At 38.0% G+C, this 72,089-nt stretch overlaps 1 protein-coding gene across 1 annotated transcript; it reads right to left on the bottom strand.

The window, feature by feature from the left end:
- Positions 1-68,201: 68,201 nt before the first annotated feature.
- Positions 68,202-69,007, bottom strand: LOC113774013 (two-pore potassium channel 1-like; the record flags this gene model as incomplete). The annotated part of the gene is given in 2 exon segments (XM_027318592.1): positions 68,202-68,319; positions 68,466-69,007. Coding segments are annotated over 2 exon segments (660 nt in total), but the record flags the coding sequence as incomplete, so codon positions are not given.
- Positions 69,008-72,089: the final 3,082 nt, after the last annotated feature.

Genomic DNA, 72,089 nt, shown 5'->3' with positions numbered 1-72,089 from the left:
CTTCACTTGCGAGAAGAGAGTTATCTTGCAGCATTTATATCTTGCTGGCTCTGTGTCTTTGTTTTACCAGATGAGGACCCCCACTATATTAGACCATCTACTTTCAAAATGGCTAGTATGATGGCTGCCGGTCGTAAGACTTGCCTTGCTGTTCCTGTCCTGCTAAGCATATACCGTGGGCTTGATAAAATTTCAAACTCAGCTACCCCAGGATGTGCACGTGCGGCCTTTCCGGTGCACTACGTATATGCTTGGTTAGCGAGTTATTTCTCTACCCATTATTCGACTCCAAATACCATGCCTGGACCTACCATGACCAACTATTCTGGAGAGGGTGGCGCACGATACTTTGATGAAAATAGTGCTTGCGACCTCATTCATCAGGGAGATAAAGTAACTTGGGGAATCACTTCTCTTGTGAAGAATCGCAATGAACTCTTTATTGACGATGGCAAACTAGCAAATCTCGAACTAAGTTATTTTGTAAGCGCCTGCTCAAATTACTTAGTTTTGCATGCTGAAGGGGATTTCCTTGTTGAGCCATATAGTCCATATAGATTCGCGCGACAATTCGGGTTTTATCAAGTTCCTCCACAGGAACTCGGGGCAGATGTGCGTTCCACAAATTATGACTTGAGTCGAATACTCTGGCGCACTGCTATTCGTAGTAAAACAGAGTCAAAGATACTTTTTCCTAGCTATCCCTTGAATGCTAGCAAGCACACATCTTCAGGCTTTCAAACATGGTGGTCTACGGTACATGATGATTACCTCCTCAAAGGGCGTGATACTTTGATTAAGAGTATCCAATCAAGTGGGGAGCAGAAGAGGTCAAAAGGGAAGGAACTTGCAAATCTGAACAATCTCTCCAAGGTTGACAACAGTCTTGAGATGAAGCAAAAGACTGTGAGAAACGAGAAGGAAATTTTGAAGAGTTCAAACAACAAGGTTGCTACCCTTGAGGACCTTACCCCTAATGAACAATTTTCGAAGGGTACTTCAGTTCGTCTTCCCTCAAAAATTGTGAAAGCCATTGATCATGATTCTTGCAATTCACATGAGGAGAAGAGGAGCGAGCCTTTTGATGAGGAGGATGAGCAATCCACTAGCACGGACCAGCATTGGAAGCGCAAGAAGTCCAAGGTAATGACTTTCCCTTTGGATGATATTGGTTTAGATCCTAAGGAACTCTTTAAAGACATTCCGGATATATCTGTGCCTGGTATAAGCCGTGTCAATATTGTAAGGACCCCCCTTGCCTTCTTTAATTTAGCATTTGAAATCTACTTGTCAATTTCATATTCATGATTTGTCTCATAACGTTTTCCTTACAGTTGGATGATCAAGACTTGATCTTCATTGATGATGGAGAACCAAGTCAAATATCAGTTGAAGGACCTACTGCATTTGAACTTTTGGCCAAACAAGTGATCAGTTCTACCCAACAAATGGGTGCTAGTGAGAATTCCAAAAAGGCAGTAGAGGATGGAAATGTGATTCAGCAAATCACGCCACAGAAGGTGGAACATATGACTCCATCGGCCCAAAAGAAACTCAAAATTTTCGATCCACCATCGTGGCCAAGGGCACCTCGAGTATCTGAATTTTGCCCCCAAAATGTGATCTCAACATGCCGTCGAGACTATATCCAAATGTTGTGGAATAACTTGAGGGTGATGATATCTCAAACAGCCTTAGAGCGCATGCCTGCACTTGAAATGAAAGCCAACGAAATCATAGAGGAAATGCAAAGCTTCAATGCCGCGGATATCTCAAATTTGCAAGGCCTTTTAAAGGCTTTCTTTGCAAATGCAGCTCGTTACGTTGCAGTGAAATCTTCTCTCTCAAATAAAATTCCAGCTGAATCATATGATGAGTTGCTTTCTACGGCTACCCAACATCTTAGAGACGCTCAGAGTAAGGAGAGACAACAGGCAGAGAAGATCTCAACACACATGTTGAAGCTTAAGGAGATTGATCGCGAGGAAGTAGAGTTGAGGAAGCGACTTGAGTTCTTGGATACTCACAGGAAGGAGACGCTTTCACTGCTACGAGAAGAGCAAGATGATCTTACCCGAGTGCAAGGCGTGATGGTCGACTTACAAAATGAAGTTCGAAAGATCGAGAATTCCCCGCCCCTACTTGCTGAGGAGAGTCAAACTTTGGACAAGATGCAAGCGTTACTTGAAAGCAACCAAAAGGAGCTGTCGTTATTTGAATTCTAGAAATAGTTGCAATCTTTTACTTTGTTTCAAATTTCATCTTTTGTTACCTGCTCAAAGCGTGTAGCTATGTGCATAAACATTTCATAATGAAACTTGCTCTCTCTTTTTCACATTCTTGCAGACGTCCTCGTCTTTATTTGCTTTTTCGATAGCCACCATTTTAGACTATCAATTGTAGTATGAACAATTCTATCTTTGCATAATTTTGATCACACTTGAAAAGATAATTATCCAAATAATTTGGTAATCTGAATAATACACTTTCAAGTATATGTCACAAAATAATTCGAATTGTCTTAAAGATGAACGCTCCTTTTTTTTTATCAAAAGAATCATCCGGACAAAGGATTTAGTTTTATATAATTGTAACTGAACTTAGAAGTTGCCCTCTAAGCTGCCTACGTATCCCAACAGGGAATCAAGTCACACGTAGTTCCTACCATTCACAGTTTAAACTCTTGCGGGTCAGGAGTATCCTTTTGTTTACCACCTTAGATTTGGTGGAGTGTTTCAGCAGTTTAACCACATGCTACACTATTGGTGGTTGTTGTCCACAGTTTTAGCTCATGCGGGTTTGGAGCAACATGTAGTTTAGACTCATTCGTCATGGAGTACTTCACTTTTTTTTTATGGCATGTATAGCTTCACGAATTTTCCATTTATAGGACCAACTTTCACGCCATCTTTGTCTACCAATTTGTACGCACCATTCGTGTAGACTTCTCGAACAATGTACGGCCCATCCCATTTAGAGACGAATTTGTCTTTAGTGCGATGAGTCATAACTATTGGCCTTCGAACAGCAAGTACCATGTCCCCGACTTGAAAGGAGCGACGTCGAACTTTCTAATTAAAAGTTCTAGAGAGACGGGCTTGATAGCACTCCAGATTTTGTTGGGCCTCCAATCTCTTTTCATCCAAAGCTTCCAATTCTTCAAGGCGCAGGCGAACATTTTCTTCCTCCGTGAGCCCTTCTTGGATAGCAATTCTCAAAGAAGGAATTTGTTGCTCAAGGGGCAGAACAGCTTCTACACCATAGACCAAGGCATATGGTGTGGCTTGCGTCGGAGTTCGGTATGTGGTGCGATAGGCCCAAAGAGTTTCGCCTATCCTTTCGTGCCAATCCTTCTTTGACTTTGCCACCACTTTCTTCAACAAGTTACATAAAGTTTTGTTGAATGCCTCTGCGAGACCATTGGCGGGGGCATTATATATGGAGGACTTTCGTTGCTTGAGATTAAATTTCTCACATAACTTATCCATCAAGCCATTGGAGAAGGATTTTCCATTATCAGTGATAATGTACCGGGGAACTCCATAACGGTAAATAATATTCACACGAATAAAATTCACCACATCTTCCTTTCTAACTTGTTTGAGCGGTATGGCTTCAGCCCACTTAGAAAAGTAGTCGGTCGCAGCCAATATATATAAGTGTTGACCGGACGACTTTGGTAATGGCCCCACAACATCAAGGCCCCAAGCATCAAAAGGCCAAGAAGCAACGGTCGGGTGTAACGGCTCGGGTGGTTGATGAATGTAATTTGCATGAAACTGGCAAGCTTGACATTTTTGAGCATATTCTATGCAATCTTTGACCATAGTAGGCCAATAGTAGCCCATCCTTTTAATCCGAAAATGTAACTTGGGACCGGATTGATGTGCTCCACATATTCCAGAATGTGCCTCGTGCATCGCCTGATATGCCTCGTCTTCGCTCAGACAGCGCAACAGTACACCTTCAAATGATCTTCGGTACAGCGTGTCCTTGTACAAGATAAAACGAGGGGCTCGACGACGAATGTCAGTTCTTCTACGTTGCTCCTCAGGTAATTTTTGATACTTGAGATAATCAACGAGGGGTTGTCTCCAATCTTCTTTGTCAATTTCATAGGTTGAGACCAAATGAGCGTCGCCTCCTTCAATATTTTCATCATCAATCAGTGATGGAACTACCCACTTTCGGCACACACGGACTTGTATCTCATGATCCGGCATGGTAAGTGAAGAGGCTAGCGCAGCTAATGCATCAGCTTGCTTATTTTCCCTTCTAGGAACATGCTTAATACTTGCACCTCCAAGCCGCCTCATTAGTTGCGTTGCATATTTGTGATACGGAATTAACTCGGACTTTTTGACTTCATAACTTCCCAAGAGTTGGTTAACCACTAATTGAGAGTCACCATAGATTTGAATGTCCAACTGTTCCATATCAACAGCTATTTCAAGTCCGAGTATGAGAGCTTGGTACTCAGCGACATTGTTTGAACAATGATGACTTAGAGTAAAGGAATATAGCAATATCCCTCCATCAGGAGTCACGAATACAATCCCTGCTCCAGCTCCATGACGATGAGCCGCACCATCAAAATACATCTTCCATGGTGGACGAATCTCGATAAGGAGTACATCCTCATCCGGTAAGTCATCACTTAGTTCCCATTCAGCAGGTATCGGGTGATCAGCAAGAAAATCTGCCAGAACTTGTCCCTTCACAGCTTTTTGAGGCACATAAATAATTTCAAACTGTTGTAGTTGAAGATACCATCTAGCTAGACGGTCGGACAACACTGGTCTACTCATCACATATTTTATGGGATTCGCCCTGGAAATGAGCCTCACACTATGCGCTTGAAAGTAGTGCTTTAACTTCTGTATTGCAAAAATAAGGGCTAAGCACAACTTTTCAATTGGCGAGTAATTTAGTTCGTTGGGGGTCATCATTCTGCTTAAATAATAAAGGGCAACCTCCTTTCCTTCATTATTTTCTTGAGCGAGCAATGCCCCCATCGATCGTTCTTGGGCGGCAATATAAAGGAGTAAGGGCTTTCCATGAATAGGTGCAGCCAACACAGGTGCTTTCATAAGATAAGACTTAATGCTATTGAATGCATTACTACATGCCTCATCCCATTGAAATGGCACATCTTTCTTCATCAATCGACTAAATGGCTGACACCTTCCTGCTAAATTTGAGATAAATCTCCGCAGATAAGCTAATCGCCCTTGAAGACTTTTCAATTCATGAATGTCACGAGGTTCAGGCATCCTCAATATAGCATCAATTTTGGCCTGATCAATTTCAATGCCTCGATGGCGAACCACAAAACCAAGAAATTTCCCCGACGTGACTCCAAATGCACACTTGAGAGGGTTCATTTTGAGTTGATACCTTCTCAACCGATCGAAAACTTGTCTCAAATCCTCCAAGTGATTATTTCTTTTCTTTGATTTCACAACTAAATCATCCACATAACACTCGATATTCTTATGAAGCATGTCGTCAAAGATACTTTGCATTGCTCTTTGATATGTGGCACCAGCATTTTTGAGACCAAAGGGCATCACTTTATAACAATAAATACCCTTAGGAGTACGAAATGCAGTGAGCTCCTCATCCTCCGGTGCCAATCGAATTTGATTATATCCAGAAGAGCCATCCATAAACGACAGAACTTCATGCCCAGTAGTTGCATCAATCATGAGTTCAGTGATTGGTAAAGGGAAGTCATCTTTGGGACAAGCATTGTTAACATCCCTGAAATCGACACAAATGCGGATTTGTCCATTCTTCTTTCGCACAGGCACGATACTCGAAATCCATGTGGGATATTTAACTTCACGAATAAACCCGGCTTCAATGAGTTTATTGACTTCAATTTCGATCAACGGAATCAAATCGGGTCTAAATCGCCGTTGTGCTTGCTTCACAGGTCGAACTCCCTTTTTAACAGCCAAATGGTGGACGGCCACTTTTGGGTTTAAATCCGGCATTTCTTTATAAGTCCATGCAAAAATATCTTGATACTCCCACAAGAGTTCAATATATGCCTTCTCTTCGTCAGGACTCAATGAAGCACTTACATATATTGGACGTGGGTTCTCTGAAGTACCAAGATTGACCTCCTTTAGATCATCCACAGTGGCCTTAACACCTTCCTCCAATTCAGGTGGAGCCTCTTCAGCATCTTCTTCTTCTTCAGGCGAGTCACCGTCAATTATAGTTATATGATTGCATGAAGCAACACTCTCTTCATCATCCTCTTTTGGTCTTGTGTACACCACGGTATGCTCCCTGACCCTCAATTCAGTCCCACACTTTATTACAAGATCTGTGCATCTTCTCATTCTCGAAGGAATGCTACTACCAAATTTATGAGAACCATTAGAAGGTTTTTCAAGATTTTGCAATGACTTTGCCATTTTTCCTTTACTCTTATGAGAGTTTTGAGGCTTTTGTCTTCTTTGTGGTCCTAATCTCTTAAAAACAGATACCCGTGGAGTTTTATTCTCCTTTTCATGAAAAGCTTGAAATTTACCAACTATTTGAGAAGACTCATCCTCTATAGCAATATATTGGCTACTAACTCTATTGATCTTGATGCGGATTGGTGTAGGAGAGAAGTAGCCAAGGCCAAACTTGGGATTTTCAACGGCGTATCCCTTTTCCTTCAACATCTTTTGGGTAGGATTCAACCCATGAATCATGTCACTGGTAGATTGACGGGATGAAACATTTAACACCGCAGATTCTTTGAGATCGTATCCAGCCTTAGCGAGAAGCTTATAAGCGATAGGATCAAAACCTTCTTTAGTTCTTGACTTTGGTATGGTGTCTTGTTCAACTTCAGATTCTTTGCTTAAAAAGTTAGACCTTTTAAGTTGAGAAGATGACGCCTTTTTTATATCAAGATGAGCTACCGGAAGAGTCAAATCTTTTAGAGTTTCATGCTGAATTGCAGGTGACTGTCCCTGTTCTATTCTTGATTTGGGAGGGCAGCGAAAGACAACTGATTCATTGTTTGGCAATGAAACATCAGTTTCTTCATGAATTTCCTCTTTTGATTTCGAAGTCATCACTTTCTCCCCTTTTGCATTTGGAGATTCGGGGTTCTGGATTTTATCCCCAAATAGAGGTTGTTCAGTTTTATCCTTCGCCATGTGCCTTTTGATGTAAAATTTGGCATCGGCGATATATGCTTCCGCCTCAGTGAAAGGATTATCATCAGCTTTCACACTTCTTGCCACCCCATTTTGACAGTACTTGAAGCATTGATGAAGAGTTGAAGGTATAACTCCATTTTCATGAATCCAGGGCCTTCCCAACAATACATTGTATGTTGTTTTAGCATCTATCATATACAATAGTGCTCTGGACGTCATGTCATCAATGACTATCTCCAAATTTAGTGACCCAAGAGCTCTTTGCCCTCCTTGATTGAAGCCTTGAATCATCAGTCGGCTATTGGAGAGTTCATCAACCGGGATACCAAGCTCCTTCAGAGTTTTTAAAGGGAGAATATTGACTGCGGAACCTCCATCTATCAACATTCTATACACTTTTTGCTCCTTTGCATAACCAGTCACAAACAAAGGACGGTTATGCGGTGTTGACCCAAGCAACAAGTCTTCACTAGTAAAAGTGATACTTGTGACGTTCACCTCTTCATTGCTGGTAGGCACACGACCTTCTTCATTGCCGGTGGACGCACGGGCCATCTCACAGAGAGATTCGCAAGTATTATCTTTTTGTTCCTCGATATGATCTACTCGCGTTGTGTGACTTGCGACCACATCAACATCAAAGAATTCCTTTGGCAAAAATTCTTTTAAAGTGATAGGAGTTCGCGACTTTTGCTTGAAGATTCGGCCTCCTTGAAGATTATGACAATCATTAGTTTTCTTTACGTCTTTCTCTTTCCCCTTCCAAATCACCATACTTCTTGTTAAGACCTTGCTCGCCCTACTAGATGGACAAGACTTCCGCCTCCTTCTTCGCGTGACTAGAATCCATCCTTCATCATCCACATCAGACTGTAGCGCCTTTTCATCTTCATATACATGTTCCTGAAGAGTTGAAGGAGCACCTTCTTGTTTGATTTCTATAGGATCAAGTGATCCAAATTGAATTATTGGCGATACAGGCACCATGACCCTTTTATCCTCCATGGACTGCAGGGAACCAATGGACGTTTGATTCACACTCGCCTTGTCTTCTTCAAGGAGAATTTTTCCCTGTCTTGCCAACTCCATTACTTTGTCTTTGAAGACAAAGCATTTTTGAATAGGATGCCCGACCAATCGGTGATACTTACAGTAATTTGGATCGTCAGTGTTCCTGGCCTCATCAGGTCGCTTCATCTCAGGAAGCGTGATCAAGTTTATACTTAACAGATCGTCAAACATACCAGGGACATCAGAATCAAGGAAAGAGTACTCCTTATCCTGCATCTCCTTGAGAGTTGGTTTCCTCTTTCCTTGTTCTTGATGTGCATTGATTTTGCTGTCTTCTCTCCTGGCAGTTTTGGGAACAACCTTAAAGGGCGTTACACTTGTAGCCATAGCCTCCTTCTTTTCATTTTTAAATGGTGGCTTGCCCCCTTTCCTCGCTTCTTGTCTCTCTTTGGCCTTGTAAGGGTCAGGAACTGGCGGTTCTTGTCCATCAAGATTAATCTCCAACTTATGGGCTTTTGTGGACAATTCATCAAATGTTTCTGGTTGTACACCTTGTAAGATGTATCTGAGTCCCCAGTGCATACCTTGAATGCACATCTCGATCGCGGAAGATTCAGAAATTCGATCTTTGCAATTTAAGCTTAGATTCCTCCAACGGTCGATAAAATCAATGACAGGTTCACTCTTCCATTGACGTGTATTAGAGAGTTCAGTCATGCTGACAGTTCTCTTTGTGCTATAGAAGCGACTAAGGAATTCATGCTCTAGCTGCTCCCAACTGTCAATGGTTCCAGACTCCAGATCCGTGTACCAATCAAAGGCATTACCCTTCAGCGAACGAACAAACTGCTTAACGAGCAAGTCACCATCAGTGCCCGCATTGTTACAAGTTTCCACGAAGTGTGCTACATGTTGCTTAGGGTTGCCCTTGCCATCAAATTGTTGAAATTTTGGAGGTTGATATCCTACGGGCATCTTCAAACCTTCCACTCTAGCAGTGTAAGGTTTAGTGTAACCGCTGTATGGCTTGGCGCTTCCACCAATCTTATCCTTGATTGTGCCTTCGATAAATTCCTTTAGATTGTCAACATGAATGGTGCCATCAGGGGAAATTGAAAATTCCTTCGCGGCTTGTGACTTCGCATTGAGCAACAATTTACCTTATGGTATTGCCAAAACTAGTTTCATTGTCTGAATGGTTGCCTCATTGACCTTTTGGAATTCCACTGGACAACTTCGGAAATGGAGAAAAAGAAGTAATGCTCCACTTTCTCAAATCACGCAACCGTTTAAAGTAACCAGCCATGTTTTGAAATAAGGATAGGAAACATCCAATTGGGTATCATTGCAGCAGGTTGCCAATTGGTAAAATAAATGACTGGACACTTCCAACTTTTGGAACAAAATTTGTCATGTTTACAATGCTCGATTCTTGCAACTTCCAAATGAACTTGGACTTCCTTTTTTTTTTTTGCACGGTTTGAGCTTTATAAAGGAGACAAATTAATCCTCAACCTTCATTATGCCGAACTCCTTGAATTCCAAGAAGAGAAGGAACAAATCAAACATACGCAGGTAACAACTCGATTTCAATCCTCCTGACAACTTGGTGTTAAATGCCTGTGATTCCGAGAAGAGATTGTCAAGTTACTTGCATGTTACATGACTTTGTCAAATTCCTTTGGTGATCACTGTTGGACAAGGCCTTACTCATCATAGGATTGTATGAAAGCTCTTGTTTTTATTGTGATTCAAGTCTTTCCCGAACCTTGAATGTCCTCGAAATTTGCACGGTATGATCTTGCATTCTAGTTGTTTATCGAATCGGGCCAATGAATCACTTTACAATGGCATAGCCACCTGTATCCATGATTTCTGGAGGTCCAAAGTTTTTTTTTTCCTTCTTTAGGCGATAAACCTTGCTGGACCTGTCAATTTGAACATAATAAAACCCACCTTGCTGCATATTCACATTGTTTTCACCAATACCATAAGGTAAGGCCGCATGCCAGATGGTTACTTCATGCCATTATTTGGTTAATAAGTGTCTCAATCCTGAGACTGCTCAAGCTTTCTATGTCGTTGTACATGCAAAACATCTTTCCCTTTTTTTTTTAAACCACAACATGCAGAACCAGGTCAAGTTCATGGTCCCCTCTTATTTTAATATAATTTCATGTTGATTTAACTAGTAGCGAACACGAAGTGCTCACCACAATGCCATGCATCACGACTTTCTTTTGAATGTCACTTTTTCCGCAGCAAGGCAAAATTTTGTTTGTTTGATGGATTTTTTTTTTTTTTTTTTGCACCTTGTGGTGGCATCTGTTATTCCAGGCAAACTAATACACTCTTCCCCCCTTTTTTTTTAGTTTGCACACAAAGCTGCATCTTCGACTCAATCGTGGCCGTGACTTCACCATCAAGAATTTTATCACTTGGAGTACTTAGGTAATCCACCTATTCCATGGCTTTTATTTCTTGTCAATGTCGATTTTTTTTTTTTTTTTTTTTTCACAATGTGAACGAAAGATCCCTCGACACATCATACATGGTGGATATTGATGCGGATACGGGTGTGCCAACTTCAACCTTGGGTCAAGGACCCTTTGATCAACATTGGTGGTCCGATGACAAGATCAAGAACCAAGAAGGTGAAGGAAGCTTTACGAGCCTTGATCATTCACCATACAAGCAAGGATCAAGTTAATTTTGAAGATTTGATGGACCATGAAGTTACTTTGTTCACTTGTACGTTTGAAGTAAAGGAGTGATCTCATACTTGTTAGCTTAGTTGGTAGTTGTTTTAAGACTGTCCCGTTTAGTAGTTAGGCGTTGAGTATTTTATTACTTATTAGGCCTTATCGGAAAGCCTTAAAGAGCTAGCTCTTTAAGCTCTTTTATGCGGACCGAATCTCTTCCAGGTTTATGTGGGCCGGATTTTGCCCTAGTTTTAGCTTATAAAAAGGCACCTCTTGTAAGAGTAAAAGACAGATTATTACAATCAGAAATCGTGAGAAATTTTCCTTCAAGTTCTTAATCGAACTTACTCTTGAATTCTTGAGTTCATGGCTTAGGATTCAAATCAGACTTTATCGATTAGCTTGTTCCCTAATCGTGGTGTCGCTTCATCCATCCTTATTTGCTTAAGGTTGCTGATTACCTTTGTGTGTCAGAGGTCTTGAGTTCATGAGAACAATCGAGTTCAATTTCTGTTGGGAGAAAAGATCCAACTCTGATAATTACAAGGTTGGGAGGTTCTAGAAGGGTCTTCCCCTAGGGTTGCCTATATCAGTTGGTAATCAGAGCATCAGGTTAATTCTCTTTTAATTGAAGTTGTTCATATCTTGCTAGTTTGTCTTTTTTCCAAAAAAAAAAAAAAAAACTGTAGCGATTACTGTTCATCGTTACTGTTCCGAATTACTGTTCATCGTACTGTAGCGACTGTTCACGTTACTGTTCATCCGAGTCAAAAAAAAATTGTTTGGGTGTTGTCTTTTTGTGTTTTTCTGTCCAAGTTCTTGGGTTTGTTATACTTGTGTTTGGGTTGTTAGGGTTTAAAGAAAAAAAAAAAAGAGTCACGTACCTTATATTGTTTTAGTGTCCAAGTTGCTAGAGTATTGCTGGAATTTTCTTTTGAGTATTGCTGAAATTCTGTTTTGCCTATTTCTTGAGAATTGGTTGTTGTTTTTGCAAACCCTAGACACCGCAACATAATTTGGGGAAATTCTTGTGTTTCTTGAACAAATTCTTGAAGTTCTTGGACCACCAAGTCTTGTTTTGAAAATTCTTGAACAATAAACCAAGAACTAGGGTTTACTTGGAATTGGCATAACCTTTCATCCGTTTTCTTGAACTTATTGGTGTGATCTGAATTTGTGTTCCTTGAAGAGCCGAAAAAAAAAGAAAAAAAAAGAAAAAGAAAAGGAATTGGCTCTCATACAAAGGAAATCAAGTTTCCAAAAAAATCGTGAGTTTCCAATTCTTGGTGGGTTCCCAAATCTTGATTAGTCTCCAAATCTTGGTTGATTTTCCAAAACTTGAGTTTCCTAATTTTGATTGGTTTCCAACTCTTGAGTTCCAATCTTGATTGAATTCCAAAGACCCCAAACGACCTAACCAGCCCCAAACACACCCAATTCCGTTTTCAAAACCAAACCAAACACCTTAGCCCAAACCGCCTTGGGAGTTCTTGAGTTTCTAAAATCGGTTGAGCTAGTTTTGGCAATCCGACTTGACTGAAATTTGAGGACTGGTTCGTACATTATTTGAACACCCCAAAAGCACCATTTATACTCCAAAATACTGACCAGAAATTCAGCAAAGCAACAACTCAAAGAAAAAAAAAAAGTTCCAGCTTCAGGTAGAGTTTTTGTTTTCTAGGATTTGCAAAAAAAATTCTGCTTTGTGTCTTATTACTTATAGGGTAATTAATTCTGGAATTTTTGAGAGTTGAGTTGTCTTAAGAACTTCGAGAAGGAAAATTGCGAGTGAGTGTGTTTTCTTGAGTGATACACGAGTGTTTTGCAAGGTAGACTAGGATACATTTATTTTGCAGGTTTGACAATATGTCTCAAGAGGGGAACATGGCCGAGCCGTCTGAGACCGACGTGTCACTCAAATTGGTGCTCCAAACTCTCCAACAACTATCCGACAGAGTGGCTGCCATTGAGATTCGAGGTACTGGAGATATTCCCAATAGGGCTTCAAGTGCTCAGAGTGTTGAGCATGATGCGGATGATGAGGGGTATCATTCTAACACCTCATTCCGATCAAGGAAAAGCCACAGGGAAGTGAGGGAAGGTCGAGACCGACCTAGAAGAACCGATGACAATCTTGGTTCCATCAAGACTAAGATGCCTACCTTTCATGGGAAAAATGATCCTGAAGCTTACTTGGATTGGGTTAGGCGTGTTGAGCAAGTGTTTGAAGTCCACAGTTACTCTGAAGAGAAAAAGGTGAAACTTGCGGCTATTGAATTTGAAGATTATGCATCCATTTGGTGGGAGCAAGTATGTGCCACAAGGAGGAGAAATAGGGAACAACCAATTGACACTTGGACTGAAATGAAGCAAGTGATGAGGAAACGATTTGTACCCTCCCATTATACTGCGGACTTGTACAATCGGCTCCAACGAGAGAACGAATCTCTCAAGAGGAGGGGTTCCATGCAATCTACCTCTTTAAAGCCGGTTTATGCAAGAGATGATAAGAAGGTTCATTCAGCATTTTCTAAGACTAAACCTAGAGTTGAACCACCTCATGCGGAGTCATTTTGGGAGACATATCAACGTCTTCTACACCAAAAACAAATGGAGTCAAATGGATGCTATCAAAGTGAGTTTTCTAAGAAGGAGATAGCCGACCCTATTCCCAACAAAAGACTATCTCATCCTATTGAACCATTTGTTGAGGAGGTTGATAATGAGAAAACAATCGAGGGCGTTAAACTAGATAAAGAGATGGGAAAATCTGATGAGATGAGTGGTAAAAAGGAAGAAAAGAAAGAAAGTGAGACGATTTTGAGCAAAAATGTGAGGGCTTATTGTTTTTCTAACGAACTTACATTTGCTTTATTTAGTGTTTCTTCATTTGTGCAGATTAAGCAAAGTCAAGTGAAGTTAGTCATGCCATGCTCCATTCCAAAGTCACTTGTACAATTCACTAGTTTCCATGGAGTTTGTCTTTTAGGAATTAAATCTATTTGGGATCACCTCATGGAACAATTTCAATTCAAATCTGTCCATACCAAAGGGGAATCAATTCAAACCAACCATGAAGGGAGAATTCCAAACTTTGACTCTCATTTACTACCTATGGTTCATTCTTCATCTTTACCTTCTTTTGAGTATAATTTCCATCCTAACACTTGTATTTCTTATGCAGATTTTGAAGGAAAGTGTAAAAGGCTAGCAATGCCTTCTCAAGTTGAATCAATTGGTGGAAGGAATAATGAAGTGGCAAAGGGAGTTTTCACACTTAAAACTTGTTCTATACCTTCTTACCATTTAGTTGATAATGTACCATTACTTCTTTACCCGATTTCAAATTTGTTTCAAGTTGAAGTTTATTTTGTTTTTGTAGGTTGTAAAGCTGTCCACAAATTTCCAGTTTTGATTCAAGACTTACAACCTGATTTTGTGCTTATTCCAACTAAATGTGGTGATCTTTCATGCTTATTCACTCCGCCAAAAGCTGGTGGCCAAGTGCTCAATTTGTCAACTTCAACTTGTGCTAGTTCGAGTAACTCTCATGAAGTGGAATTCAATTGTTTGTTACCTTATATGTTGGAAGATGAGAAATTGTGTATCACGCAAGATCCCAAAGCTATCCTCCACGAGTTGTTTAGTGCCCCATCCATGCAACAAATTGCTCCCAATTTATCCATGCAAGATGATTCAAATCAATGTCAACTAGTGCTGGATTTTACACCTTTGCACAATCAAGGTGTCAATGTGAAGATCCATGACCAAAGACTAATTAGAGAGTTTTTCATTGCCACTTGGGATTTTCACATGCCTTACACAAGCTCTTTCCTATCTTGGCGCATGTTCTTGTTTGAGAGCTTCCCGAAGCTGACCAAACGACATGCAACATGGCTCGTAGTCATTCATCTACTTCCAACACTGCTGTCCTTTAAGCGCACCATCGATTTGTGGACAACTCACTTTCAAGAGGAAACTTTGAAGATTCGAGGACGAATCTTTTCGAGGAAAGAGGGAATAATGCGGATACGGGTGTGCCAACTTCAACCTTGGGTCAAGGACCCTTTGATCAACATTGGTGGTCCGATGACAAGATCAAGAACCAAGAAGGTGAAGGAAGCTTTACGAGCCTTGATCATTCACCATACAAGCAAGGAGCAAGTTAATTTTGAAGATTTGATGGACCATGAAGTTACTTTGTTCACTTGTACGTTTGAAGTAAAGGAGTGATCTCATACTTGTTAGCTTAGTTGGTAGTTGTTTTAAGACTGTCCCGTTTAGTAGTTAGGCGTTGAGTATTTTATTACTTATTAGGCCTTATCGGAAAGCCTTAAAGAGCTAGCTCTTTAAGCTCTTTTATGCGGACCGAATCTCTTCCAGGTTTATGTGGGCCGGATTTTGCCCTAGTTTTAGCCTATAAAAAGGCACCTCTTGTAAGAGTAAAAGACAGATTATTACAACCAGAAATCGTGAGGAATTTTCCTTCAAGTTCTTAATCGAACTTACTCTTGAATTCTTGAGTTCATGGCTTAGGATTCAAATCAGACTTTATCGATTAGCTTGTTCCCTAATCGTGGTGTCGCTTCATCCATCCTTATTTGCTTAAGGTTGCTGATTACCTTTGTGTGTCAGAGGTCTTGAGTTCATGAGAACAATCGAGTTCAATTTCTGTTGGGAGAAAAGATCCAACTCTGATAATTACAAGGTTGGGAGGTTCTAGGAGGGTCTTCCCCTAGGGTTGCCTATATCAGATATCTAATTTGAAGAAGGTGCAACCGCCAACTCCCACGAGAGCCATATTATGGCTTGAGGAGTACATGAAAAAGGTGCAACCAAGAAATTTCCCTGCAGTCAATGGAGGATAAAAGGGTCATGGTGCCTGTATTGCCAATAATTCAATTTGGATCACTTGATCCTATATAAATCAAACAAGAAGGTGCTCCTTCAACTCTTCAAGAACATGTATATGAAGATGAAAAGGCGCTACAGTCTGATGTGGATGATGAAGGATGGACTCTAGTCACGCGAAGAAGGAGGCGGAAGTCTTGTCCATCTAGTAGGGCGAGCAAGGTCTTAACAAGAAGTATGGTGATTTGGAAGGGGAAAGAGAAAGACGTAAAGAAAACTAATGATTGTCATAATCTTCAAGGAGGCCGAATCTTCAAGCAAAAGTCGCGAACTCCTATCACTTTAAAAGAATTTTTGCCAAAGGAATTCTTTGATGTTGATGTGGTCGCAAGTCACACAACGCGGTAGATCATATCGAGGAACAAAAAGATAATACTTGCGAATCTCTCTGTGAGATGGCCCGTGCGTCCACCGGCAATGAAGAAGGTCGTGTGCCTACCAGCAATGAAGAGGTGAACGTCACAAGTATCACTTTTACTAGTGAAGACTTGTTGCTTGGGTCAACACCGCATAACCGTCCTTTGTTTGTGACTGGTTATGCAAAAGAGCAAAAAGTGAATAGAATGTTGATAGATGGAGGTTCCGCAGTCAATATTCTCCCTTTAAAAACTCTGAAGGAGCTTGGTATCCCGGTTGATGAACTCTCCAATAGCCGACTGATGATTCAAGGCTTCAATCAAGGAGGGCAAAGAGCTCTTGGGTCACTAAATTTGGAGATAATCATTGATGACATGACGTCCAGAGCACTATTGTATGTGATAGATGCTAAAACAACATACAATGTATTGTTGGGAAGGCCCTGGATTCATGAAAATGGAGTTGTACCTTCAACTCTTCATCAATGCTTCAAGTACTGTCAAAACGGGGTGGCAAGAAGTGTGAAAGCTGATGATAATCCTTTCACTGAGGCGGAAGCATATATCGCCGATGCCAAATTTTACATCAAAAGGCACATTGCGAAGGATAAAACTGAACAACCTCTATCTGGGGATAAAATTCAGAACCCCGAATCTCCAAATGCAAAAGGGGAGAAAGTGATGACTTCGAAATCAAAAGAGGAAGTTCATGAAGAAACTGATGTTTCATTGCCAAACAATGAATCAGTTGTCTTTCGCTGCCCTCCCAAATCAAGAATGGAACAGGGACAGTCACCTGCAATTCAGCATGAAACTCTAAAAGATTTGACTCTTCCGGTAGCTCATCTTGATACAAAAAAGGCGTCATCTTCTCAACTTAAAAGGTCTAACTTTTTAACCAAAGAATCTGAAGTTGAACAAGAGACCATACCAAAGTCAAGAACTAAAGAAGGTTTTGATCCTATCGCTTATAAGCTTCTCGCTAAGGCTGGATACGATCTCAAAGAATCTGCGGTGTTAAATGTTCCATCCCGTCAATCTACCAGTGACATGATTCATGGGTTGAATCCTACCCAAAAGATGTTGAAGGAAAAAGGATACGCCGTTGAAAATCCCAAATTTGGCCTTGGCTACTCCTCTCCTACACCAATCCGCATCAAGATCAATAGAGTTAGTAGCCAATATATTGCTATAGAGGATGAGTCTTCTCAAATAGTTGGTAAATCTCAAGCTTTTCACGAAAAGGAAAATAAAATTCCACGGGTATCTGTTTTTAAGAGATTAGGACCACAAAAAAGACAAAAATCTCAAAACTCTCATAAGAGTAAAGGAAAAATGGCAAAGTCATTGCAAAATCTTGAAGAACCTTCTGATTGTCCTCATAAATTTGGTAGCATCATTCCTTCGAGAATGAGAAGATGCACAGACCTTGTAATAAAGTGTGGGACTGAATTGAGGGTCAGGGAGTATACCGTGGTGTACACAAGACCAAAAGAGGATGATGAAGAGAGTGTTGCTTCATGCAACCATATAACCATAATTGACGGTGACTCGCCTGAAGAAGAAGAAGATGCTGAAGACGCTCCACCTGAATTGGAGGAAGGTGTTAAGGCTACTGTGGATGATCTAAAGGAGATCAATCTTGGTACTTCAGAGGACCCGCGTCCAATATACATAAGTGCTTCACTGAGTCCTGACGAAGAGAAGGCATATGTTGAACTCTTGCGGGAGTATCAAGATGTTTTTGCATGGACTTATAAAGAAATGCCGGGTTTAAATCCAAAAGTGGCCGTCCACCATTTGGCTGTTAAAAAGGGAGTTCGACCTGTGAAACAAGCACAACGGCGATTTAGACCTGATTTGATTCCGTTGATCGAAATGGAAGTCAATAAACTCATTGAAGCCGGGTTTATTCGTGAAGTTAAATATCCCACATGGATTTCGAGTATCGTGCCTGTGCGAAAGAAAAATGGACAAATCCGCATCTGCGTCGATTTCAGGGATGTTAACAATGCTTGTCCCAAAGATGACTTTCCTTTACCGATCACTGAACTCATGATTGATGCAACTACTGGGCATGAAGTTCTGTCATTTATGGATGGCTCTTCTGGATATAATCAAATTCGATTGGCACCGGAGGATGAGGAGCTCACTGCATTTCGTACTCCTAAGGGTATTTATTGTTATAAAGTGATGCATTTTGGTCTCAAAAATACTGGTGCCACATATCAAAGAGCAATGCAAAGTATCTTTGACGACATGCTTCATAAGAATATCGAGTGTTATGTGGATGATTTAGTTGTGAAATCAAAGAAAAGAAGTAATCACTTGGAGGATTTGAGACAAGTTTTCGATCGGTTGAGAAGGTATCAACTCAAAATGAACCCTCTCAAGTGTGCATTTGGAGTCACGTCGGGGAAATTTCTTGGTTTTGTGGTTCGCCATCGAGACATTGAAATTGATCAGGCCAAAATTGATGCTATAATGAGGATGCCTGAACCTCGTGACATTCATGAATTGAAAAGTCTTCAAGGGCGATTAGCTTATCTGAGGAGATTTATCTCAAATTTAGCAGGAAGGTGTCAACCATTTAGTCGCTTGATGAAGAAAGATGTGTCATTTCAATGGGATGAGGCATGTAGTAATGCATTCAATAGCATTAAGTCTTATCTTATGAAAGCACCTGTGTTGGCTGCACCTATTCATGGAAAGCCATTACTCCTTTATATTGCTGCCCAAGAACGGTCGGTGGGGGCATTGCTCGCTCAAGAAAATAATGAAGGAAAGGAGGTTGCCCTTTATTATTTAAGCAGAATGATGACCCCCAATGAACTAAACTACTCGCCAATTGAAAAGTTGTGTTTAGCCCTTATTTTTGCAATACAGAAGTTAAAGCACTACTTTCAAGCGCATAGTGTGAGGCTCATTTCCAGGGTGAATCCTATAAAATATGTGATGAGCAGGCCAGTGCTGTCTGACCGTCTAGCTAGATGGTATCTTCAGCTACAACAGTTTGAGATTATTTATGTGCCTCAGAAAGCTGTGAAAGGACAAGTTCTGGCGGATTTTCTTGCTGATCACCCTATACCTGCTGAATGGGAGTTAAGTGATGAACTACCAGATGAGGATGTACTCCTTATTGAGATTCGCCCACCATGGAAAATGTATTTTGATGGTGCTGCTCATCGTCATGGGGCTGGAGCGGGGATTGTATTTGTGACTCCTGATGGAGGGATATTGTTATACTCTTTTACCCTAAGCCAACATTGTTCAAATAATGTCGTTGAGTACCAAGCTCTCATACTCGGGCTTGAAATAGCTGTTGACATGGAGCAGTTGGAACTTCAAATCTATGGTGACTCTCAATTGGTGGTTAACCAACTCTTAGGGAGTTATGAAGTCAAAAAGTTCGAGTTAATTCCGTATCACAAATATGCAACGTGACTTATGAAGCGGCTTGGAGGTGCAAGTATTAAGCATGTTCCTAGAAGGGAAAATAAGCAAGCTGATGCATTAGTTGTGCTAGCCTCTTCACTTGCCATGCCGGATCATGAGATACAAGTTCGTGTATGTCAAAAGTGGGTAGTTCCATCACTAATTGATGATGAAAATATTGACGGAGGCGACGCTCATGTGGTCTCAACCTATGAAATTGACAAAGAAGATTGGAGACAACCCCTCGTTGATTATCTCAAGTATCAAAAATTACCTGAGGAGCAACGTAGAAGAACTGACATCCGTCGTCGAGCCCCTCGTTTTATCTTGTATAAGGACACGCTGTACCGAAGATCATTTGAAGGTGTACTGTTGCGCTGTCTAAGCGAAGACGAGGCATATCGGGCGATGCACGAGGCACATTCTGGAATATGTGGAGCACATCAATCCTGTCCCAAGTTACATTTTCGGATTAAAAGGATGGGCTACTATTGGCCTACTATGGTCAAAGATTGCAAAGAATATGCTCAAAGATGTCAAGCTTGCCAGTTTCATGCAAATTACATTCATCAACCACCTGAGCCGTTACACCCGACCGTTGCTTCTTGGCCTTTTGATGCTTGGGGCCTTGATGTTGTGGGGCCATTACCAAAGTCGTCCGGTCAACACTTATATATATTGGCTGCGACCGACTACTTTTCTAAGTGGGCTGAAGCCATACCGCTCAAGCAAGTTAGAAAGGAAGATGTGGTGAATTTTATTCGTGTGAATATTATTTACCGTTATGGAGTTCCCCGGTACATTATCACTGATAATGGAAAATCCTTCTCCAATGGCTTGATGGATAAGTTATGTGAGAAATTTAATCTCAAGCAACGCAAGTCCTCCATGTATAATGCCCCAGCCAATGGTCTCGCAGAGGCATTCAACAAAACTTTATGTAACTTGTTGAAGAAAGTGGTGGCAAAGTCAAAGAAGGATTGGCACGAAAGGATAGGCGAAACTCTTTGGGCCTATCGCATCACATACCGAACTCCGACGCAAGCCACACCATATGCCTTGGTCTATGGTGTAGAAGCTGTTCTGCCCCTTGAGCAACAAATTCCTTCTTTGAGAATTGCTATCCAAGAAGGGCTCACGGAGGAAGAAAATGTTCGCCTGCGCCTTGAAGAGTTGGAAGCTTTGGATGAAAAGAGATTGGAGGCCCAACAAAATCTGGAGTGCTATCAAGCCCGTCTCTCTAGAGCTTTTAATAAGAAAGTTCGACGTCGCTCCTTTCAAGTCGGGGACATGGTACTTGCCGTTCGAAGGCCAATAGTTATGACTCATCGCACTAAAGACAAATTCGTCTCTAAATGGGATGGGCCGTACATTGTTCGAGAAGTCTACACGAATGGTGCGTACAAATTGGTGGACAAAGATGGCGTGAAAGTTGGTCCTATAAATGGAAAATTCGTGAAGTTATACATGCCATAAAAAAAAAAAGTGAAGTACTCCATGACGCATGAGTCTAAACTGCATGTTGCTCCAAACCCGCATGAGCTAAAACTGTGGACAACAACCACCAATAGTGTAGCACGTGGTTAAACTGCTGAAACACTCCACCAAGTCTAAGGTGGTAAACAAAAGGATACTCCTGACCCGCAAGAGTTTAAACTGTGAATGGTAGGAACTACGTGTGACTTGATTCCCTTTTGGGATACGTAGGCAGCTTAGAGGGCAACTTCTAAGTTCAGTTACAATCATATAAAACTAAAGTCTTTGTCCGGATGATTCTTTTGATAAAAAAAAAAGGAGCGTTCATCTTTAAGACAATTCGAATTATTTTGTGACATATACTTGAAAGTGTATTATTCAGATTACCAAATTATTTGGATAATTATCTTTTCAAGTGTGATCAAAATTATGCAAAGATAGAATTGTTCATACTACGGTTGGTAGTCTAAAATGGTGGCTATCGAAAAAGCAAGTAAAGACGAGGACGTCTGCAAGAATGTGAAAAAGAGAGAGCAAGCTTCATTATGAAATGTTTGTGCTCATAGCTACACGCTTTGAGCAGGTAAGAAAAGATGAAATTTGAAACAAAGCAAAAAAAAAATTTGCAACTATTCCTAGAATTCAAATGACGACAGCTCCTTTCGGTTGCTTTCAAGTAACGCTTGCATCTTGTCCAAAGTTTGACTCTCCTCAGCAAGTAGGGGCGGGGAATTCTCAATCTTTCGAACTTCATTTTGTAAGTCGACCATCACGCCTTGCACTCGGGTAAGATCATCTTGCTCTTCTCGTAACAGTAAAAGCGTCTCCTTTCTGTGAGTATCCAAGAACTCAAGTCGATTCCTCAACTCTACTTCCTCGCGATCGATTTCCTTAAGTTTCAACATGTGTGTTGAGATCTTCTCCGCCTGTTGTCTCTCCTTACTCTGAGCGTCTCTAAGATGTTGGGTGGCCGTAGAAAGCAACTCATCATATGATTCAGCTGGAATTTTATTTGAGAGAGAAGATTTCACTGCAACTTAACGAGCTGCATTTGCAAAGAAAGCCTTTAAAAGGCCTTGCAAATTTGAGATATCCGTGGCATTGAAGCTTTGCATTTCCTCCATGATCTCGTTGGCTTTTATTTCAAGAGTTGGCATGCGCTCCAAGGCTGTTTGAGATATCATCACCCTCAAGTTATTCCACAACATTTGGATGTAGTCTCGACGGCATGTTGAGATCACATTTTGGGGGCAAAATTCAGATACTCGAGGTGCCCTTGGCCACGATGGTGGATCAAAAACTTTGAGTTTCCTTTTGGCCAATGGAGTCATATGCTCCGCCTTCTGTGCCATGATTTACCGAGTCACATTTTCATCATCTACTGCCTTTTTGGAATTCTCACTAGCACCCTTTTGTTGGGTAGAACCGACCACTTGTTTGGCCAAAAGTTCAAATGCAGTAGGTCCTTCAACTGATACTTGACTTGGTTCTCCATCATCAATGAAGATCAAGTCTTGATCATCCAACTGTAGGGAAAACGTCATGAGACAAATCATGTATATGAAATTGACAAGTAGATTTCAAATGCTAAATTAAAGAAGGCTAGGGGGGTCCTTACAATATTGGCACGGCTTATACCAGGCACAGATATATCCGGAATGTCTTTAAAGAGTTCTTTAGGATCTAAACCAATATCATCCAAAGGGAAAGTCATTACCTTGGACTTCTTGCGCTTCCAATGCTGGTCCGTGCTAGTGGATTGCTCATCCTCCTCATCAAAAGGCTCGCTCCTCTTCTTCTCATGTGAATTGCAAGAATCATGATCAATGGCTTTCACAATTTTTGAGGGAAGACGAACTGAAGTACCCTTCGAAAATTGTTCATTAGGGGTAAGGTCCTCAAGGGTAGCAACCTTGTTGTTTGAACTCTTCAAAATTTCCTTCTCGTTTCTCACAGTCTTTTGCTTCATCTCAAGACTGTTGTCAACCTTGGAGAGATTGTTCAGATTTGCAAGTTCCTTCCCTTTTGACCTCTTCTGCTCCCCACTTGATTGGATACTCTTAATCAAAGTATCACGCCCTTTGAGGAGGTAATCATCATGTACCGTAGACCACCATGTTTGAAAGCCTGAAGATGTGTGCTTGCTAGCATTCAAGGGATAGCTAGGAAAAAGTATCTTTGACTCTGTTTTACTACGAATAGCAGTGCGCCAGAGTATTCGACTCAAGTCATAATTTGTGGAACGCACATCTGCCCCGAGTTCCTGTGGAGGAACTTGATAAAACCCGAATTGTCGCGCGAATCTATATGGACTATATGGCTCAACAAGGAAATCCCCTTCAGCATGCAAAACTAAGTAATTTGAGCAGGCGCTTACAAAATAACTTAGTTCGAGATTTGCTAGTTTGCCATCGTCAACAAAGAGTTCATTGCGATTCTTCACAAGAGAAGTGATTCCCCAAGTTACTTTATCTCCCTGATGAATGAGGTCGCGAGCACTATTTTCATCAAAGTATCGTGCGCCACCCTCTCCAGAATAGTTGGTCATGGTAGGTCCAGGCATGGTATTTGGAGTCGAATAATGGGTAGAGAAATAACTCGCTAACCAAGCATATACGTAGTGCACCGGAAAAGCCGCACGTGCACATCCTGGGGTAGCTGAGTTTGAAATTTTATCAAGCCCACGGTATATGCTTAGCAGGACAGGAACAGCAAGGCAAGTCTTACGACCGGCAGCCATCATACTAGCCATTTTGAAAGTAGATGGTCTAATATAGTGGGGGTCCTCATCTGGTAAAACAAAGACACAGAGCCAGCAAGATATAAATGCTGCAAGATAACTCTCTTCTCGCAAGTGAAGTTTAACTCCTATGGTATTAAATACACCATTGTCTTGACTTGAAAATTTGCGCGGTTGTCCAATTTCGCCATCCGGATTTTGGGTTGCTTGAGCACGAGATGCCCTCTTTATCCTTCTCTGCTTTGGCTTTGAGTACCTGGTTTTGCCTTTAAACCAGAAATTAATCCACTGGTCAGCAGAAACTCCAGCTTTGTTGGATTCCCCACGTTGGAGATGATGTAAGGCTGCGAACAGATACTCACAACTTTGTGGAATATGCCTTAATTTCTTTTCATTAACCCCAGTTAGCTCCTCCGCGCATGGGATTACCTCTTCATAGATACCCCCGATGATTGGAAGTCCCCCCAACTTGTGCAAGTCCCAAAGTGAAAGAGACAGTTCTCCAACAGATGTATGCAAGGTATTAGTGTCCGGACACCACGCCTCGCAGAATGCTCTAAGTACATGGAGGTTCCTATCATATGTGAAAAGCGAAGCATATAAGGCATCAAACAAGCAATTTTCACGGAGTTCTTGTTTGTTCCTGCCGAGAATATCCTCCAACCACTCCCAATAATTCTCGATGTAACTGAATGCACCACTGAGTCTCAAGGAAGGACCCCAATGTGCATCTCCATCTATGATCCGCCTGCCAAGGGTCTGAAAAGGAGTTGTCCTTGGCTCCTTATGATGAATAAGGGATTTCAAGGAGTGAACCTTCGTGCCATCATCTTGAGGAAGGTCGAGTGACCAATTCTTTAACTCTGGGTACTGGTGAGAAGGCCACTTACCTGAGTAACTTCCTTGTATAGGGGGATGCACTAATAATTTCGTTCCTTTGTCACCAGAGTCACCTTCGCTGTCAGTGATAAGGAGATACTTTTCGTTTGAAGAAGCGACTTCCTTGAACACCACCATTGCATCAAGACTAACCTGCAACAAAAGGAAGGAAAAAGAAAGTTTGGTTAAAATAGCAGGGTTGAAAGTAGTAAAAGACTTCTTGAATTTTGGGTGAGTTTTATTGAAGTGGGTAATTGCATCTCCTTGGTACTCCTCAAGCCATAATATGGCTCTCGTGGGAGTTTGCGGTTGCGCCATCTTCAAATTTTGGTTGCGCCATCTCCTTGGTACTCCTCAAGCCATAATATGGCTCTCGTGGGAGTTTGCGGTTGCACCTTCTTCAAATTTCTTGGTTGCACCTTCTTCATGTACTCCTCAAGCCATAATATGGCTCTCGTGGGAGTTTGCGGTTGCGCCATCTTCAAATTTCTTGGTTTCACCTTCTTCATGTACTCCTCAAGCCATAACATGGCTCTCGTGGGAGTTTGCGGTTGCGCCATCTTCAAATTTCTTGGTTGCACCTTCTTCATGTACTCTTCAAGCCATAATATGGCTCTCGTGGGAATTGGCGGTTGCACCTTCTTCAAATTGAGTGTCCACCGTGTATGTTGTAACGAGGGATCCTCCCTTCGTGGAAAAAAAAAAGGGAAAAAATGGCATTGACAAGAAATAAATGCCATAAAGTATGTGAATTACCTTAGCGTTTTGAAGTCCAAGAGCTACGGTCCTAAAATTGTGGACACAATTGGGACGTCAATTTGCTCCAGTAAGAAGTGTCAATGTCAGCTGCAACTTGAAAAAAAAAAACAAAAAAAAATCCATCAAGAGCAAAATTTTGCCTTGCTTCCTAAGAAGGGACATTCAAGAGAAAGTCGTGATGCATGGCATTGTGGTGAGCACTTCGTGTTCGCTACTAGTTAAATCAACATGGAATTATATTAAAATAAGAGGGGACCATGAACTTGACCTGGTTCTGCATGTTGTGGTTTAAAAAAAAAAAGGGAAAGATGTTTTGCATGTACAACGACGTAGAAAGCTTGAGCAGTCTCGGGATTGAGACACTTATTAACCAAATAATGGCATGAAGTAACCATCTGGCAAGCGGCCTTACCTTATGGTATTGGTGAAAACAATGTGAATAGGCAGCAAGGTGGGTTTTATTATGTTCAAATTGACAGGTCCAGCAAGGTTTATCGCCTAAGGAAAAAAAAAAACTTTGGACCTCCAGAAATCATGGATACATGTGGCTATGCCATTGTAAAGTGATTCATTGGCCCGATTCGATAAACAACTAGAATGCAAGATCATACCGTGCAAATTTCGAGGACATTCAAGGTTCGGGAAAGACTTGAATCACAATAAAAACAAGAGCTTTCATACAATCCTATGATGAGTAAGGCCTTGTCCAACAGTGATCACCAAAGGAATTTGACAAAGTCATGTAACATGCAAGTAACTTGACAATCTCTTCTCGGAATCACAGGCATTTAACACCAAGTTGTCAGGAGGATTGAAATCGAGTTGTTACCTGCGTATGTTTGATTTGTTCCTTCTCTTCTTGGAATTCAAGGAGTTCGGCATAATGAAGGTTGAGGATTAATTTGTCTCCTTTATAAAGCTCAAACCGTGCAAAAAAAAAAAAGGAAGTCCAAGTTCATTTGGAAGTTGCAAGAATCGAGCATTGTAAACATGACAAATTTTGTTCCAAAAGTTGGAAGTGTCCAGTCGTTTATTTTACCAATTGGCAACCTGCTGCAATGATACCCAATTGGATGTTTCCTATCCTTATTTCAAAACATGGCTGGTTACTTTAAACGGTTGCGTGATTTGAGAAAGTGGAGCATTACTTCTTTTTCTCCATGTCCGAAGTTGTCCAGTGGAATTCCAAAAGGTCAATGAGGCAACCATTCAGACAATGAAACTGGTTTCGGCAACTACCAAGTTCTTGCAATGACACATCTTCAATTTTAGCAACTTGGTTCGGTTTCCAAAAGAAGATATGCTTAATAGGAGGTTCATGCACGTGACTAGCAATTGTAATACTAGACTTCCTACTGATACTTCATTCAGGACTTGGCAATATCAGATTTGTTGACAGCGGAAAAGTGGTAACAAAGGGAGACAAGATCTGGTCGTTTCCAAAAAAAAAAAAAAAAAATCCCCCCATCAAAGAGAAAAGAATCAGGGGATTAATTTCTTTGATTCAAGAACTTTCAGAGATTGTAACCCGCTTATTATTTGATTTAATAAATTTGATATTTGTGCAAGTTTTCTTGTCTTTTATTTTAGGCAACAAAATTTGTGCTTACAAATTTCTGGCACGCCCGGTGGGACAATCTCTGCCTCTCATCTCTTTTCTTCCAACAACTTACCAGTCTCAAAATTCGATGGAGTTCAAGAAGGTGAACTTTTCTCTTGAAGGCTTAGTTGCTGATGTCTCAACCACTCAAGGGACGCAGTATACTGCACCTCTGACAAGGAGTAAGGCCAAGAAGTTAGCAGAGAAGGCTAAGGCGAACGTTGTGACTGAAGAAGCAAATCTCGAGATGCTTCCTAACAAGAAAGGAGCCCATCATGAATCTATTGGTAGCCCAAGTGATTCGGCTGCCTCTGTGGTGATGCCCGTCATGATGACCAATACCACAACTGTGGAAGACCAGATCTCGAATCTAGCCAAAATTGTCGAAGGGCTGGTAGTGCATGCGCAAAGTCAAGATGCCAAGATAGTCAAGTTAATGGATATGGTGAAAAATATAGGCGAAAATAGCCTTAGTATGTCCAAGCAGAAATTCAAAATGCAAGATGAAGGGGACTCGTCATCAAGGGAGAAGGAAAAAGAGGAAGTGAAGTCACAAGCCGCGAAGGAATTTTCAATTTCCCCTGATGGCACCATTCATGTTGACAATCTAAAGGAATTTATCGAAGGCACAATCAAGGATAAGATTGGTGGAAGCGCCAATCCATACAGCGGTTACACTAAACCTTACACTGCTAGAGTGGAAGGTTTGAAGATGCCCGTAGGATATCAACCTCCAAAATTTCAACAATTTGATGGCAAGGGCAACCCTAAGCAACATGTAGCACACTTCGTGGAAACTTGTAACAATGCGGGCACTGATGGTGACTTGCTCGTTAAGCAGTTTGTTCGTTCGCTGAAGGGTAATGCCTTTGATTGGTACACGGATCTGGAGTCTGGAACCATTGACAGTTGGGAGCAGCTAGAGCATGAATTCCTTAGTCGCTTCTATAGCACAAAGAGAACTGTCAGCATGACTGAACTCTCTAATACACGTCAATGGAAGAGTGAACCTGTCATTGATTTTATCGACCGTTGGAGGAATCTAAGCTTAAATTGCAAAGATCGAATTTCTGAATCTTCCGCGATCGAGATGTGCATTCAAGGTATGCACTGGGGACTCAGATACATCTTACAAGGTGTACAACCAGAAACATTTGATGAATTGTCCACAAAAGCCCATAAGTTGGAGATTAATCTTGATGGACAAGAACCGCCAGTTCCTGACCCTTACAAGGCCAAAGAGAGACAAGAAGCGAGGAAAGGGGGCAAGCCACCATTTAAAAATGAAAAGAAGGAGGCTATGGCTACAAGTGTAACGCCCTTTAAGGTTGTTCCCAAAACTGCCAGGAGAGAAGACAGCAAAATCAATGCACATCAAGAACAAGGAAAGAGGAAACCAACTCTCAAGGAGATGCAGGATAAGGAGTACTCTTTCCTTGATTCTGATGTCCCTGGTATGTTTGACGATCTGTTAAGTATAAACTTGATCACGCTTCCTGAGATGAAGCGACCTGATGAGGCCAGGAACACTGACGATCCAAATTACTGTAAGTATCACCGATTGGTCGGGCATCCTATTCAAAAATGCTTTGTCTTCAAAGACAAAGTAATGGAGTTGGCAAGACAGGGAAAAATTCTCCTTGAAGAAGACAAGGCGAGTGTGAATCAAACGTCCATTGGTTCCCTGCAGTCCATGGAGGATAAAAGGGTCATGGTGCCTGTATTGCCAATAATTCAATTTGGATCACTTGATCCTATAGAAATCAAACAAGAAGGTGCTCCTTCAACTCTTCAGGAACATGTATATGAAGATGAAGATGCTGAAGATGCTCCACCTGAATTGGAGGAAGGTGTTAAGGCTACTGTGGATGATCTAAAGAAGATCAATCTTGGTACTTCAGAGGACCCGCTTCCAATATACATAAGTGCTTCACTGAGTCCTGACGAAGAGAAGGCATATATTGAACTCTTGCGGGAGTATCAAGATGTTTTTGCATGGACTTATAAAGAAATGTCGGGTTTAGATCCAAAAGTGGCCGTCCACCATTTGGCTGATAAAAAGGGAGTTCGACCTGTGAAGCAAGCACAACGGCGATTTAGACCTGATTTGATTCCGTTGATCGAAATGGAAGTCAATAAACTCATTGAAGCCGGGTTTATTCGTGAAGTTAAATATCCCATATGGATTTCGAGTATCGTGCCTGTGCGAAAGAAAAATGGACAAATCCGCATCTGCGTCGATTTCAGGGATGTTAACAATGCTCGTCCCAAAGATGACTTTCCTTTACCGATCACTGAACTCATGATTGATGCAACTACTGGGCATGAAGTTTTGTCATTTATGGATGGCTCTTCTGGATATAATCAAATTCGATTGGCACCGGAGGATGAGGAGCTCACTGCATTTCGTACTCCTAAGGGTATTTATTGTTATAAAGTGATGCATTTTGGTCTCAAAAATGCTGGTGCCACATATCAAAGAGCAATGCAAAGTATCTTTGACGACATGCTTCATAAGAATATCGAGTGTTATGTGGATGATTTAGTTGTGAAATCAAAGAAAAGAAGTAATCACTTGGAGGATTTGAGACAAGTTTTCGATCGGTTGAGAAGGTATCAACTCAAAATGAACCCTCTCAAGTGTGCATTTGGAGTCACGTCGGGGAAATTTCTTGGTTTTGTGGTTCGCCATCGAGGCATTGAAATTGATCAGGCCAAAATTGATGCTATATTGAGGATGCCTGAACCTCGTGACATTCATGAATTGAAAAGTCTTCAAGGGCGATTAGCTTATCTGAGGAGATTTATCTCAAATTTAGCAGGAAGTTGTCAACCATTTAGTCGCTTGATGAAGAAAGATGTGCCATTTCAATGGGATGAGGCATGTAGTAATGCATTCAATAGCATTAAGTCTTATCTTATGAAAGCACCTGTGTTGGCTGCACCTATTCATGGAAAGCCATTACTCCTTTATATTGCTGCCCAAGAACGGTCGGTGGGGGCATTGCTCGCTCAAGAAAATAATGAAGGAAAGGAGGTTGCCCTTTATTATTTAAGCAGAATGATGACCCCCAATGAACTAAACTACTCGCCAATTGAAAAGTTGTGTTTAGCCCTTATTTTTGCAATACAGAAGTTAAAGCACTACTTTCAAGCGCATAGTGTGAGGCTCATTTCCAGGGTGAATCCTATAAAATATGTGATGAGCAGGCCAGTGCTGTCTGACCGTCTAGCTAGATGGTATCTTCAGCTACAACAGTTTGAGATTATTTATGTGCCTCAGAAAGCTGTGAAAGGACAAGTTCTGGCGGATTTTCTTGCTGATCACCCTATACCTGCTGAATGGGAGTTAAGTGATGAACTACCAGATGAGGATGTACTCCTTATTGAGATTCGCCCACCATGGAAAATGTATTTTGATGGTGCTGCTCATCGTCATGGGGCTGGAGCGGGGATTGTATTTGTGACTCCTGATGGAGGGATATTGTTATACTCTTTTACCCTAAGCCAACATTGTTCAAATAATGTCGTTGAGTACCAAGCTCTCATACTCGGGCTTGAAATAGCTGTTGACATGGAGCAGTTGGAACTTCAAATCTATGGTGACTCTCAATTGGTGGTTAACCAACTCTTAGGGAGTTATGAAGTCAAAAAGTTCGAGTTAATTCCGTATCACAAATATGCAACGTGACTTATGAAGCGGCTTGGAGGTGCAAGTATTAAGCATGTTCCTAGAAGGGAAAATAAGCAAGCTGATGCATTAGTTGTGCTAGCCTCTTCACTTGCCATGCCGGATCATGAGATACAAGTTCGTGTATGTCAAAAGTGGGTAGTTCCATCACTAATTGATGATGAAAATATTGACGGAGGCGACGCTCATGTGGTCTCAACCTATGAAATTGACAAAGAAGATTGGAGACAACCCCTCGTTGATTATCTCAAGTATCAAAAATTACCTGAGGAGCAACGTAGAAGAACTGACATCCGTCGTCGAGCCCCTCGTTTTATCTTGTATAAGGACACGCTGTACCGAAGATCATTTGAAGGTGTACTGTTGCGCTGTCTAAGCGAAGACGAGGCATATCGGGCGATGCACGAGGCACATTCTGGAATATGTGGAGCACATCAATCCTGTCCCAAGTTACATTTTCGGATTAAAAGGATGGGCTACTATTGGCCTACTATGGTCAAAGATTGCAAAGAATATGCTCAAAGATGTCAAGCTTGCCAGTTTCATGCAAATTACATTCATCAACCACCTGAGCCGTTACACCCGACCGTTGCTTCTTGGCCTTTTGATGCTTGGGGCCTTGATGTTGTGGGGCCATTACCAAAGTCGTCCGGTCAACACTTATATATATTGGCTGCGACCGACTACTTTTCTAAGTGGGCTGAAGCCATACCGCTCAAGCAAGTTAGAAAGGAAGATGTGGTGAATTTTATTCGTGTGAATATTATTTACCGTTATGGAGTTCCCCGGTACATTATCACTGATAATGGAAAATCCTTCTCCAATGGCTTGATGGATAAGTTATGTGAGAAATTTAATCTCAAGCAACGCAAGTCCTCCATGTATAATGCCCCCGCCAATGGTCTCGCAGAGGCATTCAACAAAACTTTATGTAACTTGTTGAAAAAAGTGGTGGCAAAGTCAAAGAAGGATTGGCACGAAAGGATAGGCGAAACTCTTTGGGCCTATCGTACCACATACCGAACTCCGACGCAAGCCACACCATATGCCTTGGTCTATGGTGTAGAAGCTGTTCTCCCCCTTGAGCAACAAATTCCTTCTTTGAGAATTGCTATCCAAGAAGGGCTCACTGAGGAAGAAAATGTTCGCCTGCGCCTTGAAGAATTGGAAGCTTTGGATGAAAAGAGATTGGAGGCCCAACAAAATCTGGAGTACTATCAAGCCCGTCTCTCTAGAGTTTTTAATAAGAAAGTTCGACGTCGCTCCTTTCAAGTCGGGGACATGGTACTTGCCGTTCGAAGGCCAATAGTTATGACTCATCGCACTAAAGACAAATTCGTCTCTAAATGGGATGGGCCGTACATTATTCGAGAAGTCTACACGAATGGTGCGTACAAATTGGTGGACAAAGATGGCGTGAAAGTTGGTCCTATAAATGGAAAATTCGTGAAGCTATACATGCCATAAAAAAAAAAGTGAAGTACTCCATGACGCATGAGTCTAAACTGCATGTTGCTCCAAACTCGCATGAGCTAAAACTGTAGACAACAACCACCAATAGTGTAGCACGTGGTTAAACTGCTGAAACACTCCACCAAGTCTAAGGTGGTAAACAAAAGGATACTCCTTGTAGACACCAAATTTTTTCAGCATAATTTGCTATTTACTTCTTAGTTTTATTTGTCGTGATAAGTTTTATTCACTTTTTAGTTTTTTAGTTTTTTAGTTTTTATTTTTAAGTTTCTAACATAAAATTTGGAAAAAGGAAATTGTTCACAAAATATGTTTATTTCTTTTAAAATCAATCTTTTAGCATCTTACCTATTTTGTTAAGTTATTTTGAAAAAAGAAAAAAGAAGAAAAACAATGAAAAATGGAAAATGAAAAAAGAAAAATGGAAATTGCACTTTGTTGCTTCTAGTTTATTTATTTTACCCAATGTTAATTAAATTATTTTTGTTATTTATTTTTATTATCATTTGTGTTAAATTACTTTAAAAAAAAAAAAAAAAGTGGGGCGCGACAGTTGGCGACTCCACTGGGGACTTCCTAAGTGGGTCCAAGCATTTGATTTAGCCATTCTTTTCCCTTTTCTACCCTTGTTATGCATTGCATTTGGATTTTAGGATTGCATTTTTCATTTTTAAGACCTTTTGTCTTATGAACGTAATCAAACCAATCCCTCGACTCACGAATGTATGTTTGAATGAATGTTTACTTGTTATCTCGCGCTTGCATTGCATTTTGGGAGGTATGGGTCACCCTAGAGCCTCGCGTTGGTTCTTGACCCTTCCCCTCCAAACGAGCACTAGCATACGAGCATACGCTTTACTTCTTTTATCCCTTTTATTTTTCTTTAGTGGCTTGTCACGCCACTCCACCCTATTAGGATTAGGTGACTCACTTGGACATGTGATCACGACACGATGTGTGTGTAGCATGTTCCAATGGGTCACTCAATCTTCCGCGTAAAGCTATTGGTTGATAGCCTTTAGCTTTTGGTCGAAGATTGAGGTTTTGATAGATTCACTCAAACACGTAGCCGTGACACGATGTGTGCGTAGCGGTGTTTGGGGAATCGCTCGAGCCACCGACAAAGAATCTTGGGATTGATGACCCTTGGTTTCCAAGTCTGAAGGCTCGGGGACCTAAAAACCTATCGAGTCTAGATGCATTAGTGAGCCAATACCTCATGCATCCATGATAGCTTGCCTAGGATAGAGTCGACCTTACCCTAAATTAGGAAACACTATTCACGAGGGGAGGGGTCCCACCCCCTTTCCTTATATATTTTTGTTGCTTTTTATATCATCTAATTGTCCAACGTGTTATGTGATTATGTGTTGAACTAACGTTCCCTTGTTTCTTATCTTTTGCATTCACAAACGTTAGGAAATAAGAGGTCTGGCATGATCTTCTTTTAGAACCTACCCTTGTAGATAGGTTATTGCACGTTTAAAGATTTTGGTATATTGCATTCATAGATTAATAATTGCATAGCATTCTAAGCCTACGTTGGCGTATAAAAGGTCCTTTTAGGTCATAATATCATGTTTTATCGCTTTAATAAACTGGCATCATGCATAAACCCTAGAAGGGAATGCCATTTAGGGGATCCCGTGTTAGGAATAAGCCACCTTGTGTCTCGGATACTTAATCCAAGGAGACTTGCACGTTTACATTTTGTACCATCCAAAGGGGTAGTGCACAAGGTAAGGTAGAATCCGATCATTTTCATAGAGTGATCTTTGGAATATGAGCATCTAATAATCACTTTTTGGCCATTTTATCAAAAATTGGTAAAAATCCCTTGCGTGAAGGACATTAATTTGAAGAAATTCACAAATGATTCCTCCTATTGAGACGATAAATAAATTGAGGCCAAAATTTGATTTTTAGAAGGTCATAGACCAATGCACCTCAATAATTTTGAAATAATCAATGGCCGGACATTTCAACCAATCCATTTTGCCAATTCATTCAATAAATCATCAATTCATTTGACCAATTTACCCTTTTTAGGGTCACTTGGTCGATTTTGAATAAATCATTCATTTGGCCAATTTACCCATTTTTAGGGCAACCGAGCCGATTTTGAATAAATCAAGTTTCGTTCAATCTATTTGATCAATTTACCCTTTTTAGGGTGATCTGATTAATTTTGGATAAATTAAATTTCATTCAATTCATTTGACCTGTTTCCCTTTCTAGGGTAATCCGGTCGATTTTTAATAAATTGTCAATTTCATTTGACCAATTAGGATTTCAATGTCGAATTTCAAAATGGAAAACCTAGTCGATTTTGAGAAAAACATCCATTGCATCCAGCCATTTGATCAGTTGGAGTTTTGACCCGTGCTTCACTGAGAAAAGTTGTCAAAACGAATTCCAATCTCTTCGATAGGAAGTTCGTCAAGGTCAAATCCGTGCGTTTTTGCAAGTTCTTGTATCGATCAAAAGTGATCAATCCCTTCGGACGAGGTCCTCATTTTGACAAACGTCTCTTCTCATTCCAATGGGCCAATTTTTTTTTCAAAATTATTTTTCACTCCATAAGCTGATTGGATCCATCAGGTATTGTATAGTGCCTGCTCTAGAGGATTACATTTTCATGCTAGGCCTACCCTTGGCATAAAAGGGTTCCCCCATAGGACATGCATACCGATTTTATAGTATTGCTTACTAACTCATGGTTTTTTCTTTCTTTTGTTTTCTCCCTTCCCTTGCATTCATAAAAATGTTTCAATAAGGCAAAAATATTTTTCTGTATCTGATGATAATTTGGATCTAATAAAGTGTCAAAATTGCAAGTATTGTTTGATTCTTGGGCAGATCCAACAATGGAAACATGAAATATCCATCTGAAAGCTCTAGGCTAAGAGCTTCTAAGAGATTTCATAATTGCTTTCAAGGAAAATTCTGTGTATTTGACTTGTTAATATATTTTTGTGTCAAAAGAGAAGGAGACAAAAGGGATATATATGTGGAGCTCTTTAGAAGCTTTCTATTCTCATTTGTATCATAATTGAACGAGAAATTTTGTTTCAAACTTTTTCAGCAATAAAATTTTTGGACAATTATTGTTTTGTGTATATTCATGTACATTTCATTCTTTATTGAGCTCATTAAGAGATTTCATGGTGAATTTTAAGAAATAAGCTCAAATTGAGATTTTTCAACCTTTGGCCTGAAAACTCACAAATGTATACACTAGATTGGTGATCCGAGCTACACAATAAGAGTGCTCAAAAATTGAAAGAGGTCATTCAGAAGGCCCATGCGATACCTTTTCTCCTGCACTTAATCCCAAAATAAAGTCAGTCACATTGATTGATAAATTGGGGCAACTTTTGCTTGAAAATATCCGCGGTGTCTAATCCGATTCAATCACATCTAAGTGAAAGCAAAAATGTGCATCATTCTTGTTTATTTTGAAAATTTAGAATGATACTTTGAGCATTCGTTTCTCTACCTATACACATTTTATCATTTGCTCTCCCATTTGAGCCTTTAAAAGAATAATTTCGTTTCAAATAAGAGCCCTAATGATCACTACCCTTCATTGGAAAATTTTCAAATATCAAAAGGGGAATGGATTCTTAATGACCATTTCGTTACTTTGGTTGTCATGAGGTGTAAGAATGACGCTTTGGCCGTCGTTTCTACAACCTAAACACTGATCATCCCTTGCATCCCTATTTGAGCAACATTGGTGGTTCTTTTTCGAGTGCACATATGATCGCACCCCACATTGGGGAAGGAGATTGGGGAATTTTGAAAAAAAAGGGAAAAGAAAGGGGGAAAGAGAACCGCAAGTTGGGGAAATTTGATTCCACTTGGGTTCCAATTTTGAAAAAAGAAAAGGAAGAGTTTTGTCCGCGTGGATCGCCTATGTTTCACACATATGGATGAACAAGGGTCCTCCTCAATCAGTTAATTCAAATACATGCCAAAAATTTCGCATTAATGAAAGTTTCCTTTCAGAGTCATTGTAAGGGCAGAATAAAAGTCAGGCCCTCTTCTTTTCCAATCAAACATTCTACCCCTCGTTATCCTTTTTGAGCCTTCAGAATAAAATACTTCGTTTGGCAACCCCTGAGAGTCGCAAACCCCACACTGGGGCAAGTTTGAGTTGAAGAGGAAAATTTCAAGAAGTGAAAAAGTGAAAAGCCACAAAATCAAAAGGCAAAGGAAGAAAAGAGAACCTCAGTTCAAAAATAAACTGGGGCAAATTTTGTGAAAGTTCAAAAAATGGCAGAAGGCCGAAAAATCGAAAGAAAATGAAAGAGAAAAAGCCTCAATTGAGCACAAGCTCTGGCAAATTTTGACTTAACCCTAAAATAGAGTTGGCACAACAATGCGATCTCAGATTACTTAAACCACTCTTGAAATCTGCCTTCAAGTCTTAACTTTTCTAAACACCCCACCTAACCCCATTACAAAGCCGAAAGTCCTGACTTCTGTTCTTTGCAATGGCCTTGTCAAGAAAATTTCTGATGCTGAAAATTTTAGCTGTATTTCTGAATTGCCTGAGTATGGGGTTGACGCTACTCATCATGTGAAAACCCACCAGAAAAAGAAAAGGCAAAAAGCAAAGCAAGAAAAGTAAATGCAAGAAAATGCAGAAAATTCGATGTTGAAGTCCCTGTTGAATAATGAGAAGAATACCAACAAATTCTGAGATTTTTGGGTTCAAAATAGGGGCAATTTTGGGAAAAATGCGATCTTCGGTGCAATGTCCTTGAAAGACTTATCTTTTAACTATCGTTTTCAAGCCAAATTACAAGCTAATAAAGTCCATCGTTGACTTATTCCTTCATGACGACCCAAAGTGAGGATATGCTCATAAGAAGTCCATCAATCATTCGTGATCATAAGGGTATAACCAGTTTTTACATGTTTAGCTATCATTTCTACCCGAAATTTTGCAAGCCCATGAAGCTTATACGTTGACTAAGTTTTCTTAAGAAATAAGGGTGACAAACTCTTTGCTTTCACTAAGATGTGATATTGAATAGAGTACATACAATTGGGGCACAAAATAAGCCAAGTCTTGACCTTCCATTTCCTTTAGCCATTTCCAAATCAGAAATAACACCCCATTCGATTAGCCCTGAAAGATGAGCCAACAAGAAGTGGTGACCCGCCACTCTGGGCACCGATGCTAAAAGTGAGGATGAAAATTTGGTGTTATTCTAAGAGATTCATCATGAAATTTCGCCATGAGTTCAAAACTCAACGTTCAAATTTCTTCACGTTGTATATATGATTACTTTCTAAGTTTTGGAAAGTGTGATTTCTCTTGGTTCAAATAAATGGAGAGACATCCAAACCAATTTCTTGCAATCAAATGGGCCCATACTGGGGCAAAATTTTTATTTCCAAGATTTCACAAAATAAGCCCACACTGGGGCAAATTTTTTATAGTCCATTTGAGGATTTCGTCAAAGACTCAAGCAAGACTTTCAAATCAATCACGCTGCCTTTTTCATGAAAATTTGAGTGCATGTAAGCCCCCTGTGCAGGTATTCATAGTTGAAATCGACGAAGGAGCATTCGGTGATGTGGAAGTTCGATGCCGAAGAAAGAGAAGAAAGAGGGAAAAAGGGCCCTACACTGGGGCAAATTTTGAAAAGATTCTCTCGAAAAATCAGGAAAATTCAAAGTCAAGTTCAAATTTTTGTTTCTTGGAAAATCAAATTTAATTTCTTGTATCTTGACAAGATCAAATCCAATTTCTTGATCAATTGGATGGCAGGATTGGGTCTTATCCCACTGACCATTCACCAAACCACGTGGGGTTTGGATTTTGTGCCGCCAACATTTCAAACATCAAGTTGGGCCTGGATTTAGTGCCGCCAGCTTCGTTTTTATCAAATTGGGACCGGGTTTCATCCCGCCAATCTCGGCAGGACCGGGTATAATCCCGCTGACCATTTCCGCTGACCGCTTTTTATCAAATTGGGACCGGGTTTCATCCCGCCAATCTCGGCAGGACCGGGTATGATCCCGCTGACCATTTTTATCAAATTGGGACCGGGTTTCATCCCGCCAATCTCGGCAGGACCGGGTATGATCCCGCTGACCATTTTTATCAAATTGGGACCGGGTTTCATCCCGCCAACCTTGGCAGGCTCGGGTTTAATCCCACTGTCCATTTGTCAGAACATTTCATTTTCACAGCCACTGGAGCAGAGGTTAGTCCCGCCAGTGTGCATTTCATTCACAGCCACTGGAGCTGGGTTTGTCCCGCCAGTAAGCATTACATTTTCATTGCCACTGGAGCTGAGGTTTATCCCGCCAGTGAGCATTTCTTTTTTCATAGCCACTGGAGCGTGTGGTTTGTCCCGCCGGTGAGCTTTTCATTTTTACAGCCACTGGAGTGTGAGGTGAGTCCCGCCAGTGGGCATTTTATTTTGTACCGCCGCTAGCTGTTGGGTCAATCCCACTAGCGTGCGTCCCATGATTAAAATTTCAGTTCGGGTCTATCCCGTGGGTCTATCCCATTTACTTTTCAGTCCGGGTCTATCCCGTGGGTCTATCCCATTTATTTTTGTCCGGGTCTATCCCGTGGGTCTATCCCATTTACATTTCTGTCCGGGTCTATCCCGTGGGTCTATCCCATTTACTTTTTTGTCTGGGTCTATCCCATTTAAATTTCTGTCTGGGTCTATCCCATTTAAATTTCTGTCCGGGTCTATCCCGTTTACAATTCTGTTCGGGCCAGTCCCATGTCTGAAATTCCTTGTTAGGTCAGTCCTCCGAAAAGGGGCAACCGAATAACACAGGTAAGTATTTGGTGTCTACTTCTTTGTCTCAAGTTTTTTCAAAACTCAGACAAAGAGGGGCAAACTGTAGACACCAAATTTTTTCAGCATAATTTGCTATTTACTTCTTAGTTTTATTTGTCGTGATAAGTTTTATTCACTTTTTAGTTTTTTAGTTTTTTAGTTTTTATTTTTAAGTTTCTAACATAAAATTTGGAAAAAGGAAATTGTTCACAAAATATGTTTATTTCTTTTAAAATCAATCTTTTAGCATCTTACCTATTTTGTTAAGTTATTTTGAAAAAAGAAAAAAGAAGAAAAACAATGAAAAATGGAAAATGAAAAAAAGAAAAATGGAAATTGCACTTTGTTGCTTCTAGTTTATTTATTTTACCCAATGTTAATTAAATTATTTTTGTTATTTATTTTTATTATCATTTGTGTTAAATTACTTTAAAAAAAAAAAAAAAAAAAAAAGTGGGGCGCGACACTCCTGACCCGCAAGAGTGAAAACTGTGAATGGTAGGAACTACGTGTGACTTGATTCCCTTTTGGGATACGTAGGCAGCTTAGAGGGCAACTTCTAAGTTCAGTTACAATCATATAAAACTAAAGTCTTTGTCCGGATGATTCTTTTGATAAAAAAAAAGAGAGCGTTCATCTTTAAGACAATTCGAATTATTTTGTGACATATACTTGAAAGTGTATTATTCAGATTACCAAATTATTTGGATAATTATCTTTTCAAGTGTGATCAAAATTATGCAAAGATAGAATTGTTCATACTACGGTTGGTAGTCTAAAATGGTGGCTATCGAAAAAGCAAGTAAAGACGAGGACGTCTGCAAGAATGTGAAAAAGAGAGAGCAAGCTTCATTATGAAATGTTTGTGCTCATAGCTACACGCTTTAAGCAGGTAACAAAAGATGAAATTTGAAACAAAGCAAAAAAAAAATTTGCAAATATTCCTAGAATTCAAATGACGACAGCTCCTTTCGGTTGCTTTCAAGTAACGCTTACATCTTGTCCAAAGTTTGACTCTCCTCAGCAAGTAGGGGCGGGGAATTCTCAATCTTTCGAACTTCATTTTGTAAGTCGACCATCACGCCTTGCACTCGGGTAAGATCATCTTGCTCTTCTCGTAACAGTAAAAGCGTCTCCTTTCTGTGAGTATCCAAGAACTCAAGTCGATTCCTCAACTCTACTTCCTCGCGATCGATTTCCTTAAGCTTCAACATGTGTGTTGAGATCTTCTCCGCCTGTTGTCTCTCCTTACTCTGAGCGTCTCTAAGATGTTGGGTGGCCGTAGAAAGCAACTCATCATATGATTCAGCTGGAATTTTATTTGAGAGAGAAGATTTCACTGCAACGTAACGAGCTGCATTTGCAAAGAAAGCCTTTAAAAGGCCTTGCAAATTTGAGATATCCGTGGCATTGAAGCTTTGCATTTCCTCCATGATCTCGTTGGCTTTTATTTCAAGAGTTGGCATGCGCTCCAAGGCTGTTTGAGATATCATCACCCTCAAGTTATTCCACAACATTTGGATGTAGTCTCGACGGCATGTTGAGATCACATTTTGGGGGCAAAATTCAGATACTCGCCACGATGGTGGATCAAAAACTTTGAGTTTCCTTTTGGCCAATGGAGTCATATGCTCCGCCTTCTGTGCCATGATTTGCTGAGTCACATTTTCATCATCTACTGCCTTTTTGGAATTCTCACTAGCACCCTTTTGTTGGGTAGAACCGACCACTTGTTTGGCCAAAAGTTCAAATGCAGTAGGTCCTTCAACTAATACTTGACTTGGTTCTCCATCATCAATAAAGATCAAGTCTTGATCATCCAACTGTAGGGAAAACGTCATGACACAAATCATGTATATGAAATTGACAAGTAGATTTCAAATGCTAAATTAAAGAAGGCTAGGGGGGTCCTTACAATATTGGCACGGCTTATACCAGGCACAGATATATCCGGAATGTCTTTAAAGAGTTCTTTAGGATCTAAACCAATATCATCCAAAGGGAAAGTCATTACCTTGGACTTCTTGCGCTTCCAATGCTGGTCCGTGCTAGTGGATTGCTCATCCTCCTCATCAAAAGGCTCGCTCCTCTTCTTCTCATGTGAATTGCAAGAATCATGATCAATGGCTTTCACAATTTTTGAGGAAAGACGAAATGAAGTACCCTTCGAAAATTGTTCATTAGGGGTAAGGTCCTCAAGGGCAGCAACCTTCTTGTTTGAACTCTTCAAAATTTCCTTCTCGTTTCTCAAAGTCTTTTGCTTCATCTCAAGACTGTTATCAACTTTGGAGAGATTGTTCAAGTTTGCAAGTTCCTTCCCTTTTGACCTCTTCTGCTCCCCACTTGATTGGACACTCTTAATCAAAGTATCACGCCCTTTGAGGAGGTAATCATCATATACCGTAGACCACCATGTTTGAAAGCCTGAAGATATGTGCTTGCTAGCATTCAAGGGATAGCTAGGAAAAAGTATCTTTGACTCTGTTTTACTGCGACTGGCAGTGCGCCAGAGTATTCGACTCAAGTCATAATTTGTGGAACGCACATCTGCCCCGAGTTCCTGTGGAGGAACTTGATAAAACCCGAATTGCCGCGCGAATCTATATGGACTATATGGCTCAACAAGGAAATCCCCTTCAGCATGCAAAACTAAGTAATTTGAGCAGGCGCTTACAAAATAACTTAGTTCGAGATTTGCTAGTTTGCCATCGTCAATAAAGAGTTCATTGCGATTCTTCACAAGAGAAGTGATTCCCCAAGTTACTTTATCTCCCTGATGAATGAGGTCGCGAGCACTATTTTCATCAAAGTATCGTGCGCCACCCTCTCCAGAATAGTTGGTCATGGTGGGTCCAGGCATGGTATTTGGAGTCGAATAATGGGTAGAGAAATAACTCGCTAACCAAGCATATACGTAGTGCACCGGAAAAGCCGCACGTGCACACCCTGGAGTAGCTGAGTTTGAAATTTTATCAAGCCCACGGTATATGTTTAGCAGGACAAGAACAGCAAGGCAAGTCTTACGACCGGCAGCCATCATACTAGCCATTTTGAAAGTAGATGGTCTAATATAGTGGGGGTCCTCATCTGGTAAAACAAAGACACAGAGCCAGCAAGATATAAATGCTGCAAGATAACTCTCTTCCCGCAAGTGAAGTTTAACTCCAATGGTATTAAATACACCATTGTCTTGACTTGAAAATTTGCGCGGTTGTCCAATTTCGCCATCCGGATTTTGGGTTGCTTGAGCACGAGATGCCCTCTTTATCCTTCTCTGCTTTGGCTTTGAGTACCTGGTTTTGCCTTTAAACCAGAAATTAATCCATTGGTCAGCAGAAACTCCAGCTTTGTTGGATTCTCCACGTTGGAGATGATGTAAGGCTGCAAACAGATACTCACAACTTTGTGGAATATGCCTTAATTTCTTTTCATTAACCCCAGTTAGCTCCTTCGCGCATGGGATTACCTCTTCATAGATACCCCCGATGATTGGAAGTCCTCCTAACTTGTGCAAGTCCCAAAGTGAGAGAGACAGTTCTCCAACAGATGTATGCAAGGTATTAGTGTCCGGACACCACGCCTCGCAGAATGCTCTAAGTACATGGAGGTTCCTATCATATGTGAAAAGCGAAGCATATAAGGCATCAAACAAGCAATTTTCACGGAGCACTGGTTTGCTCCTGCCGAGGATATCCTCCAACCATTCCCAATAATTCTCGATGTAACTGAATGCACCACTGAGTCTCAAGGAAGGACCCCAGTGTGCATCTCCATCTATGATCCGCCTGCCAAGGGTTTGAAAAGGAGTTGTCCTTGGCTCCTTATCATGAATAAGGGATTTCAAGGAGTGAACCTTCGTGCCATCATCTTGAGGAAGTTCGAGTGACCAATCCTTTAACTCTGGGTACTGGTGAGAATGCCACTTACCTGAGTAACTTCCTTGTATAGGGGGATGTACCAATAATTTCGTTCCTTTGTCACCAGAGTCACCATCGCTGTCAGTGATAAGGAGATACTTTTCGTTTGAAAAAGCGACTTCCTTGAACACCACCATTGCATCAAGACTAACCTGCAGCAAAAGGAAGGAAAAAGAAAGTTTAGTTAAAATGGCATGGTTGAAAGTAGTAAAAGACTTCTTGAATTTTGGGTGAGTTTTATTGAAGTGGGTAATTGCATCTCCTTGATACTCCTCAAGCCATAATATGGCTCTCGTGGGAGTTTGCGGTTGCCCCATCTTCAAATTTCGGTTGCGCCATCTCCTTGGTACTCCTCAAGCCATAATATGGCTCTCGTGGGAGTTTGCGGTTGCACCTTCTTCAAATTTCTTGGTTGCACCTTCTTCATGTACTCCTCAAGCCATAATATGGCTCTCGTGGGAGTTTGCGGTTGCGCCATCTTCAAATTAGCATTCAAATTAGATATCCACCATGTATGTATGTGTCGAGGGATCTTTCCTTCAAATTGTGAAAAAAAAAAAAAAAAAAAAATCGGCATTGACAAGAAATAAAAGCCATGGAATAGGTGGATTACCTAAGTACTCCAAGTGATAAAATTCTTGATGGTGAAGTCACGGCCACGATTGAGTCGAAGATGCAGCTTTGTGTGCAAACTAAAAAAAAAGGGGGGAAGAGTGTATTAGTTTGCCTGGAATAACAGATGCCACCACAAGGTGCAAAAAAAAAAAAAAAAAAAATCCATCAAACAAACAAAATTTTGCCTTGCTGCGGAAAAAGTGACATTCAAAAGAAAGTCGTGATGCATGGCATTGTGGTGAGCACTTCGTGTTCGCTACTAGTTAAATCAACATGAAATTATATTAAAATAAGAGGGGACCATGAACTTGACCTGGTTCTGCATGTTGTGGTTTAAAAAAAAAAGGGAAAGATGTTTTGCATGTACAACGACATAGAAAGCTTGAGCAGTCTCAGGATTGAGACACTTATTAACCAAATAATGGCATGAAGTAACCATCTGGCATGCGGCCTTACCTTATGGTATTGGTGAAAACAATGTGAATATGCAGCAAGGTGGGTTTTATTATGTTCAAATTGACAGGTCCAGCAAGGTTTATCGCCTAAAGAAGGAAAAAAAAAACTTTGGACCTCCAGAAATCATGGATACAGGTGGCTATGCCATTGTAAAGTGATTCATTGGCCCGATTCGATAAACAACTAGAATGCAAGATCATACCGTGCAAATTTCGAGGACATTCAAGGTTCGGGAAAGACTTGAATCACAATAAAAACAAGAGCTTTCATACAATCCTATGATGAGTAAGGCCTTGTCCAACAGTGATCACCAAAGGAATTTGACAAAGTCATGTAACATGCAAGTAACTTGACAATCTCTTCTCGGAATCACAGGCATTTAACACCAAGTTGTCAGGAGGATTGAAATCGAGTTGTTACCTGCATATGTTTGATTTGTTCCTTCTCTTCTTGGAATTCAAGGAGTTCGGCATAATGAAGGTTGAGGATTAATTTGTCTCCTTTATAAAGCTCAAACCGTGCAAAAAAAAAAAGGAAGTCCAAGTTCATTTGGAAGTTGCAAGAATCGAGCATTGTAAACATGACAAATTTTGTTCCAAAAGTTGGAAGTGTCCAGTCGTTTATTTTACCAATTGGCAACCTGCTGCAGTGATACCCAATTGGATGTTTCCTATCCTTATTTCAAAACATGGCTGGTTACTTTAAACGGTTGCGTGATTTGAGAAAGTGGAGCATTACTTCTTTTTCTCCATTTCCGAAGTTGTCCAGTGGAATTCCAAAAGGTCAATGAGGCAACCATTCAGACAATGAAACTGGTTTCGGCAACTACCAAGTTCTTGCAATGACACATCTTCAATTTTAGCAACTTGGTTCGGTTTCCAAAAGAAGATATGCTTAATAGGAGGTTCATGCACGTGACTAGCAATTGTAATACTAGACTTCCTACTGATACTTCATTCAGGACTTGGCAATATCAGATTTGTTGACAGCGGAAAAGTGGTAACAAAGGGAGACAAGATCTGGTCGTTTCCAAAAAAAAAAAAATCCCCTATCAAAGAGAAAGAAAAAAAAAAGAGCCCAGTAAGGATTCTCATTATCCAAGGAAATGAAAGGGACGGCGAAAAGATTATTAAATGGGAGGTCTTATGATAGGTATTGAATGGGAAGTTTCTACGAGTGAATTGGTGGCCATGCTTGATTATTAAATGTGCAGGCGGTGTAATGGTCATAAAAGGTTCCCTAGCGCAGGTTCAAGACTAATTGTGAGCAACAAATTCATTGTGGTGCTAAAGGAAATGATCCTGTGCATTGCACTTTGCCGTAGACCACATGTAATCTGTCAATGGTGTAGACCTTTTATGATTTTGGATCACATGTATTAACCCAGGCTCTTGTTGCTCGCCCACCAAATCGGCAAAGGAATTGGCTTCTCTTGAAAAAAAATAATAAATAAATCAAGTACTTCAAGTCTCAATTTCAATCCTTGACAAACAAGTCTCAATTGAGTCTTGAAGTGGGGGCATTTGTAGACAAAAAAAATTTATTTAATTTGTTTTAGTCAAGATTTATTTAAATTAAATCGATCTTGATTAAATTAAATTAAATTACAGAAGTCCATCATGTTTTGGACTGGCAAATTGGGCCAATATTATATGGGCTATTAAATCAAATTAAATTTGTAATCCCCATTTAAGTTAGAGTGAATTAATTGATTTATTAATTCACAATGGACTACTTGGGTTGGCCCATTATTTAAGCCCAAGTTAAATGGATTTCTTGGGTAACAAGTGATCCAAAAAGCGGGAAGATTCTGAGGGTTTTCTTGAAGACCTAACCTACATATTTTGGCTATAAATAGAGGTCTTCCCCCAAGGCAAAGATATAGAAAAATCCCTAACATTCAGAGAAACTCTGTCAAATTCTCTCAAGAGCTCTCCTCCTCAAGTCCAAGTCCAAATCAAGTCAAGCAAATCCTCCTGCTATTGGTGTTGAAGACTTGAAGTTCCAAGTGTTTGACGCCATCATCAAATCAATCGTTTTCTACGCCGAAATTGTAGGAAACACCCTTTCGATTGGAGAACAAGTCTTTTCGGCCCTTCAATTGAAGCTATTCGAAGAAAAGAATCAGGGGATTAATTTCTTTGATTCAAGAACTTTCAGAGATTGTAACCTGCTTATTATTTGATTTAATAAATTTGATATTTGTGCAAGTTTTCTTGTCTTTTATTTTAGGCAACAAAATTTGTGCTTACAAGCATAATTTTGAAAAAAAAAAAAATTCCTCACTGTCTTCCTTTTTCTATATTTTGCTTTCTTCATTCTTCACTAATTTCTGAAAGCTCCATGAAACATTAGCCATCGCAATGCTGCATCTCAATTAGCGATAGCCCCACTGCCATGAGTTGCAAAGCCCCGTTACCTGGAGCCATTTATGGCAACCAGTTGTGTAAGTGTAACAACATCGGGTGTAAACTTGTACTATATCGCTATAATTGTGATTTTTGTTCAAATTTAATTGAATAAGTTATAAATTGAAGTCTTACATAACTAACTTGAAGTGAATAACAACTCAACTTGTGAAGGCATGGATCCCAAGGCCATGGCTAACACAGTTGCTAAAATTTAACCAATTTTGTCCTCAAACGCTTTCTTTCGCATAGATAGTGACTTTAGAGTAGATTTGGCCTAAAGTGGTTGGAAAGTCCTGAAATGGGTCGATCTTTTTCTCTTTCCAAATCACCGTCCAACCTGGTAAGAGTTCGTATCATGATGATCCTTATTGGATTGAGCAAAAATATGAAACTTTACTGGGAGCTTTTTACATATTATGGAGGAAAGAAATGGTAGGCTTGTTAGTAATTTGACAACTACAATTGCTCATATAGCTTGTTATGCCATAACTTGTTAGGAAAATTATAGCTATTATTTTGACATTTTAATCCAAGGCACGAGAGGATTCGAATAGATATTGAAATGATAAGAGGGTTATGTGAAAAAGTCAATGACAATACATTATCGTATATGTTTACGCCAATATTTGAACTTTATGTAAAACCAAAATTTTGGGTTAAATGCATTAAACCAAAATTATACACAAATCATTGCAAAAGAGTGAAACATGAGTTTCTTTGAAGAAAATAAGTGATGTTCACTTAATCTTTTTCCGTGGTAACTTTTCATTAAATATTATGTATATAACTCCTGAATGTATTATCATTTTATTAACAATTCACAAAAAAAGTTAGATTCGTTTTTGTTTCACAAAAATAGAAGACTTTTAGAGAAAAGAATGGATAGAACTATGCAAAAGAGAAGCAGTATAAACAACAATATATTCAAAAAACTGAGACGAAAATAGCAAAAAATTTGTAGAAGAGTGTTGAAGTTTGCCTAAAAAAAATACGTAATCACAAAGAAGGAAGAATAGATAAGCACTATCTGATCAAATGGTAAGTATTTGGCAATTTAAGGCTAAAGATTGAAATGGGAAACAAAATCTTAAAAATCCTAGAAGTTGTATATGTTGGTCAATTCTGGCAAAAAAAAAAAAAAAAAAGATTGAAGGTGAAAAGTGAAAAAAATTTAAAATTACAAGAGTTGTATATGTGGATTTGTGGAGTTTGGATTTCAATGCGTGCTTTGCCTATAAACCTATAGGAAGTTAGTTGTATTATTTTAATTCTTAAACTTTAAATTTAGAAACAAAAGTCCTATATTTTGGTTTTGTTTTAAGAGGAAACCTGAGTAACAATTTTTTAAAAATATTTTAACATGCCGGTAAAAAATTAATCATGTCAATCCTGGGGTTGACCCACTATGACCCATTCTATTTCTATGTCATGTTCATGTCAACTCATTTTTGACACAAATTATTCATACCGTGTTTTATTTAAAATTTTTTCATGTTGTATCAGATATTGCCGCCCATATCCTAATGTTATTTTTGTTGCTAGAGGGAGTTTAGATTTCTTATCCATCATTAATTGGGATGGATTTTTTTATTCAAATGAACTCAAAGTAAAATGTATTTCAAATCACTCACTCACACTTCCTCAATCTATCCAATAAGCTTGGATTGTTGCGTGAGTATATTGGAAGAGTATCCTTTAGTCACCAATATTATATACTATAAACAATGTTCTTAAACTTGGATCGCTAAGTGAACTGGAGGAACTTTGGTTTACAGTTCAAAGTGGTTCAATTCAACCCAATTCAAATGTTTTTCTATTTTTATTTTTTAATTATTATATAAATTGGATGACTTTAAATTTTCTTTTTCAAAGAAAATTTTGTATGAATCAGCTCAAAAATCTAATTTTTATAAAATTTGACCGATTCGACTAGTTTTAGACCGGATTTGATTGGTTCAATTGATTTTCTAAATAGACAAGTGAATTGGACCAGTGCTATGGCCAGAATGCATTTTGACTGCTTAAAGTATCTAGTCGCTTTCGAATTTTAAAACAAAACTACGAGAAGAAATCACAAAAAGGTGAAAATGGTGAATAAACGATCTCTTTGATACTCCAATTATTTTTTGTTCATTGTGATATCACCCCAAAGTAGTATGCAATTAATGACTGTGAGATAGAAATGTTGACACTTTATTGGGAGAGCAATGGAGAAGTGGCGCTCTTAATAAATTTAAAGTATAGTACTTCTCAATTTTGAAGGAGAAAGGAAAACGTAATATCAATATTTAACCCTTGAACTAATCAATTTTTTCTCTACCAAACATCTTTCACTGATTAGCGAAATTCTTTTTATGGAAGAGTTAGCCACACAAAGTAGTTTAAAGGATATTTGCAATCCATTCATTTCAAAATCTACTATTCATATCCAAATACACATCTAGATGGATCTATAAGGTATAATTAACTTCAAAACCAGACAATCAACAAAGCTCACAGAATAAATTCAATAACCAAACAATCACAACTAACAGAGAAGGTGAATCAATTTCAACATCCTAGACAGTTTAAGCACATGCAAGAAAGGAAATCTCAAATATCTAAAATTCAAAAGAATAACTCATAGAGTCAATTTTTTGACTATATATGGTGACACAGGTTGATGTCTTCTACTCCTTCACATGTAATTCTAAAAGCACATAATGTTCTCCCATATCCTACATAACAATGCAACCACTTGTATTGTAATCATTGAAGTAGTGAGTGAAATTCTCAAAATCCCCAAAATCATATGGATATGATGGTGGTGGTGGCTGCGGCATTCTCGAGTGATAATGATCATATGAAGCTGATTCACCACCAAAGAACCGTGAGCATTGTGGGTTCCAAGTCTCATATCTTGAACTATATGAGTCAAAATGCGCCTGTTTCTGATAATCTGCATGATTCCCAAACATTTGTTTCCCCACCCATGAAGGCACACCTCGATTGGTACTTGCATTTCTTTGGAATCGGAAGTATGGATGCTTGAATATATCCTCTTCATCATCCTTTTCCTTTCTGGGTGCTTCGTGATCCTTGTGAGCCTCGTCATTGTTATCCTCCTTGGGTGGACGCAGATCATCATCGTGGCAGCAAAAGTTGGGATGCTTTTCTCTACCATTTTGCCAAGACTTTGGATTGCCATGATCATCATCATGGTTAGGATGCTTTTCTTTGCAACAATTTCCACTCGTTTCGTAATGGTACTGGTGCTTGTCCTCTTCAATTTTGGGCTCCTTGTCATAAAATATAAGTTCAACTGGTTTTCCAGTTCTGCCAACCTCCTTAACTACCAAGAAAGGGTCTATATTGCCTCTAATTAATACCAGATTCTTTTCTGGATCTATAGACAATTCATGAATACCTAACAGGGAAGGCCAGAACAGTATAAGCAAAACTTAAAATCAATCAATGACTTGAACATATAGTATTCATTAACAGACCTTCGATTGCTCGCAAACCTTTGTGCACTTTTTCATGACATTCTTCGCAGCACCCAGTTTTGACTCTTACTACAATAATCTGAAATAGTTTGATTGATCAAGAAAGCTAATAACCACAATTTCAGACCATAAATTACAGAAAACATGAGGACAACTGACACTTACCGGATCAAGAGCGTGATTTTTCATTGTCCAAGCCTTGTTACATGGGGGAGGGAAAAAAAAAGAGCATGAAAACTACTTTAATATTTAAGCAGCATTGCAAAAAGGCAATTATATATAATCCAAGCTTTGGTAATTCAAGAGAAAATTGAAGTTTCCACCATCCAACACCACAAACATCGGTAGCATCAGCATTATACCATAGGTAGCATTGCATTTTCATATAGTATAAGTTCATGATCAAAATAACTAAAGCAACAAGACGAATGTAATTGAGATTTTTTTTCGTTGTATGATTAGTTCCAGTTAAGTTAACCCTTTGAATCCTTTTCCCTGTACTTCCAACAATAAACACTTTCACATAGCTCCTCTCCACTGATGTAGTTCAATCAAGAGACATGCCATATAATACGAATTCCAGCTTTATGTTGCCTAATTTTAGACCTTAATTAGACTCTGAAAATCTCTATGTACAGTTCAGAATTGTATCCCTTTAGTCATAAAAGGCAAAAAGTGTCCAATTAATTGTCTCTGGCTCTATAGGTTCATTCAAATCATGGGTACTTAACTATCAAGATCTTATCCGTAACCCTTAAACAAAAAAAAAATAAAAAAGAAAGAAAAACTTAGCCGTAAAATACTAAGAACAGCTAGATCCTTAAAACACTACGTTAGGACACTTGACAAAATTTATGAAAATCAATGGAACTGAATTAGAACCAAAACCAAAGCCAAGTTGAAAGCTTACCAACTTCTACTAAAACAGTATTGCCAAGTATTTTGCCCCAGAGTTCAAACTAATTTTTGTGCCAAAACATGTACGGGATGTACGAATAGAAAGAAACTTATAAAGCAGAGACATGTTGGCTAAAGGAAGTTGTTTATCCATCATGAGAACACAAAAATATTTTAACCAAGCCATAGTATCCAGCCAAAACTGAACTTAAGGAAAATTAAACGGAAGAAAAACTAATGTAAATTTTTTTCGTACCAGTTGTGGGTGGAAAAAAGAAGAGAGACAAGATGCATAAGGGCACCCACAAGGACCAGAAATAACAATAAGTGGACGACTGAAACCTACGTTATTAGCATTACATGGAATGTATTCTTTTTTTTTTTTGTCTGTCTTGAATATATGAAGTAAATTTTAGTTTATGTATAAAATAAATAAAAAAAACAGCTAAGCGTATCAATCATACGATTCTGATTCTGCTAATGTTGCTTCAAATATGTCGTATATTATGAAGTACAAATAACAAAAATAATAATTACCATAATTAGTAACAAATAATACTAATAGAATTTTTAGGAGGACAAGAAACAGTGGCTAGAACACATAATTACCACATAAATGCGGAAATTTATATTGATTGCTCTCCCTATTTATACACTTTCATGATTTACTTTCTCTTTTCCAAAAAAACTAGTTTTCCTTAATCAGTCAAAAGAGCTGACTAGAAGTTACTAAATTTAAACATGGTTCCTCTTATGTTTCTAAGTCAGCACTTCCTTCTACATTGTGTCTCCTTTTTTGCTAATTTCCTCTTGATTCCTTGAGGAAACAATTATTCCCTTTCATTTTCTTCTGCAAAAAAGGAAATGTTTCGTCTTATAATTGTGAATCTAACTTCTATTCTCTTCAACCTTTTTCCCTTGCCCACGAAAGGAAGAAACTATAAAACCCTAAACTTTATAGTCTTCTTCACAAGAAAGTAGCCACAGTAGAACGATTTCTTGAGTTCCAGGTATATTATTCAATAATGTCGTCTTTAATCCTATTTTATTTGAGTATCAAAGCATATTTAATTTGATAACGATTCTATGATTTTTTCAATGTTTCTAGATGCAAGAATGCACATGCGTATCTGAGCATTTATTTTATCTGATTATTTTAGACTTTTTTGACTTTCAGTTATATTTGTTGCTTATTGCATTTTTTTCCTTTTATTATTTTCGATTTTTGTAAATGTTGTTGTATACATCAGTATGAAGTCTGTGAAGGAGATTTGACTGGATTTTTTTAGGGATATGTGCAACATAAAACGCTCAACTGCAAATTTGGTTGTTAAAAAAAGGAAAACGAACTAGAAAAGTAACTGATAATCAGAAAATTAAGAGCTTAATTGAAATTCAAATAATTGGCATGTATCTATTCCAGTGCTATAATATGTACAGGAGACAATAGCTTTTGTCTTAAAAAAAGCAATTGTCTAGACTATAATTTTTACACCATGAAAAGACTTGGATTAGCTTTGTTAGGCATATTTAAGGAAAAGAGTACCCAAAAGTTATAGTACACTATTTCTATTTGCAATACGTGATCTGTCTCATCAATTCTGCTCCTCATCAATATCACTAGGCTAATTATTGATTTCTCAATTTTTTTTTCATCACATCCTCTACAGCAACAACGATTTGCCATGAAGTTCCTTGGTTTCAATTTCTTTGCTCGGAAACGACAAGTTGAAATACCTCCTCAAGTCGAGCAAGAGGAGTTGATGTTCATGGTATATTCTACTACAATTTCCTTTTCATCAAAAGTTAAATTTAGATAATTAATTCTCAATCCTTAATCTCTCACTCATTTAATTGGTTTCTGTATTTCATTTTACTTTCTTCAGAATTGTGTTATAAAAATGAATAGGCTTCAAAAGGGGTGGCAAAAGGCAAGAATACAAATAATTGATTGTATCCAAGGTATTGTTAAAATTTCACTTTGTTGTTCCCTCTTTATTCATTTTCTTTTTTCCTCTATTGTTTCATCACTTCGCATACGTCGCTGTCTCTGATTTAGTTGTAAGTAGAATAGTCTTGGTCACAGAAAATTAAGGGATTTTCCCTTCAACACCTGTGTGTATTGATGTTTTGCTATATGATTAAAAAGAAATAGGTATAATACAGTTGTGTTGTGTGTGATTCAATTCAGTTATTGTATACGCTGAAAATTTTTATTTGCAATCACATTAATCGTTATAATGCTGTAATGAATACATGTGAAATATTTATTTATATGCGTCACTTTTTTCACGAATATAATAATACACCAACTCTATACCAAATAAGATAATAAATACAACAACTAGAGTGAATCACACGGAATCACTGCCCCTAGTCCAAACAAAAAGTATTGCTATTATTGCTAACAAAAAAAATGTCGAATTTGTTTCCCATATTACTTAAGTGTCCTTGTAATTCACAAGTCTTGCATTTTAGAGTGGCTGAGAAAAGTGCTTTAGTTTTTCTTAATTAATTATCCAGAATTTTCAGTGGTTAGTTTTGAGCCTTCAACGCATATAATTTATATTCCAGAAATTATGGACTGACTGAATCTAAATGCTTAATTTGTTTGGCTAAATCTTGGCATGGATTCATTTCTCTTCTCTACACCATCAGTTCGCAATTATAAAGGGGAACAAGACGGAACAATGATACTATCAGGAATGTGTCATCCCACGGAGCTCTTAAGGACGATTTGGAATTGCAAAAAGAAAGCCGAGCTGTGTTGGTTTGAATATGGAAATTGCTCTAGCTATTTGTACGGGCCAAGCAGCGGAGTTCCTTGCCCACCACCGCCAAATCAACCTTCAAACATACCTGCCGCAAGTGCTAGTGATCAAGCAGGAAGAGGTACTGGAATTGCTACCCGAAGTGCTAATGATCAAGCAGCAAGGAGTGGAAATGCTACCCGAGATGGCAACAAAATCCACTACTAAGTAGTGGTGGAGGCATTAGTTGTTATGTGGTTTAAGGTTGAAGGGCAGGCTGAGATTTACTTTTTGAAGGGATTACGTTACAATAAGTAGTGTTTTTTCGAGCAACTGATGATATTTGACAGGAACGTTATAGAACTTGATTACGTTTTTTGCCTATTTATCTATATTGGAATGAGGGGAATTTGCTCTTTACTTTTTTGTCAAGACTACCGCATATTGATTAAGAATCTTATGAGCCGTTTGTTTAAAATTTCAGAATCACTATCACTATATGCATCACAAATTGTAGAGCATGAAAGGCTTAACCAAAAAAGTAAGTGAGAGAGCAAGATCTTGGAAGTGGCAGTTGAAAGTAACTGGGAACTTGGCACTGAGAATCTAATTAAAGTGCCCTAGCACAGCACAATAAAAGGAACAAATTCATGTTTCCCCCACCATATATATTTCAACTTTCAATCCACTGAACTGCAGGAAGCAGTCATAAAAAGGTGCAAGCACATCATCAACTAATATACGGGCAATTCTAACATGTTCCAATTCTTTCTTGTTCTGTTTCTGCCTTTACACTAGAATCAACAGGTAAAATTCTCTCCTTTGCTAACTCCAAATCCATTGCATCCCTGCTTTCAGCAGCCAAATCCAATGGTTCATGGATATAAAACCAAGCACATATTAGATAATAAATCACATTTACTACTTGTATTCCAGTTATCAGCCAGTAGTAATTCTCCAATCTTCCGTGATTGAGATTCCTATCAGGCAGCCAATTTCTTTCTTTACCACTGTATTTATGAACTGAAGAGACTAAGATGGACCTCTTTCGAAATAAAAGAATGGTGGACCTGAAATATATCCATGTGTTCAAAGTACCACAAATGGGACTTTATGTTACATCATAGAATTTGGCGGCACCAATTAGTCCCCCCAAGTAATCCCATAGCATAACTGAGTATATTTTCGCAAGAGCCCCTTAATCCCAAATAAATCCCACTCAATGCTCCCCCACCATCATCAGGCTGCACTTAAATAAAATATCGAATTCTCAACCTTCGTGTCTAGTACCACCAGGAAATTCTAAGAAAGAAAAATTGAGAAAAGTGGAGAGGCAAAACAGACAAATGCATGCAGAAGACTCAAATTTGTTTCTCAAAAGCGATCACACTAGGTGAAAAATGATCAGCACACAAAAGAATTTGTCATCCAATAACAGTTTCTAGTTATTTCTGTTCTCAACTGAAGTTCAAGAATCTAAAACATAAATCCCAACTCTTTCTTGTTCGGTAAGACTTGAATCCTTGTTTCATGCATTTATATATCATGAAACAGATGGCAATTTAATCTGCTTAGCATATCGTTGAGGATAATAAATATATAAGAGGAGAGCAATAGACTCTACAATTGTGATCGTGGGGAAATAATTCATCAACTCTCATGTATTAGGCTTAACAGGTTGGAATAGAACAAATGACACAAGGAAGAAACTCACGTACCCACCTCTCAATTTCATATGTTTGATTTTTCATATGTTTCATATGTTTGATTTCATATGATTTCATATGCAATAGACTCTACAAACTATGGAAGAGAAAAGTAGTATAAGCAAGAATATATTAAAAAAATGAGACAAAAAGAGCAGGAAATTTGTAGAAGAGTGTTGAAGTAAGGCTAGAAAAGAACATGTAGTCACAAAATAAGGAAGGATAGATAAGTATCAGCATTTAATCAAAAGGTAAGTATTTGGCAATTTAAGACTAAAGAATCAAGGCAGGAATCAAAAACTTGGACCATATAAGTAGTATAAACAACGTTTCTAATCAAAAGCAATATATAAGCAAAGTTTTTAAACTTGGACCGTTAAGTGAATTGGATGAAATTTCGATTTATAGTTCAAACAGTTTCAACTTAGTTCAAATGTTTTTCTATTTTTATTCTTTTTTTCTTTTCATAAATTGGATGACTTTAAATTTTTTTTAAAAGAAAATTTAGTATGAAGAGGCTCAAAAATCTGATTTTCATCAATTCTGACCGATTCGACCAGTTTTTGACTGGATTTGCTTGCTTCAATTGATTTTCTAAATTGACCAGTGAACTGAATCTATACTACAATTTGAATTGGTTGGTCCTCAATTTTCAAAACACTAACTATGAGAAGAAATCACAAAAAAGGGGGAAATGGGGAACAAATGTGGTTTTGGTTATTCCAATTAATTTTTATTCATAGTGATATAACCCCAAAGTAGGGTTGCAAACGAACCGAGCTGCTCGCGAGCGGCTCGAGTCAAGCTCGACTCGAGAGTTGGCTCGAGTCGAAATCGAACTCGAACTTGAGCTCAAAATATTAAGCTTGTTAGCTCGCGAGCCTTGAGTGTATATATATATATATATATATATATATATATATATATATTTTCAGTATATATATTTTTTATTTTAAATATATATATATATATATTTTTTATTTTAATAGTAAAATTACATATATATCCTTAATATTTTATTATTTATTAAGAAAAAAATATTATATTTATTTATTTTTTAAAAAATAAAATAATTATTTTTTATTTATTTCGAGCTCGAGCTCGAGCTCGGCTCGAATCAAGTCGAGCTCGAGATCGAGCTCGGCTCGAATCAAGTCGAGCTCGAGCTCGAGCTCGGCTCGAGCTTTAAATTGTCAGTTCGCCGAGCTCGAGTTCGAGTTCGAGTTCAATAAAATTAAGTCAAGACTCGACTCGATTAGGCCAAAACTCGACTCGACTCGGCTCGTTTGCAGCCCTACCCCAAAGTAATATGCAATTAATGAGTGTGAGATAGTATTGTTGGTCACCATTGATCGAACCCTTTATTGAGAGAGCAAGGGAGAAATGTTGTTCTTAACAAATTTAAAGTATAGTACTTTTCAATTTTGAAGAAAGGAAAAGTTTAATATTGATATTTAACCCCTAAACTTCTTTGGTTGATAGAGAAATTCTCTTTATGGAAGAGTTAGCCACACAAGGTAGTTTAAAGGATATTTGAAATCCATTCATTTCAAATTCTACTATTCACATCCAAATACACTTCCAAATGAATCTATAAGGTATAATTAACTTCAAAACTAGACAATCAACAAAATTCACAAAATAAATCCAATAAGCAAACAATTACAACTAACATAGAAGGTGAATCAATTTCAACATCCTGGACAATTTAAGCACTTGCAAGAAAGGAAATCTCCAATATCTAAAATTTAAAAGAATAACACATAGAGTCAAATTTGACTATGGAGACAAAAGGTTATGTCTTGTAGTCCTCCGCAGGTAACTCTAAAAGCACATAATATTCTCCTGTATCTTGCATAACAATGCAACCAATTGTATTGTAATCATTGAAGTAGTGAGTGAAATTCTCGTAATCCCCAAATCATATGGATATGATATTGGTGGTGGCGTCAGTATTCTCGAGTGATGCTGATCATATGAAGCTGATTTACCATTAAAGAAACGCACGCATTGTGACTTTTAAGTCTCACACCTTCGATTACTCGCAATGCTTTTGTGCAATTTTTCATGGCATTCTTTAGAGCAACTAGTTTTGAGTCTTACTACAATAATCTGAAATAGTGTGATCAATCAAGAAAGCTAATAACCACAATTTCAAACCATAAATTACAGAAAACATAAGGACTACTGACAGTTACCAGATCAAGAGCATGATTTTTCATTGCCAAACCTTGTTACGTGGAGGGGAAAAAAATAAAAAGAAGCATGAAAGCCATTTTAATATTTAAGCAACATTTCAAAAAAGCAATTAAAGATAATCCAAACTCTAGTAATTCAAGAGAAATTTGAAGTTTCCACCATGCAAAACCCTAAAAATAGGTAGCATATGCATTATACCATGAGTAGCATTGCATTTTCATATAGTTTTATATAAGTTCATGAGAAGAGGCAAAAAAGTGTGCATGTGTGCACACATGTCTATTTGTTTGTAATGATGACTTCAATGTTTGGCAAGTAACTCTCTACTTTATAAACCAAACTCATTATGTTGTAGCAATATAATTTAATCAATTAACTATTTTACCTCTTGGAAGCAAGCACAACATAGATTAACACAAGACTCTAATAACCTTCCTCTTGTACTTATTGATAGGATAGATTGGTCTATATTTTTTAATTATTAATTAATTAAAACGGGTTCGGGTTGGAATGGTATATCCCGTATCCGAACCGCTTTTTGTAAGATAAAATGGGTCCGGGTCCGGGTCGCAGATCTATGTACCTACCTGTACCCGAAAAATGTTGGCAGGTCCGGTTCGGGTCTGGGTCCAGACCCGGACCGTTGACAGCCCTAACTATTACAGAACGATAAATTCCTGAATAGGAGTTCCTTATTTTGTACTAAAAAATAAGTTTTTGGATAGGCAATCACACATGAGCAAAAGAGTATGTATGCGGTGCATGCTATATCTAAGGAGGATAATGCAATTAAAGAAAAGAGAGGTTGTTCGCATAGTCGGTTGGCATGTCAGCTATAATGTGTCACCTAAGGTCGATTTTGTGATGTATATACGTATAGCAAAGAATTTCACCAACTCTCATCAGTATCCCTTATTTCTCAGAAACACAGAAATATTGTCTTAAGCTTGTAGAGTTTTTTCTCACAACTTGATCTTTTGAGATGGAAATAAAAATTCTCATGAGCCCATAAAACGATCGCCAATGGAATCTAGCCAAACTTCAGGTCTCTTAGAGAAAGAAGTGGAGATCAAAAATGTTAGTAAATAATGACTGCATCTTGAATGTTCAAGTCTATATCTGTATATAATATCCTTTCTAATCCTTTTTGTCTCTCTATGCAATGAGCAACTTTCTCATTTTCAATATAAAAAATTTTATAGCATTGTATAGCATTTGACAAGTTCAAGTAATGATTTATCTATTACTTCAATTTCTTTGTTGCAGCAGAAGATTGTAACAAAAGTACTAATGCAAATTCACAATGGAGATTTAGCCAAAGAAGATAATGTAGTTCTTGATCCCAATGTATATATACATATACGCTAAATGTGGCTTAAAAGTTCATATTTAAATTGACATGCAGATTTTATTTGTGTCAAGTCACTAAAATGTATGGAAGATTCATATGCTTATACTAATAAATGAAGTTGATGATTTTAGGAGAAAGCATATGAGGAAACCAAATCTGTTGCCAAATCTGGTGAAAGCTTTGAAGTAGAGAGTGAAATTCTCATAATAACAATGCAACCACTTGTATTGTAATCATTGAACTAGAGAGTGAAATTCTCATAATCCCCAAAATCATACAGATATGATGCTGGTAGTGGCCACGACATTTCGAGCGGTAATGATCAGATGAAGTTGATTCACCGCCAATGAACTGCAGGTATCAAGTCTCATGCCTTCGACTATGCGACTCAAAATATGCCTGTTTTTGATAATTTGCATGGTTTTCAAACATGTTTTTCCTCTCTTGTGAAGGCGCATGTCAATTAGTCCTTGCACTTCTTTGGAATCGGAAGTATGGATGCTTGAATATATAAATTCAACAAGTTTTCTGTTTTGCCAATCTCCTTAACTAACAAGAAAAGGGTCTACATTGTCTCTAATTAATACTAGATCCTTTTTTTTTATCAGTAGACAATTAATGAATGCCTAATAGTGAAGGCCAGAACCGTATAAATATAGGCAAAACTCAAAATCAATCAATGACTTACTTAAATATATAGCATTCATTAATGGACCTTCGATTGCTCACAATGTTTTGTGCAATTTTTCATGGCATTCTTTACAGCAGCTAGTCTACAATAATCTAAAATAATTTGATCAATCAAGAAAGCAAATAACTACAATTTCAATCCAGAAATTACAAAAGACATGAGGACTACTGACATTTACCAGAACAAGATGTTGATTTTTCATCGCCAAGTCTTGTTACACGGAGGAGAAAAAAAAAGGTGCATGAAAACTATTTTAATATTTAAGCAGCATTACAAAAAAGCAATTATCGATAATCCAATCTTTGGTAACTCAAGAGAGACTGGAAATTTCCATCGTGGAAGACCACAAAGATGGGCAGCATAAGCAACATACCATGAGTAGCATTGCATTTTCATAAAGCACAATATAAGTTCCTGAAAAGAGACAAGAAAGTGTGTGGATGTCTATTTGTTTGTAATAAATGACTTCAATATCTCGCAGGTAACTCTCTACTTTATAAAGCAAACCTACTATGCCGTTACAAGATAATTTAATTAAATAACTATTTTACCTTTTTGACGCAAGTACAACATAAATTAACATAGCAATATGATTCTATGAATATTTTGCTCTTCTAGATAATCTTTTAACTTCACTAGGACAATAAAACTTTTTCACAAATTTTGTCATTACTCCCTTGTGATTTTTTTAATTTTTAATTTTGACCCCCATCCCTCCCTAACTCTCTCCATCCCCAACTATCAAGTACCGAATTTGAACCTTGAACTTGATAGTAAAGAGAACTCCAATAGCTTTTCCCTAACCATTGCACTAACTCCAGTGGTTCTAATTTCTTGCAGTTGTCATACAATCAAGGTACACAAATTTTTTAGATTGTTATGTACCTAAAACTGTAATTGTCGGTAATTAAACACAGAATAATTTAGCATCATGCTAATAGATGTTGTATAAAAATTTTGGTTGAAAAATGTGTTATGGAACCATGAGAAAGCTCACAGCAGCTAGTCGAAACCAACCAAAGTTTGATTAATATTTGATAAAGGAATGAATACAAAAACCCTATATGTGGCTATTTATAAGTTACAATAATTTAAATTTAAATCAGAAATAAAAACACGCTAAAACTCAAAAATGAACAAAAGTCGCGTCTGGTTGCTAATATATGCGGATTCATTATTGCGGTTCATAGATTCAAGGCGCAGATCCAAGGCAGCAATGCTTTCACTCGGATGCACAAGAAGGGTCCAATCCTATTGGGAGATGATTTGGCCACGAATCTTTGTGCGAGGCAATGTTGTGTTTTTTCTAATTTTTTTCCATTATGCACACACTGTTATTTATTGACACAAATAAATTAAAAAAATAAATGAACAAATAGAAATATTACTAAAACTAGTACGATTATCTAAATTATTTAATCCTAATTAGTTTTCAAGCTGCCTTGCCATTATAGAATGCAAATTCTAGGATAGGAGTTCTTCATTCTGTATTTGAAATAAGTTCTTGAACAAGTAGTTACATATGAACAAGGAAGTATGCATGCGGTGCTTGCTACATCTGAGGAGGATAATGCAATTAAAGAAAAGAGAGGTTGTTGACATATTCAATTGCCACATAAGCTATGATGTGTCACCGAAGGTCGATCTTGTAATGCATATATGTATAGCAAAGAATTTCACCAACTCCCATTAGCATACCTTATTTCTCAAAGACACAAAAACCATCCCTTAAGCTTGCATACATTCTTCTTACAACTTAATATTTTGAGATGGACAAGAAAGGTTCACCTGAACCTGTAAACATTCATTAATGGAATCTAGCCAAACTTCATGTCTTTCAGAGGAAGAAATGAAGACAGCAAATGTTAGTATATAAGGACTACATTTTGGATGTTCACGCCTATATTCCTTTTTGATATTCTTTCTACTCATCTTTGTCTCTCTACATAATGAGCAAAATTTTCTTTCCAACAAAAAGAAATTTATGGCATTGTATAGCATATGATGAGCTCAAATCATGATTCTATCTTTTACTCCAATTTCTTTGTTGCTACAGGAGATTGTTGCCAGAGTACTAATGCGAATTTGCAAAGGAGATTTAGCCAAAGAAGATAATGTAGTTCTTGATTCCAAAATATATATATACTTGTACTAAATGTGGCATACAAGTTCATATTTAAACTGATGTATAGAATTTGTTTGTGTCAAGTCATTGAAATGTATCGAAGATTCATAAGCATGTACTAATAAATGAAGTTGATGATTTCAGGTGAAAGTATATGAGGAAACCAAATCTGCTGCCAAATCTAGTGAAAGCTTTGGAAATGCAATGAAGATCTAAATTTGAGAGTTTGTTTGTATAAATAATACACTAGCATGTTCGTTTGTATAAATAATACGCCTCCGGGTATTAAATACATTAAATAAAATATTCTCGTGGATACTTTCTTCAGTTGAAATAAAGGGACTAGGGTCGCGATGGTAATAAATCCTAAGAGTTGGACCTATGTGGTTTCAAGGAAATTGCACTTCCCTTAGAATAAAATGTTTTAGCCCTTTGTGGTTTTCTGCTTTCATAGTTAGACTCAAATTTATACGTAATTTATTTGTGAATTGGATAAAAGCGTCAAAGTGAATGAAATTGTCCTTTGTAGGGGACCAAGTTGGAATATCAAGGATATTCATTTTATTCCTTTTCAAAGTCAAATTACAAGCAACTTATATCCATTGTATTCCTTTTCAAAAAAAAATCACAAGCAACTTAATGAAATTGACATAACTTTGAGAGACTGCACACCTAAAATGATGGTATTTGGAAATTTCTTTCCTTTTCTATATTTTCTATTTTGCTTAATTTTCCTTTCTCCAATTTTTTTTCTTTGTTCATCACTAATTTCTGAAAGCTCTTGTCATCGCAATGCCGCTTGTCAAATAGCGGTGGCCCCACTGGCATGAGTAGCAGAGCCCTATCACCTTGAACCATCTATGGCTATGGATTTGGGACCTCACATTTTCCATTTCAACCCAGTTTTGTAAGTGCAACAATATCGGGTGTTAACTTGTACAATACCATTGTGATTGTAATTTTTGTTCAAATTTAGTTGAATAAGTTATAAATTGGAGTTTTACATTAAAATTATGCTCGTTTACAGTGGATGCTTACATAACCAACCTGAAGTGAATAACAACTCAACTTCTAAAGGTATGGATCCCAAGGCCATGGCCAATAGCTACTAAAATTTAATCAATTTTACCCCCATATGCTTTCTTTTGCTTTAATAGTGACTTTAGAATAGGATTTAGTCTAAAGTAGTTGGAACCTCTTTCCAAATCACCTTCTGACTTTGTAAGAGTTCATATCATGATGATCCTTTTTGGTTTTTGATAGGTTGCATTTTTGTTATTAATTTATGATTGTTTGCTGCTTTTATTTTATCAAATATTGTGTTAATTGGTGGATTCTACTTATTTTTGGTAATTCGTGTTGGTTGCAGAAATCTGGAGTAAAAAGGAACTAAAAGGCATGATTTCTTCACTAGAATTGCTGTCTGGCGTGGTCACATCAGACTCTGCATGTCCGAGAAGCTTGGGAGTTAATGCATAATATCCAGTTGTGAATTGAAATCTCAAAAGTTGGGTCACAGATGTTTTATCAGATAGTTGTTGTTGACTTTTTCTTTCGGTTAAAATAAGATTTGTTAGTATAATTTGATATGAGTTAGAAGTAGTAGTTCAGTAGTAGTAGAAAACGAAACAAAAGCAAGGGCCTTATTGTTTTATCTTGATTCTTTTCTTTCCTCGAAGGGGAAAGACTAGTCATTAGGTTATTATTCTTTTTTGGTCGAAGAAAGCATTCTGTTCTCTTTTTTTTTCCTTGCTTCGAATAAAATATATCACTTTTGGGAGAATATTCATGTCGATGTGTTCAACTAATTCACGTGGGATTTCTTCAATAGAGATAAACTAAATTTCTATTTCTAGTCAAGAAACAACGGAGGATTTGGTTCATCTAAAATTGTGAGATCGAATTGATTTTATTTATTCCTTTGATTTTCTGGTATTCACATATTCCCTCCTTTACTTTCTTTTGGTTGTTGTGTTATTCAAATATCTAGGGCTCGGAATTTAGATTAATTCAATAACTTAAAGTCAATTAGGACAATTAAATCCGTAATTGTTTAATTGTTCTAAATTAGTGGTAACTGACATGATTGGATTTGTGTCAGGGGAACATATGAGCTAACTTAAAATAACCCTCGTAGCGTGTTATTTGGTTAGAATAAGGCTTCTCTAATTCTTAAGGCCATTAGGGAATTGAACTCTAAGATCGTACCTAGAGTTATTTCTTGATTAGGGCAGTAACTAACGGCCGTACCTTGGCTATCAATAAAGTAATGAGAAGTTGATTGTCATAGCTTGTTTGGCAGTTATAACTTGTTTATCAGTTAATAAATGAAATTATTATTGTATCAATGATCAATTAAGTGAACCATTTCTGAAATTATTTCTCAGCTAGAGTTATTTATTATTGATTCAATTCTAATAAATTGTTATTTAGTTTTATTTAATTATTTTTTTATTTGAGTGGTTTAATTATTTCCATTTTTATAAAAATCCCCCTCAAGACTTTGAACTCTAGAAGAAATAAATTTTTCCCCAATTCCTGTGGATTCAACCCTGCTAGCTCTATATACAAAATTTGTATTTTTTTTAGTAGGTATTTATAATTGCACAGGTTTGACACCTGTTAACTTTAGAAAAAATACGAAACTTTATTGGGTGCTTTTTACATCTTATGTAGGAAAGAAATGGTATGCTTGTTAGTAATTTGGATTGCTAAGTGAACTGGAGGAACTTTCAGTTTATAGTTCAAGCTAGTTCAATCCAGTCTAAAAGTTTTTCTAGTTTTATTTTTTAATTATTATATAAAATGGATGACTTTGAATTTTCTTTTTCAAAGAAAATTTTGTATGAATCGGGTAAAAAATCTGATTTTTATAAATTTTGACCGATTTGGCTGGTTCTTGATTGCATTTGATTACTTCAATTGATTTTCTAAATTGACAAGTGAACTGGACTTGTGCTATGGCCGGAATGCATTTTGACAACTTAATCTGGTTGGTCCTTTTCGATTTTTAAAACACAAACTACAGTAATCCCTTGTGGTTTTAAAACACAATTTTGTCATTCATCCCTTGTGGTTTTCATAATTTTTAATTTTTACCCTCCTACCTCTCCCTATACTCTCCCCATCCCACACTACCTAAGTACAGGATTCGAACCCTAAACCTAATAATAGGAAATACTCTAATAGCTTTTCCCTAACCACTACACTAACTCTAGTGGTTCTAATTCCTTCTACTTGTCATATAATCAAGATACACATATTTGTTTAGATTATTATTATGTACTTGAAATTGTAGTTGTCGGTAATCAAATACGTAGAATAATTTAGCATCATGCTAATAGATGTTGTATAAAAATTTTGGTTGAAAAAGTGATGTGTTATGGAACCCTGAGAAAGATCACAACAGCTGCTACAAACCAACCGAAGTTTGATTAATATTTGATTAAGGAATGAATACAAAAACCCTATATGTGCCTATTTATAAGTTACAATAAGTTAAATTAAAATTGGAAATAAAACACACTAAAACTCTAAAAGGAACAAAAGTCGCATCTGGCCACTAATGTATGCGGATTCATTGTTGCGGTTCACAAATTCAAGGCGCGGAACAAGGCTGTAGTGCTTTCACTTGGATGCACGGGAGGGGTCCAATCCTGATGGGAGAGGATCCAGCCACGAATCTTTTCTGCGAGGCAATGTTGCATTTTTTCTAATTTTTTTCCATTCTGCACTCACTATTATTTATTGGCACAAATACATTAAACTTATAAATGAACAATTAGAAATATTGCTAAAACTAGTACTAATCCTAATTAATTTTCGAGCTGCCTCGCTATTATAGAATGACAAATTCTAGGATAGGAGTTCCTCATTCTTTATCTTAAAGAAGTTCTTGAACAAGTAGTTACTTATGAACAAGGAAGTATGCATGCGGTGCACACCACGACTAAGGAGAATAATGCAATTAAAGAAGAAAGAGGTTGTTGACATATTCTGCTGTCGCATCAGCTATGATGTGTTACCTAAGGTCGATCTTGTGATGTATATATGTATAGCAAAGATTTCACCAACTCTCATCAGCATCCCTCGTTCCTCAAAAACATAGAAACCATCTCTTAAACTTGTAGACTTTCTTCTTCCAACTTAATCTTTTGAGATAGACAAGAAAAGTTCACCTGAACCAATAAATCAATCATCAATGGAATCTAGCCAAACTTCAGGTCACTCAGAGGAACAAGTGAAGATAGCAAATTTTAGTTTATAAGGAGTGCATTTGGGATGTTCAAGTCTATATTCATTTTTAATATTCTTTCTACTCATCTTTTTCTCTATATACAATGAGCAAATTTTTCTTTTCAACAAAAAGAAATTTATAGCATTTGTATAGCATTTGATAATCTCAAGTCATGATTCTACTTCAATTTCTTTGTTGTAGTAGCTGATTGTTGCAAGAGTACAAATGCGAATTCGCAATGGAGATTTAGCCAAAGAAATATTGTAGTTCTTGATCCTAATATATATATATATACACATAGATATTGAATGTGGCTTACAAGTTCATATTTAAATTGATGCACACATTTTGTTTGTATCAAGTTACTAAAACGATTGGAAGATTCATTTGCATGTACTAATAAATGAAATTGATGATTTTAGGGGAAAGTATCTGAGGAAGCCAAATCTGCTACCAAATCCGGTGAAAGCTCTAGAGATGGAAAGAAGATCTAAAATTGAGAGTTCATTTGTATAAATAATACACCATCATGTTTATTTGTATAAATAATATCCCTGCGTGTATTAAGTACATTGAATAAAATATTCTCATAGATACTTTCTCCAATTAAAATAAAGGGACTAGTCTCGCGACAGTAATAACTCCTAAGACTTGGATCTGTATGTTTGCAAGGAAATTGCACTTGTCTTATAATTAAATGTTTTAGCCCTTTGTGGTTTTTTGCTTTCGTATATAGAGTCAAAACTCACACATAATTTACTTGTGAATTGGATAAAAGAGTCAAAGTGAATGGACCTAGTTGAAATGTCAAGATATTCATTTTATTTCTTTTCAAAGTCAAATTACAAGCAACTTATATCCATTTTATTCCTTTTCGAAATCAAATCACATGCAACTTAATGAAACTGACATAACTTTGAGAGAATACACACCTAAAATAGCATAATTTAAAAAAGAAAATCCTCACTTTCTTCCTTTTTCTATATTTTGCTTTCTTCGTTCTTCACTAATTTCTGAAAGCTCCATAAAACATTAGCCATCGCGATGCTGCATCTCAAATAGTGATGGCCCCATTGCCATGAGTTGCAGAGCCTCGTTACCTTGAGCCATTTATGGCAACCAGTTGTGTAAGTGTAACAACATTGGGTGTAAACTTGTACAATATCGCTATAATTGTGATTTTTTGTTCAAATTTAATTGAATAAGTTATAAATTGAAGTTTTACACTAGAATTATGTTCATTTACTCTGCATGCTTACATAACTAACATGAAGTGAATAACAACCACTACAACAAAAATGACCTTTAACGGCATTTAAAGGTGTCAGTATAGATAATCTAAACTGACACTTTACCTTTTCTCACATCTCGGACGAGTGTCGTCCCTTTCAATGTAAGGATAGGCTCGTAGCATTCAAATGTGTCAGGAAAATTATGCTGTTATAGCTTCCCATCTGCCAACCAAAATCCCTTTTTTTGATAATCGAAAGTGTCAAGATAGCTGTAGTACCACATTAGGATATTGCTTTAGAAGCTGAGCTATGCTAACACTTTTAATTACCAGGAGTTTTTTTTCTTTTTTTTTTGATATAGCAGCAACCTGCAGGTAGTGCTCCCTGCTATAAATTCCGTCAACCAGAAACCCAAAGGACTTGTAAAATTATCCCAAAGAGCAGAATGCATCTAGTAATTTAAAAACAAAAGTCAATGCTCAAATATAATTTGTTGAACTAAAAGTCGGTAACAAGCAAAACAATGTTGACTCCCCACATAAAGAGAACCCGAATTTAAACCAACCATCGATAGACTTCTACACCTGACCAAGAAGACCCACACCATTGCCACCCATTTCTGACACGCCACTGACCTTACCAGACTAGCATTCTATGGAATAGGTGGTGACTGAAATGAGAGTAGTAACTTAACCAAATCAGAAATGGGAACTGAAGGCATTAGTATTCTCTCAAGTTGAAGCGGTCTCCTTATCTTCACTTTCCGAAACCTATTCCTTGCCTGCAACAGGAGCCTCTTCTTTGGTCTCCTCTTTGGATGTTTCTTCAGCTTTCTCTTTGCCTGCCTTGTCTTCAACACTCAACTTTTCAAGCACTCCGGCAGCAGCAGAAGCATCTTTGTCTTCCTCTTTACTCCTTTGGGATTCAGCAACTTCTTGAACCCTTTCCATAAAGGTTCTGCAATCTAAACAGAAGAGCAAATGACTGCATAAGCAATAGAACAAGGGCTACCAACCCAACCACAATAATTGATCCTCCATAGAAACATAACAATTGTAGAACAAATAGTACTTCCGTCACTATAATCAATGTACTACACAACTAAGATACTACAAAGTTCCAGACTGATCAACATCAAGATATTCAAATTCTTTTAGCACAACTGAGATATCTTCTTGGCTGATCTTTCCTATCTTTTTGAGCTTGTATATGACAAACTCAGCAGCACTATCATACAAGCAAGAAAAGGTAATTAGTAATCGGAAAACAAAGCCCTTAATATCTGGCAACAACTTAGTAAATGAGGAGCCCAGTGACAAAAGAACCAGCAATAAGAGTTTGCAGAATCAATTCTAGGCAGCAGATATACTCACCCAACTATACCATTATCATCAAGATCAGTAGCTTTAAGATCCACGTTAGTCACCGGCTTAGTAAGGACCTATCTAACCAGTTCCTTCTGTCACTTCGTAGTGTTCAACTCAGCAATATAAAGGAAAAATTGAGCCAAACAAAGTGTACTCGTCAAAATCCAAAAAATTGCCAAAATACGCCCAGCCTTGGTTGAGAAACTTTTATCCCCATAAGCAAGGGTTGTGATGGTGGAGCAGATGCAGTAAAAGGCATCAACAATGTCTAGTTTCTCAACTATGGTTAGAAAGGCTGTCCCAACTCCTATTAGCACCAGTAAAAAGATAAATACTATTGCACACTTGTAGCTGACCTTGTGTGTTTCAATCTGCTCCATCATTTCTGTTGGTCCGACTTTTGAGCGTAAATTCAATGCTTTGACCAACAATACCTCCCGCTTCTCTACGAAGTAATCTGCTCCTCTGCTCAGCATCAGACCGACTAATGCCATCCCTGAGAATACAAAAACACAGGTTAGCAGTTTCATAGCTACACTATTAGGCACAAGTCACTACCTACAAAATACCACAATTTGTGTTAGTGCTTCCTGTAGCACGTGATGATTCTTCGTGCAGCGTAGTGGTGTTTTCTTGTTCACAATCTCCAACTGTATGCATGCACTAAAGAAATAGCAGTAGTGTATCTCAGGATTTGACATTTATGGAAATAAGGAAAAACGGGGGGAGGGGGGACTTGACATTTTATCGAACAGGTTATGGGCAATAAATCCATAACAAAATAGTCACATGAATCAAGTAGACAACCGAGAGGAATAAAACTGAACAACAAGTGCACTCAGATCATAAACTATTACTACATCTATTTCAATCTCAAACAGACGGGACTAATTTCAAATGTAATCAATTTAGGGCAAACTTTGAAACTTAACCCTCATAATTCAACACAATACAGTACACAGCTTCAAGAATAGCTAATAATGTCCAATAAAATTAATATTTTAAAAACTCATCCTAATCAAATTTTACATTTATAAACTCCTAAATACTCCACACGCGATTTATTGCAAGTATACGAATCGTGAGCGAGTATAGGGTATTAAGGGTCAATCCCACAGGAAAAATTACAATTACCGGCACTACTAAAGCTTCTCTATTATTTAGACTATCAATGAATTATAAGAAATGAAACCTACTGAACTTATGCAAAATAACAATTGAAAGCTCCTTAGGTTGTGGTATCCCTAACTACTCATGCAAGTGCTATATTTGGATCATTGAGTACTACTATCTAGGCTAACTTTGGTGTAATTTCCTTATGCATATGAATCCTACTTTCGTAGTGAATCAATTATACTCATAACTAATCCATACCTATTCTCATGATTATGAAATCAGTTACAAGTTCATTTCTTCAATGAAATTACATGAAATTAATCACTAAAACCACATAGGTGCACCTCTACTCTCGTGAGTGTACTCCCTATGTTTAACACTTCTTGAACTAGTATTAAATCTCAATTTTCATTGCAGAAACAACACCTTAGATAATCACAATCAATGGTACCAGATTAATCATGATTTAAAGAGTTAAAGTGCTAAATAACTTACTCAAATAATAGCTTCCAATAACCAAATAATAAACACTCACAATCATAGATAGTTCAACCAAACCCAAGGCATAAACTTTAAAGATACATAATAAACACAAAATCCAGAACTTGCATATTAACCATACTTAAGAATCCAATACAAAAGATAAAGAGTTGGAGAAGAGATAACCCATGTCACTTGAGCTTAAACTCCTCCTTCTTCATCTCCATCTTCATCCTAATCTAGCCAATATACAAGATTGGATGAGCTATACTACTCTATACTAAGCTAATTTAACACTCAGAAGATGTAAGAGCTACATTTCTGCACTCCCAAGTTTTCTTCCGTGTGTCTTTCCCCTTCAATCTTGCAATGGTTTTGGCTATACAAAGGTAAAAGGTGGTCAAGGAATGAGGTTTACACCTCCCTTTTACAGCTGCCAAGTGGTTGTCACACGTCTAGCCTTACATGTGACTTGTTGGAGGTGAAATCAAGTTGCCCGCGTAAAGAGCAGCCTTTTCTGACCACAATCTTGCCAGAAATCCGGCCATAAATCCGGTCAAGTTCCGGCCGGATTGCTACAGTGACCTTTTGTCCAATTTCTGTTCAATTTCCAGCTCTGCTCAGATTTTGCCTCAATTTCAACTGAATTTTTCTTGATGATAGAAGCTGATTTAACTCTTGACCAAAACATAAAACTTCTACCCCTTTGAGTTAGCTTTCCAATGAATCAAGAATCACCTTATTTGGATTTATGTAGGCTGAGAAATGACTGAAATACCCTTGACTGCTCAATGTCCTGTTTCAGTTTCGACCAATAGAAATTAGCTACTATAATTCGGCTTTTTGACCTGGAAAATCTTAGAACTGGATTTTGATGTCTTCACCAAAGTTGTAGATCTATCTCTTATCTTCAAATTGGTTCAAGAATCATATCAATCCGATTACTGTAACTCAAGTTATAGTTAAAATACGAAAATGTGTCAAAACTGTCAAAAATGCACAAAATGCAAGTAAAAAATGATAAAACTTCATTGAATCACTTAAGAACATTTTTCACCAATTATAGCCAAAATGATTCATTTTCTTCCAATAATATAACCAAAGTGACTAAAAATAACATAAAATGTCATTCAATTATTACGTAAATTAGTCACTTATCAAATTCGCCCACACTTGAATCATTGCTTGTCCTCAAGCAATCCACACATAATCAACTACAATGGTTCAAGATGTGAAACAATATATGCACTTTTTCAATTTTAATTCCTCACGACTTGGAAAATAATCATTATACGATTGTTCAAATTACACTAAATACTCGTAATATCAAGTAAAGGAAAGATAATTATACCCTAATTTAACAAGTTAAACTTAATCTCTCACCCTAACCTAATTTCACAAATAAGCAAATCACATAGTCGTTTTATAGCCTTTCTCCTCCTATAATTATCTTTTTCTCAAAAATTTTACAACTAAGGGGGACTTATTTACACGATTTTTTTTTACTCAAATAGTGAAAATGTCTTTTTACGCGAAAATCGACACTTTGAGGTGAAGATCTCCGGTTACTCAACATTTCACTTATTTAAATTGCTATGCATACTCTTAATTCAAGCACCTTTTTACGCGAATGTTGACATTTGTAGATGCCAATCTCCGGTTACTTAGTCCAAGAATTATTGGAGTAGAAAAAAAACTCTTATTCTTTTTTTTTTCTTTTCTCTTTTTTTTTTAAAAAAATAAAGGACAATAAATAGATATTCCCTCATAGAAAATATATAAGAATAATCAAAGGAGGAATATAACCTTTATTGACTATATCAATCACTTGCTTGCAAAATTAAGTAAAGAGGAGAAATCTTATTAAACATGTAAAATTATAGCCATAATTTTCCTCACTTTACCAGATATACTTTCTAAAATGCAAAAATCCTAATTGCATAATAACTATTTCCAAGTTAAATGAGGATTAAACCTTCCAAAATACATATAACATTTCAACAAATGGAAGAATTAGACATTTAAAATTGGAAC

The sequence above is a fragment of the Coffea eugenioides genome, chromosome 6 (genome assembly GCF_003713205.1).
Source record: "Coffea eugenioides isolate CCC68of chromosome 6, Ceug_1.0, whole genome shotgun sequence".
Lineage (NCBI taxonomy): Eukaryota > Viridiplantae > Streptophyta > Magnoliopsida > Gentianales > Rubiaceae > Coffea > Coffea eugenioides.
The sequence above is the reverse complement of the archived record's forward strand: the minus strand, read 5'-3'. Positions and strand labels throughout refer to the sequence as shown.